This window comes from Scomber japonicus, chromosome 2, assembly GCF_027409825.1.
Source record: "Scomber japonicus isolate fScoJap1 chromosome 2, fScoJap1.pri, whole genome shotgun sequence".
Lineage (NCBI taxonomy): Eukaryota > Metazoa > Chordata > Actinopteri > Scombriformes > Scombridae > Scomber > Scomber japonicus.
The window spans coordinates 23272491-23326668 of NC_070579.1; the positions used below are offsets into that span (position 1 = coordinate 23272491).

At 39.6% G+C, this 54178-nt stretch overlaps 3 protein-coding genes across 3 annotated transcripts; all 3 read left to right on the top strand.

The window, feature by feature from the left end:
* The first annotated feature begins 703 nt into the window (after positions 1-703).
* On the top strand, positions 704-9923 carry atg4da (autophagy related 4D, cysteine peptidase a). Its single transcript, XM_053334856.1, has 11 exons — positions 704-1045; positions 3828-4101; positions 4332-4415; positions 4840-5013; positions 5312-5663; positions 5749-5813; positions 5957-6108; positions 6247-6325; positions 7785-7861; positions 7996-8115; positions 8536-9923. The coding sequence occupies exons 2-11, from the start codon at positions 3879-3881 to the stop codon at positions 8713-8715; spliced, it is 1506 nt and encodes a 501-aa protein (XP_053190831.1). The 5' UTR covers positions 704-1045; positions 3828-3878; the 3' UTR covers positions 8716-9923.
* An 854-nt stretch (positions 9924-10777) lies between these two features.
* LOC128381212 (transcription activator BRG1) lies at positions 10778-30472 on the top strand. The gene is made up of 34 exons (XM_053341164.1): positions 10778-10833; positions 11404-11653; positions 12710-12842; positions 13912-14469; positions 14665-14763; positions 17077-17335; positions 17524-17650; positions 17800-17973; positions 18081-18254; positions 18354-18527; positions 18686-18733; positions 19632-19762; positions 20650-20707; positions 20812-20921; positions 21060-21207; positions 21420-21583; positions 21715-21781; positions 21851-21961; positions 22567-22809; positions 22942-23055; positions 23323-23430; positions 24245-24331; positions 24438-24484; positions 24574-24740; positions 24839-25002; positions 25445-25705; positions 25793-25870; positions 26020-26238; positions 26345-26607; positions 27291-27399; positions 27532-27633; positions 28020-28152; positions 28824-28963; positions 29938-30472. The coding sequence occupies exons 2-34, from the start codon at positions 11438-11440 to the stop codon at positions 29971-29973; spliced, it is 5022 nt and encodes a 1673-aa protein (XP_053197139.1). The 5' UTR covers positions 10778-10833; positions 11404-11437; the 3' UTR covers positions 29974-30472.
* A 5970-nt stretch (positions 30473-36442) lies between these two features.
* On the top strand, positions 36443-48850 carry ldlrb (low density lipoprotein receptor b). Its single transcript, XM_053329115.1, has 18 exons — positions 36443-36665; positions 41494-41619; positions 42151-42273; positions 42800-43177; positions 43370-43492; positions 43667-43789; positions 44080-44202; positions 44407-44535; positions 44637-44808; positions 45064-45291; positions 45396-45514; positions 45607-45746; positions 45990-46131; positions 46260-46412; positions 46501-46689; positions 47623-47700; positions 47852-48012; positions 48126-48850. Exons 1-18 carry the CDS (start codon positions 36584-36586, stop codon positions 48162-48164), a joined length of 2628 nt encoding a protein of 875 aa, XP_053185090.1. The 5' UTR covers positions 36443-36583; the 3' UTR covers positions 48165-48850.
* The last annotated feature ends 5328 nt before the right edge of the window (positions 48851-54178 follow it).

The following is a 54178-nucleotide window of genomic DNA, read 5'->3' on the forward strand; positions in this document are numbered from 1 at the left end:
AGAGTCATTGTGGTATTATGTATAATACTGCTATACTTGTAAAGGCCTACTACTGAGACAAGTCAATGGAATGGAGTCATTAATTAATAATTGATGTTATTTGTTGCATCTAGGCCCATATTTAACCTGCTATATCCATTTTTTTTAAAACATATTTTAGCCCAAAGGTTTGGTTTAATTTTTTCAGCACACTAATCTTTTTATTGTATTTTTCACTGCTATACTTTAAAGCACCAAACCCCAAAACACAGAAAAAGAGACGTTCAAAAACTGTACATTTATTCATAGATCATCCCAAAATTGCTCAGTGAAATCAGTGGTCATAAAAATAAAAACTTTTTAAAAAAAACAAACAAACAAAAAACAACCCTATACCGCCCTTCTTTCCAGGAAGGCCTTTTCAATTTAACTTTTATTATTATTTTCTTTATGTTAACTGTTCTATGTTACACTGTAGCACTTTGAGTTTCACGTTGAAAGTGCGGTACAGATTAAATGTATTACTATTATTATTTTTAATGTTACATATAGTATCATGTGATTCGTAGCCTAGGTTACAGATTACGTAACCGCAAGAGTTAATATCAGCCAATAGCACACCGCTAGTGTCAACGATTCGAGTATTATCCAATCAGCATTCTCATTGTGATTACTTCAACCAATCGTGTCATTACAGGAAAGGACAACAGGAAGTGTTCTCAGCCGTCAAAGCTTTCTCCGACCAGGGAAACTAGCATACTATGTACTGGGTTTTCTTCGCAGTAACGTGTACAAATTAGCTCGTTTGGTAAATGGAGGAACTCTTACCTTACGGATAAATGATCAGATTCGTTTGTTTGGATAGTCACTGAAACCCTCGAGTCAGTCAGGTTTAAATGCTAGCTAGCGCCGGTGCTAGCGTGCATTTAGCTGTAGCTTCAGCGAGCCAATAGTGCTCTCCTTTATCTGTAAGGGCTGAACAAGACTTGGGTGAAAACAGACGAAATATCCGAAATGAGTAAACCGGCTACAAGGTGTAGACCAACTTAACTGGATTTTACAGACGGTACGTAGTTGTTCATTGGCAAACCTTTTAATCATAAGCGAGTTAGCGAAACGAGGTGGTCGGGCACGACGGTCGCTAATTGTTCGATTTGGTCTATTTGGAATTAAATTTACTGTTAGTCTTGTTTCAGAAGAAAGCTGTATTCTTTGTCTTATTACACTGGCAATAGACAGCAACATGTAGTTAAAATATTAAGGTAAAGGCACTCGTTTCGTCCCCCTGACTGATATTAATAATAGTAGTAATAATAACAATCATCCTTATTTATGCAGCACGTTTTTTAAAGTGCTTAACAGAAAATAATAAATAATTATTAAGCAGTAATTAGAGTCAAACATTAAATATATATTGTTAAACTTGAGATAATAAAAGCCAGCAACTGATCAAAGATTCATGAAAGCTTCCCGATATAAGAAAGATATAAGAAGAATTTTAAGATACTAAAGCCAGTCTAATCTGGATAGGCAGACTGCTCCTTTGCTGTCAAAGCCTCCAGACTCTGGGGGCACGGGTACAGGAGTAATATGATCATATCTCTTAATGCCAGTTAAAATCAGGGCAGCCGTGGTCTGTACCAGTTTGAGTCAGTGAGGGGAGCTCTGACTGATGCCTGCATAAAGAGTATATGACATTAATAATGATGATAATAATAATTATATTCATAATAACAACAATATTGAAGCATCAGTGTGTGTGTAAGCAGCATGTTACTGTTGTAGCTGCTGGAGGTGGTATCACCCAAAGTATCATCCAATGTATCACCAGATAAATGTGAGTGGTCGTGAGATGATTAATGGTAGAGGAAGAAAAAAATGTTCAGATACACAAATCTATTTTCAGTTTTTGGGCTTTTTCCTCTAATCCTTGATTTTTGGTGAAATGTTGGATAATTTCTGCCTTGTTTGGTTTTATTTCTTCTGTAAAGCACTTTGTAACATTGTTAAGAAAAGTGCCATATAAATAAAGTTTGTTATTATTATTATTATTATTATTATTATTATTATTATTATTATCATTTTTATCATTTGAATATTATTGAAATTAAACTATGTGAGAAGGGAAAAATCACTAATTGGTGGAGCTGTAAACCATTTCTAGACATCTGAAATGTGAGCCCGACTACACACTGCATTTTGACAAAAAGGTTGAAAACCACTGATTTTATTTTTAACAGTGTTCTATTTTAAAAGCTTGGCCATCATCCATTGATCCATTGATTTGATTGATCAAATCTTGATCTGAATTGTCAAATAAGTGTAGTGGAGTAGAAAATACAATATTTCCCTCTGAAAAGTAGTGGAGTGGAAATTTAATATTTTATCAAATGGAAATATTTCGTGTAGAGTACATGCACCTCAAATTTAAGTACAGTACTTGAGTCCATGGACTTAGTTACTGTCCACTACTGTAAATGCACTATAAGCTCTTAACAGCTTGATCTACAATGATTGATGATGACAGCCACCATAATCAGATGACTTTCACAGATGCTGAACATGCTCAACATACCGGTTGTCAAATGCTAATCACATGATGATTCCTTTTTTCCACAGAAATGTTTCGATCAGCGACTACACACTGTAGTTGCTGTTCCCAATTGAAACTCATCAGTTTCAAGTTAGGGTGTAAAAGTCATTGGTGGTTTCCTCAATATTTTGTTTATTGTGCAATTGTGTAGTTGAATGTGGATGACTCGAGTCTGCACTGACAATGCGTATGTTGCATTCATTTATACTTTTTCAGGAAGTGAGGACTTGCTTTTGGTTTGTACAGCCTATGATTAACACTATGTGTTTCTGCTGTATAACAAAACTGTGATTTGACAGTTTAGTGTCAGTAATTTAATGGTTTCTACCGGAATACTCCAACATACAGCCAATAAATCAGTATCTGTGAAAGTTAATGTATAACCTGAACATTTATCATTGCTGTACAAACGTATCCTCTCAGTAACAACTTGCTAAAACAGTGTGAATAAGAATGTAGTAGATTAATTTACTAAATCAACCTTACCACTACAACCTCTTGAATTTAAAGTATAACGCTGTAAATATTCAACATTCTTTTTATTGTCAACAAAACTTGTGAAAATGCTAAAACCAACATTGCTTTAGTCCCTCTGTTAATACTTTGACCTCACTCTGTGGCACTTGGACCCAAGCCTAGTGGTTCATACTGGACAGATCACAAATATATAGTTCACATTTTCAATGAGATGAAGTAATTTTCTAAAACACATGAGCACTGTAGTTTTTTCACAGATTTTCCCCACGCAGAAGGAAATCGTACATCTGTTGTGGATTAATAAACATTTGGTGTTGAAGTATTTACAGCAGCGAGACGGTTAATGTGGGATTCACCCATAATACACTACAGTGCCCTTGTTAATGTGGCTCACTCATGTATTTTAATAGTTTTTGGACAAGAGTGGAGGTTTATAATGATAATAATAATAATGATATTTTATTTATAGAGGGCTTTTCAGGGAACTCAGTGATTTTTATTTATTTTCCACAGAAGACAAAACTTATATCCGGATTTGGCTACACGGGCAGTACTTTTTGTCTTTCAATGGGATTTGTTAATAATGAGAAACAACACAAAACAATGCCAGTTTCATGTGTTTAAAATAATTTGCCTTATGAAAGTATGAGCACAGGTAGCATTTACAAAGTAACTCCAAACCAAAGCCATCTAAACTTGAAGGAGAGGCCGTCTGAACATCAACAGTCAATAGTTAACTTAATCTCTTACTCCTGTCCTCCTTTTTCTTACCCCTCAGTTCTGTGTTGCAATGACGAGCAACAGTGTCCAACTCTGAGAGCTCAGAGCCATGAACTCGGTTTCCCCCAGCGCAGCTCAGTACATTGGGGGAGTGATGCAGGACGAACTGGTGGAGGGCCGGCGGCAGCAGCAGCCCCAGGAGCAGCAGGGTAGCTTCAGTCTCAGCAGGCCGGCACAGACTTCAGATCCCAGCAAAGAAGCAACCGGAGAGCCAGATGAGATGGACAAACTCAAAGCCAAACTGATGTCAGCATGGAACAATGTCAAATATGGTTCGTCAGTCTTTGAGGGAGAATGTGTGGGTGTTTTCTTATGTACATGAACATGTGATTTAAGAATGTATGTACATGTGTGCACGTGGATGATTGAATCTTTTTCTATGTATTTTATAAAATACGATCATGTTTTATGGTCAGCAACATGTTTGCATGTAGCCTAAGACAGCCTAGCTATTTGCGAACTCTCTCTAACATCCTTTCTCTTGCTCATTTTCTAACTGTAGGTTGGACTGTTAAATCTAAAACCTCCTTCAACAAAACATCACCAGTCATTGTCCTTGGACACTCCTACCTGCTCAACAGTGAAGGTACTCTTAAAATATATCACAAAATATACCTCAAATGTATTGTATGAATGGGATTTACCCAGAAATGTATTTCTTCTCTTGAAAGGGAAACCTCAAGAAGACTAGACTTGAGGTGTAATGCGTGTTTTGGTTAACCAGTGTGGTATGAACCCATTTCATGCTGGGTTTACATCAGTGAAGAGAAAGCAGTGCTTTTCTTTCAGACATGCAGTGCTGATAGAACAGTTTTAAATTTATATGTTACTTAATCCAATCCACTGTACACATTTTACCCTGGACAACTTTTCAGGCTTATACATCTTTTCTAGCTTTAATCCCCAGACATATAAACTGATCTTTCTCATGTCACATAAATATCAGACATTCTCTCTCTGTCTTTCTTGTTCTTTGTCTTCCTTCATCCCGTCACGTCGCTCACTCTCAGACGAGGTGGAGCGGTTCCGTCTGGCTTTTGTGTCCAGGATTTGGCTGACCTACAGGAGGGAGTTTCCTCAGCTGGAGGGTTCTACCTGGACCACAGACTGCGGCTGGGGCTGCATGCTGCGCAGCGGACAGATGCTGCTGGCACAGGGCCTCGTGGTCCACTTGATGCCCAGAGGTTTGTTTGGAAGCAAGTACTTGCTTTTAATGAAATGATTTAAGTGAATGAGTTGTCTGCATCCTTTCTCTTTGTCTAATTCCTGTTTCTTCTGGTCACTTTTGTGTCTATGCTTTTTTTATTTCTATTTTTGATGTGTTTTATTTCTGTTTCTTTTAACAGCTGACAGTGTTTCTCTCTTCCACACTGTCTCAATCTGTCTGTTGTAACATATTTTCATTGTCCATTCCAGTTCATATTGAATTCATATGATAAACACTCATTACTAAGAGCCAAACCTTTTTTATGTATTCTATAGACTGGACTTGGCCAGATGCTCAGCCACTAACCGATGTTGACTTTGAGGTCTTCCGACCGCGTTCCCCAGCCCGGGCTGGAGGGGTCCCCATCCCTTCTTTTGGCTCCCCACGAGGACCCAGCACCCCAGAAAAGACACTGCCAAGGGATCAGCCCCCCAAATGCAGCCAGAAGAAGAGGCCTGAGTGTACAAGGGACAGGCAAGCAGAGCCCATCCACCACAAGCTGGTCACCTGGTTCGGGGATCAACCTCCAGCACCTTTTGGGGTTCATCAGCTGGTGGGAATCGGTAAAAGTTCAGGGAAGAAAGCTGGTGACTGGTACGGCCCCTCTGTAGTGGCACATATACTACGGTAAGGGCATTAGAAGACAATATTTACTGAAATATTTACATACTGGGTTAAATATTGATTAGAATATTGAATATGTGTTTTTCAGGAAAGCAGTGGCTAAAACATCTGTGCTGCACAACCTGGCTGTATATGTGGCTCAGGACTGTACAGGTGAGATTAGCTCTGTGTTGAATTTAAAGATTTCAGTTCACAATGTCAGTATGTATGTTTGGTCTTTTGTGTAGTCCTTTGGAACAATCTCAGGGTCGTCTTGCATGTTCTTGAGTTTTTTCTCATGTCTGTGTACGTTCTAGTGTACAAGGAGGATGTGGTGCGTCTGTGTGATCTGTCACTAAGCCACAATCCCTCCGATCCGCCCAGCCAAGCCTGGAAGTCTGTCATCATATTGGTGCCTGTTCGGCTGGGAGGGGAGGCCCTCAACCCATCTTACATCGAATGTGTCAAGGTCTGTATGCTCTGCCTCACACCACCCATATGTTTTCACTGAAAGGATGTTTTAAAACTTCTCTTGTGTTGCTGCCTACATTTAGGCACTCTGATGTATCTCTTGACTCCAATTAAAAGCCATTTTGTTCATTTCCAGAACATCCTAAAGCTGGAATGTTGTATTGGAATCATTGGGGGGAAACCAAAGCATTCACTGTACTTTGTCGGCTTCCAAGGTGAGAAACAGCCTCCACTTGCTGTTTTTAACAATGATATGATGCAAGGGAATGACAATATTTTTCTTCAGAATGCAGCATTTCAAGAGCCAGGACTTAAGAGTTGCTGGTTATATCTACATCAGACAGGAATGGTGCTTTTGTAGTATTATCAAAACATGATATACTTGCACTGGACACATACTACTTGTCTTACTGCCTCCCTTTAATCTTCTCTCTCCAGTTTGCCTCGTGCTTTACTCCCCTATCGAGGGTTGGTTAACTAAAAACTAAGCCTAGTTAAACATAAGCACCAAAAAAACACTGCTATGTTTGCAGTGGGTTTAACAGGAGACTGATGCCTACAGGGCTGGACAAACTGCAACTTGACTGTAGTTGTGCTTACAGTATATGGAGCCTCTTTTGTAATAGTTGTAATAATGGCTCAATCAGAGCAAAGATAATTTTAATCAACATCGCAATCAGGATCAGACAGCTCATCCTTAGTGATTTTCCTTCTTGTGTAAACAGGTGGTTTAAACATTTCACAATCCATTCAATAGATAAAAATATGTACCCAAAACTGTCTGTTATATATTTGAGCACTGGGAACAACTTCTACAAGTGGTGCATCTTTCCCAGGTTAATAATCTTTGAATTGTTGATATTGCTTTTCTGGTGGTGATGTTATGGTAAATGTGCCAAACCAGAGCAAACTTAAAAAAAAAACCCTTGGAATCATAGCCTACTAAGTGACTGTGGTAAAGGTACAGTAATACCCATTAAAGTGTATACAGAAACAACTGAGATCTCATCCTATACTTTTCAAAAACAGTTTCTTCAGTACAGAATCACAGCAGAGTGATAATGGTGCCGCTAACCTTAACTAACTTTTACTCATTTTAAAGTTTGCTCATGGTGGAACACTACATCTACACTTTAAGTTGTTATTAGACAGCAACAGTAAAGATGTAATACTTGCATTCAACTGCATTTGAAACAGGGAAGTTACAGCTCATGGTCTTCACCACTGAGCCACACCTGCACAGCAAACACGTAAACACTGTGGTAGGATTGGTACAGCTGCAAAGACACAAACCTAGACTGCCTATGATAGGTTTAGACACTGTCAACCAAGGAAATACAAATTAGATGTCATGAATAGTTTGGTTTGAAAACAAAACCTCATGGAAAGAGACATTAACTTATTTAAGAGAGACGTTTGGCCTGTTTTGTTACATTTTAATACAGTGAATGTTTTCTGTGGTAGTAGTAGTAGCGTTGGTATGTAATTAAAAGGAACTGCTACTCAACCACACAGGTTCTTACTTGAGTCAGTAGCAACAAAATCTAAGAAACAACAAATATATGACAGAGCGATTCATCTGTTACTACCCTTAAAATGTCGATTATGGTGGTTTCATACCTCTAAATACTCTGTTTCAATTCCTCTTCCTGCTGTCTCCTGACTGTCTGTCAGACGAGCAGCTGCTGTATCTGGACCCTCACTACTGCCAGCCTGTGGTGGATGTCACACAAGCCAACTTCTCACTGGAGGTCGGTTGCTCTTCACACCTTATTTTGGATTTTAGACTCTAACCTTTCATCTCATGTCTAGTTATTGACTTGGTAACACTTTGTTTCTGACATTTTTAGTGTATGAATTTTTGTCATCTTTTATCACCCCCTAGTCCTTCCACTGTAGCTCTCCCAAAAAGATGCCCTTCAATCGTATGGATCCCAGCTGTACCATCGGCTTCTACGCCAGCAACAAGAAGGACTTTGAGTCTCTTTGTTCTGCTGTTAGTGTGGTGAGTTTTTACACCCTCCTCCAACTAGCTGACTATAAATTGAATTACTTTTAATATCTGATGAGCCAAATTTCAACTCCTCTCTCCTATGCTGTAAGGAATTAATTGTTTATAAACAGGTATTAAGTTTAGTGCTGACAGTTGATTTTAACGATTATTCAATTGGCAGAAATTTCATTTAATCATCCTAAATTAGCATAATCTAATGATCTTCAAAAAACTTCCCTCCTTCAGCACATGAATGTGAAAAGAGCCCTGTAGTGTCAAACTTTGTACATACATCATTATTCACAGCACAAGTTCAAACATCCAAGTGAAGTAGATCACATTTTTAGTGGAGGAAGAATTTTTCCCTTTTTAATCAATCTACTTGTTATATTTTGTAGCATTTTTGAGACAGGTCTTTTGTTTTCCTTCCAGGCTCTGTCATCAACTAAGGAGAAGTACCCCATCTTTACTTTTGTAGAAGGCCAGGGTCAGGACTATGGTCTAGAAGGTCACAGCAGTAATCACAGTGGACCTGCAGCTCACATCCTGCCCCCGGGCAAACTGGGCAGGAGCAATAACAGAAGAAACAGTGATGAGTTTGTCTTCCTGTAAGGCGCTGAGAAGGATGTTGACTCAGCTCTGGCCTGTAGGGGGCAGAAGAGGACACTATATTTCCTTTCAAAGTGAAGGACTTGACTCTGCAAGGTGGACATGATACTTTGTGCTTGTCTGGTCAACAGACATAAAAACTGTGTGTTTTCCGTCATCACCTCAGTGTGGACCAGCGTGGGTGTTATACGCTAACAGGCATTAATGTGTACTGGCTGGGTGAAGGCATGATTTCAAAATGGATCATGTTAAGAAACATTTAAAGTACTTGAAGTATTCTTGATTCACTTTTTCATACATTTAAAAGGCCCCAAAGTCAAACATGTATGAGTTAAATCAACTGCTTTAAGTTATACCCAGCTACTATGTTTTCTCCTGGTTTGACTGGACACGCTGACATTTGTGCTCTTGATTTTATTTAATGTGTCAGGGACAAGCCTGCTATTGTTCTCTGTGATGAGGAAGACTTGTAATAGACACCATCTGCTGTACATCTCCTTTATATCTTTTCTTCCGTTAAATTTATTTATCAGGTTCATGAATGTGTGTCTGTGTGTAAGTGAGTATGGGGTTAGTGTAGTTTATTTGTTTTGACTTTAATACGTGTACAGGTGTATTTAGGAGTCTGCCACTGTGTTCCACTGAGGTTCTCAAATTCTTCCAAGAGCATCTTGAACAGACGTAAATTCACTGTTGCAACCTGCCGAATATCCCACACATGACCAGATCCTTGACCTTTCACATGCTTAAGCTGTCCATTATTCACCATAAAGAATATGCAACACTCCCTGCACACTGTTACACTGTTACAATGTTCCTTTTGCTCAGTGAGTTACTTAAGATCCAAAGCTGGCAGCGAAGAGAAGTCATCCCTTCCTCTGGAGATTGATGTGGATCTCCGCCTGCTAAGCTGAAATTCACAAAGCAGAATTGTTGAGTTATATTAATAAATTTGAGTAAAACCGAGGATGGTGCTCTTAATTTAAGTCCTTGTTCTTGGTTTTATGCTGCAAAGTCTTACAGTCAACTCAGTAATCCTACTTCATGAAGCAGGCCTGAGCTGAATTGAGTTTTGGCTTAGATCCTCAATCTTCTGTTGTGATGTCGTATTTTGTTTGTCTCTTTTTTTACGTCAAAGCTACTACTGCAAGTTGCACTACTGATGTTTTTTGGTTTGTTGTCCTGATTAAACTTCAAACACTGGAATCACATTTCTCTTGTATCTTATGTGTTCTGTTTGTTACTAAATGCAATGCACTTCTGAATATTTCCATGTTCCAAAGCAGTGTAGTGTAGGCTATTGAAATTCTATATTGTGCCTGACAGTTTATTATTGTTTATCATTTATTCATACACTTCAAATGTACTGTCTCCATACCATATTTTATGCAGGACATATTTATATACATACTTTCTATGAACCATATTTACTTATCTTTATTTTTATGACAAGATATTAAACGTATTAGTTTCATGGTGCCTTAATGTTTCCCTTGATTCTGAGAAATTGTAAAATACTTGAATTGTAAACACAAACTTTAGAAAAGGCTCAGTAGCTTATACGTTATTATCTTTAAAATATTTTGGCTTGGTTGTGGTTTTACTCAAAATGAGTCATGTTGTGTTTTATTGATGTTTTTTTTTCTACTTTGTGCTTTCTCTTTTTTTTCATTTTATTGTCATTAATGTATAACATTAATTATGTAATTATTGGGTTCATATTCATAACTATCTTAAGGATTTAAAATATATAGCCTGTAATGATAATGAGAGAATAATTAGGTCTATAATGAGATTGAACAAGAAAAGTAAAACATTACAATATTAATAGTATTTAACTGTTTAGGGAACTCTTACATTTAACAGACTCGTGTCATTAATTGTAGGTATTTAAAGGTATTTACCACTAACATTTTAACACACCTGAACGTGTCTCTTCTATAGGTATTCTCCGTCAATTAAATCAAACTTGATGCACAGCTTGGAGAGAGTCGCTGCAAACGCATGCGCGCTGACGCACAGCTGTGACTAGACATTCGGTCATAGCAGCGGTGAAGGGGGGCGCTCGAGCCACGTCGGTGAAACAAATCAACGCTTGAAGGCAGATTACAAAGAGGGTGAGTAGACTTAATTGCGACAACTGCTGCGTCTTTTTCTCTCCCCAAATATCAACAAGAGAGCGCAGAAATTAACCCAGGACTGCCTTTTCTGTTGATGCGGGTAGGTCAGTCGCACAAGCACAGTCCGCCATTCCCCTTTTTTATATTTAACGAGACACCCTTTCATGTTCTGAGTTGGGAAATTATCAGTAGAATAGGCTCATGTGCATAATTTACTGTGTTTCCCCGTGTTCAGTTCAAGTGGTAGACCGTGCAGCTGCAATTGCAAATGCACGCAACGGGTGCATTTGGTGCAGCGCAGCAGGAGGATGAAGACCCAACATCTGATAGGCGTTGGACAGAATTCACTCATCCTTCAAAGATTGTGCACCCACTTCAGTTTTTCAGAATGGAATAGTTGAAGGAAGCACTGTTAAAACGTGTTGTGGATTTTGTCTGATTAAAACACAAATTAAATGTTTATTAAGGTAATAAACTTTTGCATATTAGTTGACATCCCTCTGAGTTTAGTAAAGATGAATTTCCTCCTCTCTACCACTCCTTCACACCTTCTCTCCTCCACCTCTCACAGTTGTTGCTCATCCAGGAGCAGGAGATCCTGGGCAATGTCAACGCCAGATCCCCCAATGGGAGGCACCCCTCGCCCAGGTCCTTCCCCTGGTCCGGGTCCCTCCCCTGGGGCCATGCTGGGCCCCAGTCCTGGTCCCTCCCCAGGCTCCTCTCACAGTATGATGGGCCCCAGCCCGGGCCCCCCTTCCTCTGGACACTCACAGCCAGGGCCCTCTGGATATGGCCAGGACAGCATGCACTCTCTGCACAAAGTAAGAAACTTTAAATAGAAGCTGTACTGCTGACATACACCATCACTACTTTGGAGGTTGATCATTTAAGTCTTTTAGGAAGCAGAGTGTCAGCAATTATTTTTAAACCCAACACTTCTTGTGTTTTATACACAGAAAGGATCTGGAACAACACATCCTCATAGTAATGCTACAAACTGCAGAGCAGACACCACAGCAAAATGTTGCAACTCGGTAGACTTTCAAATAACTTTCACATGCTTTAATCTGTTAATTATTTTTATTATTATTATTATTATTGTACAACAATTTCATAATAGACATATACAACACAAATACTAATCTATATATTAGACATGACATCAGTTGTGACTGTGACTGCTATTCTGTGATATCTGAGTACCTACTGTAACAAGCATTTAATGTGAGTATCTAACAGGAAAAACCTGATATAGTATTGTTCCAGTGATTTAGCCAGTTCATTTATATAATTTATGTACCTATAATGCCAATTGTTTTTGTTGAACCCCCCCATCACATTTCTGAATGTACATGTAAGAAACCCATTCTCCTTTTCTGAATTTTACTTATATACAGTTATGTACAGTTTTTATGGTTTTATTATGAATCTGAATTATACGTTTCCATTTTCTTTCTACACAACAGAACTCTTTATAGTTTATTTTTTTTATTTCAAACATATTACAATAAAGAATAAAATAAAATATATATGCACCAAGGTAAAATTATATAAATAAGAAAACAAAACAAATAAACAAAGTCATCCACAATCATATATATCAAAATCACAGTAAACTATTCCAATAATCCCAGTAAATAATTAAAATAAGAAAATCCAGTTGGAAAAAGTCAAGGACTTTTCTACTTCTCCTCACTCCCCTTTATTTTCTTTTGCTGTAACAATAAATCTTATGATTAATATGAAAACATAACCATCCACCACCAGTGTCCACAAAACCATCTCAATAAAAATCAAACAAGAACAAAACATTCGGACAACCTAATCATTTTCCCACATGGTTTCACCTTCACACTGTTTGATTTTTTACCTCATAGCCAATGGAAGGCATTCATGAGAAGAGCTTGAGTGAGGAGAGCCGCTTCAGTCAGATGAAGGGTCTGACTATGAGACAGGGCGGGCACAGTGGTATGGGCCCTCCACCCAGTCCTCTGGACCAACACTCACAAGGTAAGCATGGCATGGAGACTTTGTTTAAGCAATCTGCATTCTGAGTAAGGTGTGTGCTTTGTGAGTCTGGTGGTGAATCATCTGTAGGAGTTTTGTCATGTGGCCTGGCTGGCTCACAGGGAAGAGCTTTGCTGTTGTAAGACTTGAAATGAACAATGAGACTCATACAACTCAAACACTGTTGAATCAAACTGTTATGCAGCTTGCTTGAAAAACAAAAGTCAAAACAGCTAGTTGGCAACATGCAGCCTGACCACCGCACTCAGCATGCTATAACGAGGAGTAACTGGCAGTTATGATTTGACCATTTTTACTATTTCAGTAGCACCTGTGACAGACAACTGGTAGAAAATATCCTCTCTGTTATCTTGAGAGCTTCTAGACTGACATTACCTATAATATTATACTCAAATTACAAAAATATGATAAACCACTAATAAGCAGCTGCAAAACAGAGAAACATCATGTATTTATTTAAGAATATTTGTGAAACAGATAAGTTATAGATTATTAGACACAACGTTATACAAGACATTAATTGAATTAAATTGAGTGCGGTGATAATGCCTTTGCTTTTTATAGTATGTTCCCATTGAATAACACAAATCCTGCTGCCCTCATGAAATATATATGCCATAATCAATAAGAAATGTAATATTTTGGCTTATGTATTTTTGTGCACATTAGATCTGGTTACACAAGCCAATTTATTAATTGATGAATTAATTAATGATTTTTAGATGACAGATTTGTCAGATTTCTGTGAGGAGCTGTGGGTAAATGTTTGTTTGTCTGGGGGCTGGTGGATCTTGGTGGTTTTACAGACACATTTCTGTTAACCTGTGATGAGGTGCATGGTATCAGCAGCTGGTAGAGGAACAAACCACAAAGCTCATTATATTTGATTAGCTCTTCTTTTCCAATCAGTCTTTCTGCCAGCCCACACCAACGTGAGGCTGTTGTGTTTGTGGGTCTTCTGCAGGCTTTGGTTAAAATCTCTATGTGATGGATTCACTGCTGTGTCCCCCCTCTAGATCTATCTATCCGTCTTTCCATCTGTGTCCTCCAGGCTACCACTCTCCATTAGGCGGCTCTGACCACTCCAGTCCAGTCCCTTCAAATGGTCCTCCCTCCGGTCCACTTATGCCATCATCCTCTTCGTCCTCCTCCTCCGGTGGCCCAGGCTCTGCCTCTACGCCTTTAGACGGCCCCAGTGGGGACCAGCACACGCTGGGTCCCAACAACCGCCCCGGCCCTCCAGGTAGCTCAGGCCCAGGCCCAAGCCCTGGACCCAGTCTTGGTTCTGGTGTTTCCAGTCTTGGATCTGGCCTTGAAACCGGTGGCCCTAATGGCCCTGGAGGTCCTGGCGGCCCTGGTGGCCCTACTCCCTTCAACCAGAACCAACTGCACCAACTTAGAGCTCAGATCATGGCCTATAAGATGCTGGCCCGGGGACAGCCCCTGCCAGACCACCTCCAGATGGCCGTCCAAGGGAAGAGGCCTATGCCTGGAATGCAGCAGCAGCAGACCATGCCGAGCCTGGCTCCTGGAGTTGGAGGCGGGCCAGGAGGCGGACCAGCAGGACCAGGACCAGGACCAATGGGCTCAGGCTACAGCAGAGCTCACGGTGAGGGGTGTATGCGGATTGTCTTGTATGAATACAAGTCCCTGCTGTGGTCTGATGGGTAATTAACAGGGTTCAAATTTATATTTGTGTGTAAGAATGAATCTTGAATTTTCACAAAACTCCCACAGTCATCTTCTCAGGTTATGAAAGAACAATGTCTAAAATGTGCATCTTTCCTTCTTTTTTTTTCTCAAGGAATGATGGGACCCAACATGCCTCCACCAGGTCCATCAGGGACCCCAGCTGGGATGCAAGGACAAAACCCCAACGGACCACCCAAGTCGTGGCCTGAAGGTATACAGTGCTGCTCTCAGACCTCTTGGACACGTCAGCCTCTCTTGCTATTGAATTAGTTTAAGTGCCTTTGTTGATGCCTGTCGAGGATGTTAGAAGAAGAGAAGCTGAGTGAGATGTGTTATGTCCATGTCAGCCTTTAATTCAATTCATGACTCATGATTTGCTTGGTTGCGATATGAGTTTTTGGTTTTAGTGTTTTCCCATTAGTGCAGCCTCTGGGCCAAAATACTGTAATGATACAGACAATCTGAAATACAGAAGCCAAGATCAGCCGTGCTTGTAACATTTTTTTTAATGCTGTTATCTTGAGATCACACCCTGGAGACAACAAAAAGCATGTTGTCTCATGATAATGGGTTAATTCATCTTGTTATCTCAAGAAAACAAAAATCTGATTTCTCAAGCTGATGAGACTTTTGTTTTCTTAAGATCAACTCAAGAGAACTTGAAAATAAGTGTCTGCTTTATTTAATCACACCTTTCAGCCTTCAAGATTGCTGTCATGCCTGTCGGGGAGAATTAATTGTTTATTCACCAAAGAGTTTATAAGAGTACAGTAGTAAGGGATTATTATAAGCCTTATTAACAATATACTGTATATTTGTACATCCACTCACTGACACAGTTTTTGGTAAATAACCTTTATTCAATAAAGTATAATAGGAAATATCAAACAGATGACAGCAAGGAGTTTACATATATTTTGCCTATTTCATGACACCTTACCCAGATCCTTACATATAAAAGCAATGTCAAAGTTACCTAGCAGATGTCGCCATTTTGTCTGTATCAAATGCTCTGAAACACAGTTGCTTCATATGATTCACTGCTACAGAAAATGTAATTTCTCCCATCACTAACTTTCTCTCGCCACTCCTGATCTCTGATAAACATCAATAAGAAACTACCTTGATTTTCTCGAGATAATGAGTTGAATATAGGGTTGCAGCTATCGATTATTTTTGTAATCGATTATTCTATCGATTATTTCATTGATTAATCGAGTAATCGAATCAATTTCTTTTGCCTCATTAAATAGTGAAAGTAAAAATGAGAAAAAGGACAAAAAAGACATGTCTCTGAATGAACAATCAAGTGGGTTTTATTCAAAACTAAACCCATTTATTGCATTTAACTTCAGTACCTTCTGAAAGAAATAAATGAAAATAATAATACGGTAAAGTCAAATGACTTTGAAACAAGACATATTTAAGATTTATAACTTAGACAAAGGCTATTTGGTCTTAATATTCAATAGTTTTAATCAAAAGTAAACCCATTTATTGCATTTAACTTCAGTGCCATCTGAAACAAATATATGAACTTACTTACTTAACTAACTTACGACTGATTTTAATTTTTGCATCATTAGGCTACCATACAAATTAAGCGCACTAGATTCCCCTGCTCCTCCTACCTCAGTGTAGAGACCTGAGATCAACCTCTCCCTGCTCCTCTCCTCATCTCCTACTGCTGACTGGCTGACTGAGATCTTCTCAGCAGGTAGAAACTGATAGTTCACTAACTAGTACAACAAGCTTAATGATCCACATGGTGACATTAGAAAAAGAAGACATGACGGGCAAATAAATGATAGAAAACCGATCGGTTTGAGTGTGTGTGTGTGTGTGTGTGTGTGTACAAGTGGAGCAGGTCATATTAACGAGTTAAATGCATTAAACGAAGCTTCAATTCATGAAAAACTGCCTCGATCATTTTTTGTAATCGAATTATTTGAATAATTCGAGTAATCGTTTCAGCCCTAGTTGAATATCTTATAATCTTGAGATAACAAGATAATTAACAAGATAATGGCATGTGAAGAAACCCAAGAATCCACATAGTGTCCATCACTTTTGGTTATTTGATTGACAGACAATTAAATACCAACTATTTTGATAAATAGCTACATTTTTCAAGCAAAAATGTCAAATACTGACTCTACAGCTTTTTTAATGTGATGTTTTTATGCTTTTCTTTGTCATATATGATAGTAAATTGGATATCTTTGAGTTTTGAACCATAGGTTGAATATGTTGCCCTGGCCTATTTCAAATTTTAATGGGAATTTTTCATACATTTTAAGACAAGTATGGGACATTTTAAAGACACAACAAATAATTGATAATGAAGATAATAGTAAATTGCAACCCTAAACACACTGTTGCAAAATACTGTATGTCAGCCACTTAGTGTCCTTCTACACATATTGGTTTTAACCTTAACTGTAATGCCATCATGTAGACCACAGCAGCATTTTCAGCAACATGGTATTGACATTATCATCTTCATTCCCTCACTTTCCTCCAGGCCCTATGGTGAATGCAGCAGCCCCCTCCAACGCTCCCCAAAAGCTGATCCCCCCTCAGCCCACTGGCCGGCCATCTCCTGCTCCCCCCTCAGTTCCCCCTGCTGCCTCCCCAGTAATGCCGCCACAGACCCAGTCCCCCAGCCAACCGGCACAGCCTACTCCCATGATGCCTTACCACGCCAAGCAGAACCGCATTACCCCCATTCAGAAACCCTGTGGCCTGGACCCAGTGGAGATACTACAGGAAAGGGAATACAGGTACTCCAGCAGCACAGCTTCCTTCATCTCAAGGAGTTTTTTGGCTTGATGATTAGAATAAATCAAACTTCAGCATTTTGAAACCTGTCTACCTAATGCTGTCTACCAGTGTTACTTGAAATGAAAAATATATGATTAGAACAGTGTAAAAAAAAATAGCTGTAACTCATTACTGTCGGCTCTTGCAGGTTACAGGCTCGCATCACTCATCGTATTGCTGAACTGGAGAACCTGCCGGGTTCTCTGGCTGGTGATTTACGTACCAAAGCTACTATTGAGCTCAAAGCTCTCCGACTACTTAACTTCCAGAGACAGGTGTGTGCTACATCATCCGCCTTCACATTTTCACCTTTAACCTTCACAATATTAAACTTTGCCAGTCACTGTGTATGAAAGACCATAACAACTTGTGTACTGTATTTGTGTTGGTGGTGGGTTAATGATGTTGATATTATTATTCACAGTTGCGTCAAGAGGTGGTGGTGTGTATGCGTCGTGACACTGCTTTAGAGACTGCCCTTGATGCCAAGGCCTACAAGCGAAGCAAGCGTCAGAGTCTGCGAGAAGCCCGCATCACAGAGAAACTAGAGAAACAGCAGAAGATTGAGCAAGAGCGCAAACGCAGGCAGAAACATCAGGTAGAGGATGCTGCAGCCTTGAAGGTCCCTATGATGATTTTTAAAATCATATTTTTGATTGACTGCTCTTATCTCCTCTTTTCTCTGTCCCCCCACTCTAATTTTAGGAGTATCTTAACAGCATCCTTCAGCATGCCAAAGACTTCAAAGAGTACCACCGATCGATCACAGGCAAAATTCAGAAACTGACCAAAGCTGTGGCAACCTACCATGCCAACACCGAACGGGAGCAGAAGAAAGAGAATGAGCGTATTGAGAAAGAGAGAATGAGGAGGCTTATGGTGAGAAAAAAACACATTGCTTCCACAGTTACACATGCATGCACATATATACACCTCCCTACACAAACACACACACTCTGTATGTGTCTGTCTTCCCAGGCAGAGGATGAAGAGGGCTACCGTAAACTGATTGACCAGAAGAAGGACAAGCGTCTGGCCTACCTTCTGCAGCAAACTGATGAGTATGTCGCCAACCTCACTGAGCTGGTCAGAGCTCACAAAGCTGCACAGGCCCTCAAGGAGAAGAAGAAGAAGAAAAAGAAGAAAAAGAAGGTATTTAAAACAGTAGCACTAACAAAGTCGGACTTATACACTGAGCTAAAGCATATCAGTGAACTTTGTGTCTGATTATGAGGTGCTGTGCTGCTTTGGTGTGTCACTGACTGTATGTGAATTCAGTTGTGATTGGTGGACGTCCTCCTGTCTTGTAGTTGGAGATTGCTGAAGGACAGACTCCTGCCTTGGGACCTGATGGAGAGGTGAGCAGATGCTGCTTTTAATTTACATCTATTCCAGTAAGGAAGAGGTAATTAAAGCAGGTCCATAATGCGCACCCAACGCTATGTTGTGTTGCTCTCTGTGGTCTCTATAGAGATATCCTTTCAAACATAGGATGGATCAAATTTCACACAAAGCTTAATGGGTAGGTTTTTGCTTGTTTGTGTTGTCATGGCTAAAAGTATAAACTGCACACTGTTCTTTGCTCCCACAATGAGTTTGAAGCACAGCACATTCTTGTTGTTTAACATTTTATTTGATCAGATCATCAACAGGCATAAAGCAACACTAACAAAAATCAGCATCTACTGTATATAGATATGTGAGTTATTTATTTACTTATCTATGTATTGTGTATATAACTTATTTATATGCTTTCATATTTGCCCTTTTCTTTTGGTGGTCATTACCAGCTTGGCGTGGGTGGGATATGGGATATTCTATAGACATTCTGTTTGTTGGATTGAACTATGTGTCTGCTGACAACTCAATTAAGAGATTAAAAAATATGTATGTATATACAGCACATATCTCAAAACATTGGCAATATGCAACGGGTGACCAAACTTAAAAATCATTGGCTAGAGCCCAAGTCAACCATGAAAACAGTCAAGTAATGCACAGATAAGAATTATAATGCAAAACTATGATAAACCACTAAAATTGTTAGTGGTGTAAAAATCAATAATTGCATATCTGCCTGGTGCTATTTGTTTGTTAAATTGGCCATTCAGCAGCAGTATATACCAACACCACTGATATAAAACTTGAAATGAATGATTTTTGTTGCTATCTGAAGGTTTCTCCCTTAGCCTTCATTTAAATCTAACCTATTCAAACTAGCTCAGTCTGAAAGCTAACTTTGGACTACATCCGCAGCCTCTGGATGAGACAAGTCAGATGAGCGACCTACCTGTGAAGGTCATCCATGTGGACAGTGGAAACATCCTGACAGGGGTGGATGCTCCCAAAGCTGGACAGCTGGACACCTGGCTGGAGATGAACCCTGGGTGAGGCTGGCTGGAGAGAGGAAGAGTGAATGTCTGTGCATGTGTGTTTGGAAAAGAGGTGGCTGTGTTTCAAGCCATGGTAGTGGTGTGTCAGTGTTGGCCATTTGTTAGTATAAATACCAGACTGAAAATTTGAAATTCTTCATCTTGACCCAATGTTGGATGTACTGCCATGAAGTGAATCCTAACTGTCTGATCTGGCATATACCCAGTGACAGAAAGTCCATCCACTTTGGTTAATGATCATACTTATAGAACTTCACATTGAATTGAATGTTACATACACGCTAATGTTCTAAACATTAGGGTATTATACAGATGTACTACTGTAAATGTTTCAGTGTTACCATACTAACTGTAAACATCCTAAACAATTAGCATGTGGACTTGCTAACATTAATATGGTAAAATGGCAATAATTTAAACATATTAGCTTACATGCTGAATGCCATCATGTAGCTAATATCCAGTAGTTAACATGTATGTTGGCTAACGTGGTTTACGCGCTATTATGCTTTCACTTCAAAGCATAGCTGAGCTTAAGTAAGCTAACAAAGTATGACTGAATTACAGTTTAGACTTGCAAAAACGGGGCTGAAAATTAGCTAGAAACACAATCTTCCCTGAGACAAACTTTTATCACTAATAGTGGATAACAGCAAAGTTTTTTAATCATTCAACAATGAATTTGTATGTTATAAATGTCACAGCCTCATAAGGAATCTAGCAAGGCTACAGGCTTTTAGTCTTGTGTTATAAAGCGTTTACATTCACTTTATTGGCTCTGTGTTTGGCTGAAATAAGGGATAAGGTGCATGAGTTTGACTTGTACACTTAATATTCAATTATTTGTGAGAAGTTTTGAGTTTACTTGTTTTTATCTCCAGTTATGAGGTGGCTCCCCGCTCTGACAGTGAAGACAGCGAGGAGGAGGAAGAGGAGGAGGTACATTGCTTTGTAAGACATGTTTGAAATCACTTTCATATTCACTATTGCAATGCACCTTTTTTTTCCACTGACAAGCTGTTATACCTGCTGTGTGTCAGGAGGAAGAAGAACAGGAACCTCAGCCTTCAGCTGCTCCCGTAGAGGAAAAAAAGAAGATTACAGACCCTGATAGTGAAGATGTGTCAGAGGTGGACGTCCGCCATATTATCGAGTGAGTACAAATGCTTAAGTCCTACATATGTGCTTGGTCCTGTCATTCAGTCTCAACTATGCTGTAACATATTTGAGCTAAGATTTCCACCAATTTTTGCAATGACTGAATAAAATTAGTTATGTGTTTCCTCTACAGGAATGCTAAACAGGACGTGGATGACGAGTATAGTGGTGCAGCATTTGCACGAGGGCTTCAGTCTTATTATGCTGTAGCTCACGCTGTCACAGAAAAAGTGGAGAAACAGTCCAGTTTGTTGATAAATGGACAACTCAAACAGTATCAGGTAAACAAGCACAAGCAAAAAGGCGAGGAATTGGATTTGTTTGTTTTACATTTCTGATTACTCAAGTATGATATGCTAACATTAGCTGAATCTGACCATTATGATTAAAATGGGAGTGTGATGAACACTGTATTCTTATGCCATGCTGCAGTAAATACGCACTCATGTTAGAAATACTTCCTTGCATGAAATTCCTTTCCATCATCTGCCAGATTAAAGGTCTAGAGTGGCTTGTTTCCCTCTACAACAACAACCTGAATGGGATCCTGGCAGATGAGATGGGTTTGGGAAAAACCATCCAGACTATTGCCCTCATCACTTACCTCATGGAGCACAAGCGGCTCAATGGACCCTACCTCATCATTGTACCCCTCTCGTGAGCTAAACTCCTTTATTTGGGCAGTACATTGGTGCACATATTTACAGAAAAATACCAGAAGTAAAGAAAAAAGGATTTTGTATTATTGCACCCTTATTGTTGAAAGATAAGCTGTCTCTCATTGACAGGACTCTTTCTAACTGGGTGTATGAGTTTGACAAATGGGCACCCACAGTCGTGAAAGTGTCCTACAAGGTGAGTGTTTGCTGTTACACCATCTAAATTTTCTTTTGAACTTTATATTAACCTTTTTTTTTCTTTTAGGGGTCTCCTGCTGCCAGAAGAGCTTTTGTTCCCCAACTGCGCAGTGGAAAGTTTAACGTTTTACTCACCACTTACGAATACATTATCAAGGACAAACAAGTACTGGCCAAGGTGAGATTTTGTGTACAGAAGGACACAGAAGGACACACACAAACACACCCACACATACAGTTTTATTTGTCTCTGTCTCTACAGATGCACACATAACTGAAAACAAGATTTTTTGATTCATCAGATTGGTATTAGCATTTTGCTTGAGGTTTCAGTGTGTTTTTGTGTCTTGGCTCCCATTCCCTCAGCCCCCATATGGCCCTCTAAAAACGTTTCATCCCAGCCAGCCAATCTGACCGTCCCCTGTGCTGCGTCTCAGGGTTCTCTCCTAGATGCTGCCCCACACTGACGCTGCCAGTATGCTGCGTCTCCCACTCTCCTCGGTCGCCATCATGCCGCTATGCACTCATGTAGTCATATAGGCTTCCTGACTGTGCTTTCAGGTGGGTGTTGTAGTTCTGGCAAGAGTTGTGGGGTGTAAAGGCTTTGGCTTGGGAGCAAGCCAGCTTGGAATGTGAGGTCAGACTGGACAACAGATCCTCCTCATGTGCACTTTCTGTTTTTGGATGGTTTGGATGGCCATGAGCTATGAGACAGTGTAGAAGTAGCTTTATCCAAATGTCCTTTTCTGTCCTGTCTTCTTTTACCCTCCTCATCTCCACCAGATCCGTTGGAAGTATATGATCGTGGATGAGGGCCACCGTATGAAGAACCACCACTGTAAGCTGACCCAGGTCCTGAACACACACTACCTGGCCCCACGGCGGGTCCTGCTAACAGGGACACCACTGCAGAATAAACTGCCTGAGCTCTGGGCGTTGCTCAACTTCCTCCTGCCCACCATCTTCAAAAGCTGCAGCACCTTTGAGCAATGGTTCAACGCCCCTTTCGCCATGACTGGAGAGAAGGTGTGCCAGACTTCAACTACATGGTCACTTCTGTGATTTTTTTTCTTTTTACATGACATATCTATCCCTTTGTGAAGTAATTAGAGGTGTCTTTCTCAACAAATAACTTTGAATTTCTTTGTCTTCCTCCAGGTGGACCTCAATGAAGAGGAGACCATTTTGATTATCCGTCGTCTCCACAAAGTACTCCGCCCCTTCCTGTTGCGCAGATTAAAGAAGGAAGTGGAGGCACAGCTTCCAGAGAAGGCATAGCTCACCTCTTTCAGCACTCTTTAGATAAAAAAGGATTAACATGTGCAATGACAAAAACACATATTAGTCCTGATGATCTCCTAATGGATGGGAAATAGTACTCAAGTTGGAGCACGTCTGCTTCTTTAGTATTCTTTGTATTGTAATATTTTATGTGATAAATAAGATTGGCAATATGCAGTGTCCATTTCTAGCCTTTAATCAGCTGATACCGGCAGGCTTTTGTGCTCAGTAATACAACATGTCTCTCCTCTCCTTCAGGTGGAATACGTGATCAAGTGTGACATGTCATCTCTTCAGAGGGTGCTGTACAGACACATGCAAGCCAAGGGCGTCCTGCTGACTGATGGATCAGAGAAAGACAAGAAGGTGAGAGCATGAACTCTTTGACACTGAAGGTTTTAAGTTTGGACATATTTTTTCATTTTCGACAACTGGAAGTATATGTGCCCCACTCTTTCTAGAATCACACATGTAAGGCTGCTCTTTGTGCAGCATAATATATGTTTAATGATAAGATAAGATAAGATAGAGGAAGATGTGGCACTCAGCCTCATGCACTTTGAGTTTTATAACACATGACATGTTTAGAACACATATTATGATTTGTAACAGAGAGGAAGTTTGGTCTTTGTTTTATATCCATAGATCCCTTTTTTTAATCAAAACTGTGTATATAGTGTATCTCACATCACTTTTATGAACAGGAAACTGAGCTGTAGTGACTGTAGTGAAGTACACATTTGCTGAAGTAGGGCCTTGTTTGCTTATTGTCTGACATGCTACCAAAAAGATTAACTGACATAAAAAAAATATGTTTAATAACCTCTATTAATAGAAAAGATCAAAATATTACAACGTGCAGAAAATATATTGAAAATAATCACATCAGAGGCAAAAACAGCAGTCAGCAAAAAATACGGAAACCCACTCACCCTGTCTCTCTTACCTATTAACTGGCATACAGGTGAACAGGTGCTTATATTAACTATGAATATCCCCACTCATGTCCATGTGATCCAGATTAAAACTTAACTCTTCTTTGAAGTTTCATTTTTAATCTTAGGGTCCAGTCCTTTGAACTCAAAATAGCTTTTATGAATGGCTATTATTAGAGAGAGTTTCTATTTATAAAGAATAATGTGATTACACACTGCACATCTTGTCTTGTTATGTTTATCAGGGTAAAGGAGGCACAAAGACGCTGATGAACACCATCATGCAGCTGAGGAAGATCTGTAACCACCCTTACATGTTCCAGCAGATAGAGGTACCACTGAGGAGTGTGATGCAGACATGTCTCATCTCCAAGATAGGATTTGAAAGATGACAGTATCTTAGATAGTCTTTTATAATTATGTAGACCATTTTTGCAGGAATCCTTCTCTGAACACTTAGGATTCTCAGGTGGAATAGTCCAGGGGTAAGTGCTAATTTCTCTTTAAGGTCAGCACACACAAAGACAACACACAATATGTAATCTAATCCCCCCCCCCCCTCTCTCTCTGTCAGTCCTGACCTGTATCGGGCATCAGGAAAGTTTGAGGTGTTGGATCGAATCCTTCCCAAGCTGAGAGCCACAAACCATAAAGTGCTGCTCTTCTGTCAGATGACCTCACTCATGACCATCATGGAAGACTACTTTGCCTACCGCAGCTTTAAGTATCTGCGTCTGGATGGTACAACTGTTTGCCTGTATAAGTTTCTGAATCTATCTTTTTTTGTACTTTTTTTTTCTTTTACCTGCTCTCATCTCTTCTGCTTCCCTTTCTGTCAGGCACCACAAAGGCTGAAGACAGAGGAATGTTACTGAAGACTTTCAATGACCCAGAGTCAGAGTACTTTATCTTCCTCCTGAGCACTAGAGCTGGAGGTCTTGGCCTCAACCTGCAGTCAGCAGATACCGTAGTTATCTTTGACTCTGACTGGAACCCACACCAGGTGTGATGCACATTAAGTAAAATACAAAAAAAAGAGCGTCTGATGGTGTCACATTGATCTCAACATTGATACTGTAAGAGTTTAGACAGTAAACCTTGTAGTGATAATGTAAGGTGTCAGGTACTGCAGGACACTAATTGTTCACAATGGACCTACAGTACACAGTAAGGGGCTGCAAATATGAAGACCTCAGATTCAAAATCCAAAGTTGAGGAGAAAGCTCAAAGCTCAAGCTTCATAACTAGTTGTCAATTTGTTTGAGTTTAACAGAACAATTGGGCAGAAAAAATACTGCGATTTTAATGCGTCCTCCTAAACCAAAAGGTCTACATTTATAAACACTGAGACACATTAATTTTCAGCTAAAAAAGTTTCCCATGGTAATATTTAAACCAATACTATAGATATTAATTCTCTTTCGCCTTCCCAAACTCCTCTCCAGGACCTGCAAGCGCAGGACAGAGCCCACCGTATTGGCCAGCAGAATGAGGTGCGTGTATTGCGCCTATGCACAGTCAACAGTGTTGAGGAGAAAATCCTGGCCGCTGCTAAATACAAACTGAACGTGGACCAAAAGGTCATCCAAGCTGGCATGTTCGACCAGAAGTCTTCCAGTCATGAGCGCAGGGCCTTTCTGCAGGCTATCTTGGAGCATGAAGAGCAAGATGAGGTCTGGGGCCAAGACGTATGCCTACGCATTAATGTGTGTGCGTGCACCAAGCGACACACACAATTTTAAAATGTGTTCTTTCTTATGCTCTGCTCGCCAATGTGTGTCTACTGTATTCAGGAGGAGGATGAGGTCCCAGACGATGAGACGGTCAACCAGATGATTGCCAGAAGCGAGGAGGAGTTTGACCAGTTTATGGTCTGTCTTTATTGCAAAGATAATTTACATTTCATACTAACACATCAATAATCCATTGATGAAGTCCTCACTTTCAGCCATAACTCAATTAAAATCACCCCCCTACATCTTTGTATCTCTCATTGGTTTTCCTCTTCTCCCTCCCCCAGCGTATGGACCTTGACCGGCGGCGTGAGGATGCCCGTAACCCGAGGCGTAAACCTCGTCTGATGGAGGAGGATGAGCTGCCCACTTGGATCATGAAGGATGACGCTGAGGTTGAGCGGCTGACCTGTGAGGAAGAGGAGGAGAAAATGTTTGGACGAGGTTCTCGACAGCGAAAGGAGGTTGACTACAGCGATTCATTGACCGAGAAGCAGTGGCTCAAGGTTATTAGCCTCATGAAGAAAAAGGCAGAAAGGAGAGAGGAGTTTGTTTTCCAGGCCTAGGGAAGCTGAACGTCATTGTGAGTCTCTTCGTTTCTCTCTTGAGCAGGCAATAGAGGAGGGAACACTGGAAGAGATGGAGGAAGAGGTGCGCCACAAAAAGACGACCCGCAAGAGGAAGAGGGACCGTGACCTGGATCTTCCTGGCCCCTCTTCTTCCTCAGGGGGACGAGGACGAGGAGACAAAGATGAAGATGGAAAGAGGCAGAGAAAGAGGGGACGACCCCCTGCGGAGAAACTTTCCCCCAATCCTCCTGTCCTCACAAAGAAGATGAAGAAGATTGTGGACGCTGTCATCAAGTACAAAGACAGGTAGCAGAAATGAACTGTAGTCCTTGACACACGCTGACTGTAGGCGATGAGGTAATTGTCTGCCTGTTCTTGGGTGTGTATTAACTGATATTACAGGTGTGGTAAGATTTTTGATATCTGATACATAACCACAGAATGAGTGTCATGTTAGGACAGGATTATGTGAGGAGTGTGAGAATATTTCACATCTCACTTACACATGGTGTCTGCGAGACATAACAGGAAATGTTAAATCAGTATTAATGCTGTTACAATATTTTGCATCATTAAATGATCACTAGCTATTTCTGTTCAACCGTTAAGTTAACTTGTATAAACACAAAACCAAACAGGTCAGTCTCTAAACACTTCACTCAACTAGAGACTGAGGACAATCTCCCAGCTTTCATTGTTATAACTGGGAGGAAACAATTAGGAGAGTTTAAAAAACCTTAATAGAAATTATAGAACCCATCCAAAGTCTTTACACAGATCCTTTTTATTTGGATGGTGACATGCAGTTCACTATGGAGGAGAATAAGGGGAGGGTATCATCATCAGAACACTTTTAGTCATAGATTACAATGATCTTATCTCTCATGTTTAAAGTTTACATGGAAAAAAACTAAAAAAGGGAAATTTTATGTGATGAATTCAGTCATTTATGGGGATCTTTCATATGCGGATGATGTCATTTCCTGCAGTGCCAGTGGGCGTCAGCTGAGCGAGGTCTTCATCCAGCTGCCATCTCGAAAAGAGCTTCCAGAGTACTACGAACTGATCCGCAAGCCTGTAGACTTCAGGAAGATCAAGGTAAGATCAGAAAAAATCATTATTTTAGGGTAAATTGGTCACCGTAGCAGCAAAGTATAGAACTCAAAAAACAAAAGTCTCTACTCTCTCTTAGATAAAGTGATGTACAGACTCATTCCTTTCCATCTCTAGGAGAGGATTCGAAGTCACCGCTACCGCAGTCTGGGTGACCTGGAGAGAGACGTCATGCTGCTCTTCCAAAATGCTCAAACCTTTAACCTTGAGGGATCACTGGTGAGACCTGCTGTATACAATAATCACTCATTAACACAGATTACAAGATTACAAATACCTGCTTTCCTCCTCTCTATTGTTTACTGTTCAGTTAGGATAGTATGACGCCTCTCACGCTGGGTATTTTTATACATAACAGAAACTCATATAGCTGCCCTCAGCAAGGTCCATGTTTCACAATTTAAACAGCCATAATTAGCCCAACAGTTGCTTATGTCTTTCATGGAAGAAACGTTCTTTCAGTCCTTTCTTTTAATTTCTCCCTTTAACAGAAAATGTCATTGTAATCATGCAGGCTGAATATTTTGTCTTTGTCCCACTGAAATCTTTATCTACATGATGATGATAATGACATCCAGCTGTTTTCTCTCATGTTATGTGAGCAGATATATGAAGACTCCATTGTGCTTCAGTCGGTGTTCACCAGTTTGAGGCAGAAGATCGAGAAGGAGGAGGAAAGCGAGGGAGAGGAGAGTGAGGAAGAGGAGGAGGAGCAGGAGGAAGGATCAGAGTCAGAATGTAAGTATGTCTGTATGAAGAGAGCAGCAAAAGTAAAAACACAGCGGACACAAAGAGACAACTGCATCTGATTTTTCTTTCTGTGCTACTCTGTTTTCTGATTGTATATCTGAGTTTTAAGTCCTGTTTGGACCAAAAGTTCCAGGTACTTCAGATGAGCTAAACTCAGAAACAAAACTAGAAACTAAAAGTCCCTGGTGTGCATTCCTGTTTGCATTTCTACTGCGGTACTGGGTAGATCATATAAATTGAACCCATTAATTAAGAAAAGACGACGACAGTGTTTGAAACACAGCATTCACCTTTTGTTCTTTTCTGTTGAATAATTCTGATGTTCGAGTTACATATGGAATGAATGAAAAGACGAAAAGAAGAGTGCCTTTCTATTCAGTAAATCATCTATTTAGTGATGATGGTTACTTATTTCTTTAGAACGGCCATATAAGAATCAGAAAACAAGTTTAATTTTACTTACTCACCTGCTTTGTTCTCTCTACTGCTGCTCCCTCTATTTCATTCACTTCCAGTAAGGCTTTCACTCATTTGAAACAGTAAACAAGTATCTGTTTTTGACTGCCACTGTCTCATTTCCCATTCTTAAGTTACTGAAAAGTTCAGATGAGTCTTAGTTTTATTTATTCTGTGACCTTGTCGTGTGTGCTTATCTCCAGCTCGTTCTGTGAAAGTAAAGATCCGTCTGGGCAGGAAGGAGAAGGCTGGAGATCGAGGAAAGGGACGCAGCAGACGAACAGGACGCACCAGAGCCAAACCTGTAGTCAGTGATGATGACTCTGAGGAAGAACAGGAAGAGGTAACTCTGTGTGTGTGTGTGTGTGTGTGTGTGTGTGTGTGTGTGTGTGTGTGTGTGTGTGTGTGTGTGTGTGTGTGTGTGTGTGTGTGTGTGTGTGTGTGTGTGTGTGTGTGTGTGTGTGTGTGTGTGTGTGTGTGTGCACGCATGTGCAATCTATCTATTTTCAAATTAAAATTCTGGTCTTTTTTACAACCTGGCTCAAATAAACTGTGCTTTAATGTATAGATTATAGATATGATCACATTGTTGGAAACAGATTTACAATAGTCCAGTGTGCAAATTCAGAGTTACCACTATAAAACATGGTTATCTATGGGTCTACCTACTGTATTTGTTTGGACACAACCATGAAGTTGAACACAGTGGGAAGACATATTATAAATAAGGCACAGATAGATATTTTTTATATATCTTGTTAGTGAAGATACATATTTTTGTATAGTATTTGTCCTCACAGAAGTAGTATTAAATTAGGGGATGGATGAGGGATGTGTGATCATCATTCTCATTTCCCATATGCAATAGCAGCTCTGTAGAGGCTCTAACATGCATAATTCCTTAAATCTTTTTACCCTTTGTCCTTTATTATCTCTGCCAAGGAGGTTATGTTTTCTACTCCATGTATTTATTTGTTGTGATGTTTTAGGTTTGCAGGATATCTCACAAACATGTTAATATAATTTATTTAAACTTGGTGAAAAGTGAAGTCACGAGGAACAAGTAAGTTGCTTTAGGTCTAGATTCAGAGAGATTTTTTAAAGTAATTTATTAACATTGTAAGTTTGGCATTTTTAAAAACTTTTTGATCATTTTCTTATTAACTACAGTACTTCTTTGAAAAAAGAAAGCTGGCACATGTATGCCATGATTGATTTGACTTATCAGTTCCATTTGAATTATACCCAGGTCCAGCTAAAAGTGCAAAATAAAAATAAAAATTGTAGACATTTTCTAGTTTTCTCTGTTTTTTCTAGGAGCGCTCCCCAAGTGCCACTGATGAAGAGTCCTGAACTTTACTGTAATGTGAGAGAATACAGGACATAAAGGGACAGTCCGCCAACTCAAGCACCACAGACATACAGTAAAGAAAAACAAGCTTCTGTCAACTCCAACAACCCTCAGTCAAACAAGACAAGAGTAGAAGGGAGTTTGCAATATTGACGATTATACTGTAGCTACATACATTTTATTATTTGTTTAGTCATATGTACATTTACATAGAATCAGTACAATAAATACTACTGTTTTTTGATTGTTTATTTGTTTTCCTGCTGTGGCTCAGTTTGAAAAAGTCTTAACACAAAGGAATCAAATGAGTCTCTGCTTCCATGTTTGAGGAGTTACTCCCAAATAAAACAGGGAGTCAAGGAAGGAAGATCAAAACAACTAAGTTGTGATAAAGAATACAAATGGTTAATATTATAATAACCAAGAATAATAACAGTAGATCTCTCATGGCAGAAAGTGTAGAAATCATCAAGCTGTCGACACATTTTCAAAAAAGTTGCTAACAGACAGTTTAAAGAATGTGTTGAAACAGTGGATCCTAAAATTAGGTTTTGTTTGTCATTTTTGTTCATTTGAAGACTTTTGTCAAAATAATATAATATATAATATTGAGATAATTTTAACCAAGATAATCACGCTATGAAAAAAAATACTTCAAATTCCCTGACGCCAAAGTTTAATTTCGAATATCTGAATCTAATTACAACAGTGTAGAAGATGAAAACAGGTAAATTAGTTGACCTCTGACATAATGGTTTTGATAACTAACAATCAACCTGTGGTAACCTAAAGCGTTGAAACTGGTAGAAACCAGTTGAAACCAGTGAGGTGAAGTAAACAACACTGAATGTAGACAGAAAATGTTTTCAGGCTGTTTCCGTTAAAGTAGCCACCTCATGCCTTCTGGACATGAATAAACCTGATACTTCACCTCTTAGTGAGTGTGATGTGTCGCAACGACGCACTCTAACAGTCAGCCACTGTGATTACTATGGTGTGTATACATCACACGTGTTTGAGTTGAATATCTGGCGTGTTGCAGGCGCTGGGTCTTTCCAGACTTCTCAGAAGCTCTTTTGCAACAGTGATTTGACTGAGGTTGAATGGAGTTGAGTCCAGGTCACTCTTTGATTCAGTGAATATGGTACAGGATAAAAACTAACTACTCCACCATGCTGCTGCTTACCTGTCTCACTTCTAATATAAGCACTTATAATTGTTGATTGTAGACATTAAGAATAATGAGGTTATGATTTTTCAGTTAGTACTGTAACTTTAATTGCTTGTCATTCCAATGTTGTGTGGTGATTTTTGGATTTCAAAACTGTTTGATGTACTTTTGACACTTTTTATGTTTTTTGATTTCAAGACAAAGGACCAGAGGGACAGCGGCTCTTCTCTGCTTTTGAGCGCCTTATGGCTGTATGGTGTTGGATATACTGTATAGAGTATTTTTAGACTATAATGTCAATGCACGTGTGTACAGTTCACAAGTTCAGTACTGTACTTCTATCATTATGGTAGGTAACTAGAGTGAAGAACATACAACCAAAGCATCGTTTTCCCTCCACTAAATTATTGGGATGTGTCTGTGTTGTGTTTTGTCATTGCGCTGGAAGTCAAAAGGTAACAATAAATTACAGTAAAAGTGGATATTGTCCTTTGTGTGATGTACAACTGAAACAAGTAATTAATTGGCAACTATTTTGACAACAGTTGAGTCACTTTTTTCAAATCAAAAAGGCTGCAATTGTTGATTTTAACTTGCTAAATGTTAAGATTTGCTTCTTCATCTTAAATGACAGTAAACTGAGAATCTTTGAGACAAAAGAAGAAATGTGAAGGTGTCATCTTGGCCTCTGGGTAAATATAATGGGCACTTCAACTCTTTTTAGACATTTTATTGACAAATCAATTAATTGAGAAAGTAATTTGCAGATGAATTCATAATGAGAATTGTTAGTTGCAGCCTAGAGTGATATATATCATTACTGCAGATGAATCTGGAAACATTAAATATATGTAGAGCTGCCACAATTAGTTGATTTGTCAATTATTGGCAATTATTTTAGTATAATAATATATAAAAATACTAAACATCAGATGGTTACAGCTTCTTAAATGTGAGAATTTGAAGGTTTTGTGTGTGATACAGGATAGTAAACTTTACATCTTTGGATTTTGGACTGCTGACAAAACAAAACATTGAAGGTGTCACTTTGGGTTCCAATTTATAGACAAAATGATTACTAAAGAAAATATTTGGCAGATCAGTTGATAATGATAATAATCATTAGTTGCAGCAGTTATATTCCTAATAGCTGGAGGAAACTGAGAAAGAATCCAGACCAGTTAATCTGGATCAAAGAGTTTTAAGTGCATTTTAGTGATAAGATAAATCATCCATACATTAAAAGCACTACTGCAATGCAGTGACATTTTAGTCTAGATTTGGCCTTAACTTTTTGAACACAACAGAAACCTTTTAGTGAACAAAGCTTTACATTTTGAACCCATATAAGTCTGACAATAGCTAGAAGTGTTGTTAAGGCCTCTGATGTAATGGCTGTGTTTAACCACAGGGAGGAAGTCTGAGGTAATCATCACAGTACTAACTGTGTAGATTCTTTAAACCTCTCTAAATATTAAATACTAAAGGTTTCCCCAGAATATTTTCCTCTTATTTTTTTCTTCAAACTTTTTATAAAAGATTTCATACCACCAGTGTAAAATCATTCACCTTATGGGCATTTAGATTATACTGTGGGCTGACTTGACCTTATTCCTTCCCTGGCTAAAAGCCTCCAACAAAATAAAATATAAATCAACATACACATTACATCTCCCTGGTCTCATTTCTCAGTAAGGTCATACAAATATACGTAAATACAGAAACTTTTACCAGAACATATGAACAACCTTGCTATGCTCCTCATATTTATGTTTATTTTATCTGAGAGTTGGCTGACATGGAGAGAAATACAGGACGGTGTTGATTTAGAGGGCTTGTGTTTGGCTGTGTGAGTGTTTTGGACAGCACCTTGACAGTATGAGGGCCTGTGTTGGAGGTCAGTGTTTACGCCACAAGGAGATGAGGGGGAGGGGGACGGATTCCATTTCATGATTTCTAGGAACCTCTGAATCTCCCCAGCAATTCAAAACCAGCTGTTGACATCTGCCGGGGGGAGGGGAAGGCCAGAGCAGCAGCAGCTCCCGAACTCCCCAAAACGGCACACACATAGCGGCTGACTCTTGACTTTGCTTAAAACTCCTTGTCAGGCATTATTGTGAAAATGCAGAGTCTTGTTAATATGTAACTGAGAAGGAAGGAATTACACTGAGTTCCTCATATATATATCGATAATGACGTTTAAACTTCTGTGTTTCAGCAATTCATATCTAGACTAGAGCTTATAGATTAAACAAAGGATCTTTCTTTTCATTTATATTTGTGGACTGCAGAGATGACTGCAAGAAAACTTTTTCTTACAGCAAGGTAGTTTCTGTTTGTGTGTTTCTGTGTGGACATGTGGTCTGTTATAGGCTAGTTTTGAGGACCAATTTCAGACTTAAGATCAGTTAATTGGGGGCAGCTTTTTCAAATGGGGACAATGACAATAGCCCTGTTCTCAAATGGGAAAAAGCTGATATTTGGGTAAGTGATTAAGGTTAGAGTTAGCCAAGTAGTGGTAATAGTTGGGGTTAGAGGAAGTCTCCAGGAAATTAATATAGTTTATACCAAGTCCCCAAAAGTGGCCATGGTCTGATACGTGTGTGTGTGTGTACCTGTAACACTGACAGTATTCAATATGTCATATTTTCCGCATCATACTGTTACTCCCTGTGAAGAATATATTAAAATTTTACCCAAGAAGAGGCAATCAGTCAGCCTGGTTTCAGACCTCTGAAACACAGTCCTCCTTTCAAATTTTTTCAGTGATTCAAATTAAAGCTGCAAGCAGCATTGAACGGGCCCTCGCATCCCAGTGTATGTCAGACTGCAGCACAGTCTATTGACACATAGACGTCAGATGGCCCTCATAAAACATGAGAAATTTGGGGAAATTGGACAATGTATGTTGGAGTTAAAAGGACTTCCTGTTTTATGGTGAAACATGGAATTCACTTTCATGGAGAAACATCGAAAGACAATTCAATATGATTACTGCATCAGTGCTAGAATAAATGCACCACGCACATTTGGTGATTGACACTAGATGAGAGCCATCAGATAGGCTGGAAAATGTTGACTGGAATTCAGAAAGGTACTGGTCTACAAGGACAAAATGTAGTCTGATACAATGGTTAACACGTGTCAGTAAATAAGATAAAGATTAACAAGATGTTTCACAGTGAGCCAAATTAGTTTTTTATCTATGTATATTTTGCATTAGACTGTCAAAAAACTGGATTTTTGAGCAAAATTATGAAATAATAATGCTGCACACGTCCTAAACACTTCATGATGAAAATAGATCTTTCTTTTAGACTTTGGTGATCATGAATTTTCCTTTTTAACCAAAGACATTTTGACATGTCACAGTAGAAAAGGCACAGGTGTGTATAATGAAATGAAGTCCTGGTATTGCACATAAAGCTCACGGTTGCAATGTCATGACTCACTGGGACACCTGAGCAGAACAGAGGCATTGTTAATGTGATTAGTAACACCTGTGCTTTTTCTACTATGACAAGTCAAAATGCCTGCTATGAACAAGGTCCATGGCATCCACTGATATAGTTTTAACTTACCACTTACCATGAAACATATTTCTCATATCTTTGATCAGAACATTTTTTCCTTCTGATTAAGAAGGTGACCGAAATGTTAGAAATGTATCTCACACACACACACACACACACACACACACACGTTTAATCACTGCTCTCTGCAGGTGTGTAGTGATGGTGGGTGCAGCAAAACTAATCCAGCCGCTATTTCAGCATTCCAAGAATACCTCCCACGGCTCATTCCCTGCCTCTACTAGGAGCCTGCAGAGGTCCTCCCCATCCACACACACACACACAGGATCCCCACATGAAAATATAGAAACTGTTTTTTTGCCTTATTCACTACTTCACAGATGCTATTCACAATATAATTAAAACCATCGATCCATTCAACACTACAACTTCACTAATTTTTTTTATAGTTGCCTGCTATGTGGTTATTCTCATTATGGTGAATGAAGAGCGACTTGTGGGGCAAAGTTCAAGATTCTGTAATCAGAATCACTTTCAGCGCTGGATTCTGTTTTTATGTTTTGGAGATGAAATAAATCAGCAGAAAACGAGGAATAAGACAGTGATGAAGAGCACTTCCTCCAAGATAATTTCACTTCAACTATAACTATAACTATAATACGACTACACTCCTGGTGACCCACATTAATTGCTGCAAACTGCAGATCTTATAAAATTACAGTCAGGTATATGATCTTTCCGAAGACAGATTGTGCATCAATCATAATGGTGATATTTTGTTTTGCAAATGTTCTGTTTGTTTAAGGAGAAGCATGCCATGCTGGGACTGTGGATACAGATGAACCTACTGTTTTACATTGTACAGATCAGTATTAGTATGTATCATGCAAAAGCAGAGCCTGTCTGCATCTGACTTTAACTATCCAGACTCATTAAAAGCAACTACTGTATTCAAAGCAATACTGATGAGAAGAGACTGGCGGCTGACGTTTTTGCTCAAACAAAGGACCGAACACTTTTTTTCAGTGTAAATTTGAGCATAGTTCCTGGAAACATCTCCACACAAGAGTTTAAAACACTGTACAAATGAGGTGTGGGGGATTTTCTCAGTGAATGCGAGTTTGGCAGATGATGAGAAGATGGAAAAAATGGAAGATGGAAAAGATCTGCGCGCTCTGGAAATAAAGATATTGCATTTGCACCCTTTAACGGTTAAAGGGTTTAGCAGTGCTAAAGAGGACTCCCCACTTGTGAGCACATGTCTGCATGTGATGCACTCAAGCTTTCTTTCCTGTCCCTGTTCTAATGTAAAAGCATCACAGTGATCCTGACTAGTCTGTGATGCTGTATTGATCACATTTTGTTTCTTCTATGACGGCAGTGTAAATGATTATTTATCTTACAGAGAAATGCTACGTCACTAATACAAGTCTGGTAGGATCTGAACTTCCTTTGTTAATTCTGTCTGTCAGATTCTCTTCTTTTGTCCATTCATCCCCCTCACACACACACACACACATACACACACACACACAGGAAAACATACCGGTTTGGGCGGAAGAGATAGATGGATGGAGGGGTGAGACGAGGACACACACGCGCACGCGCCATCTCAATGATACAGCACCACTGTGGCTCCGCCCTCAGGCGGTGATCACGTCCAATTTCAAACATCACACCACTGCTGTAGCCCCGCCCCCCTGTCAGCCTCATAGAAAATGGTCAGATGTGACTCGAACCCCTTAACATTTTTCTTGCACACTCCTTTTACGCACAGTTGTCTGCACTCTGACTTGATACGCAGCCTTTTACGCACAGATCCAACATTAGGGTGAACTCTCCCATACCTGTGGCCACAGCTGACCTTTCTTTTGCCGTCAATTAAGGACACAAAAAGGGGAACAGGACATGTTAAGGATGTGGAGGGGACTCGCTGGACTGTCCACATGTTGGTGTCTGCTGATGCTGATTCACTGTTCGTCTCAAGCAGGTAAGAAATATGATTTCATGGCAAGTTCTTACCACCCACAGCTAAGAGGGATGCTCCAGTCTGGCGAAGTTTGGGAGGCTGTGTCATTGCAGCTGCACATATGTCTAAATGTGAATGCAAACTACGCATCACACCGGATGATAATTACACATTACTCATTGTGGCGTTATTTGGGTTTTCCGGGCTAAATATCCCTGTGAGGCTGCTGCGCTCTACATGAAATGACGTGTCAAAAATGTTGGTGTAATCGTTCAGTTCTCGTGTAAATTCAACAATTGTGATATATAAAAACAATATAATAAAATAAAATAATATAACTAACACTGTGGTGTACAATTTCGGCATGAATGGAATTTACGCACAGTATCTTGATTGGTTACTGTGGTTACCAACCGAACAGCCAATCCCGTTCTCCAGTGCTGCCGGCTGGTTTCAAATTTCAGTTGGGATGAAAACGCAGAAACAGAAAGAGACGGTTGACAAGTAGGAAGGGTGCGGCTAAAAAAAGCCCTGTGTCTCATCATCCCCCCTACAGCATGTTGGAAGAGGAGATGCAGGAAATTCAGCATTTTCCAGAGCTGTGTTAACCGTCCCACTGCCATTTGATTTCCTTGAAAGTAATGACACACATATCACAGAGAAAAGATCTTACTTGCTTATATTGAATAATAAATTACTGGTTGTTTAATATTTAATACATTCACGAATCACTATAACTTAGGTGAACTTACAAGTCACTACATATTCCACACAGAAGCAGTCAAATTTCATGGATATAGCTCTTTTAGATATAGAAATTTCCCAAATTGCTTCACAGGAAGAAGTAAAGGAGTTAAACGAGACAGAAAACAATATAAGATATAGCAGAATTAACTGACCAACACATCAAATAAAAGGTATAAAATGAAGACGAAGCCAAAGAAAACATGGATTTTGATGTTTACTGATTTGGTTTCTCAGAGATATGAAATAAAGTATAGTACTGTATATTTTACTCCACCCAAATTAAGAATTGGCAAATAATTTACACATTGCAGATCAGAGTATTCAGTTAGTAATGTATGAAATGATTCTTGATAAAATGAACCATTAAATATATTTTTTAAATGCAGTGGAGTGAAGGGTATGTTCAGACACAAAAAGGGAGTTAACTTTATGCCCTTTAAGGCCAACAATGTGCTGAGAATTAACCCAGCTTCAGCCCCATTCTGCCAGCTGCTCTAGTAATCCTTCAATAATCTCAACTCTCCTTCAACAGCTTTTCGGATTAAAACATGAGTTTTTCTCCAATTCATGGGTCTCATTTCCAGTCATCAGATCTGCTTGGTGTGTGTGCGACGGCATTCACGTGTGCTTTCTCTATGTGTGTGTGTATCTTTGAAGGTCTGACTCTGGTTTGTTTAATGCATTGAAGTTGTGTTTAGCATACTCCTGAAATTAGTCATAGCTTTGCACTGAAGTAAAGAGCACTAAATATCATAGATCTTTTTTCCTCTCAGGAGACTCGGGAGACTGCCATGACTCACACAGGTCTGAGATGAGTCATATAGACACCCACTGTGGAGTTTCATCCATCAATCATTTAGAAATATCTCAAACTGTACAATTAGTGGGGCTGGTGTCACTAACACATTTGGATCCTTCAGTGAACTTAGCTAAAGTGTCTCTAGGTATTCTGCATAGTTGTTTAACAGGATATTGACACCAAATGAAAACCACAAAAGGAAATGTGCAGAGAGTGTCGATTCATCTGTAGACGATGGCCTCATTACTTTCTCTAACTGTCTTGGCCCAATGTGTTTAACTAAGATGGTTAGACCATTTTGTAGCATGTTGGACTACATACTGTAGTGTTCATTTATTAAACACAGGCTGCTAAATTTATCTCAATGAATGTGTAGTCAGATGACAGAGCCAGTACAACCCTAGAGCCAGAGCAGAAGAGAGTGCTGTTGGTCCTTGTGATGCACATCCATCCTCGTTATTTATTAACTGTTGGCTGCATGTTTGAGTCAATAAACACACCTATTTGTGAAGAGTTGTATGAACTGCATGCATGTGCTATTAAAAGACAGGCACGCATTGTTAGTGAACAAAGTCGCATGTGGTCACAAAGGAGGCTTGTTGCTGTGCAGCATTGCAATGACGGCTGGTCTAACCTCTTGAGAGTATCTGCCATTCATTCTTCCAGTCTCTGCTGTCCAACAAGTATTCTTCACACATTTTGAAGTTTTGTTTGAGGTACAATTCAAATGGCCTTATATGGTAGTGTTATGATTATGCAGCCTGCTATTTGTCAGGCTCCCACTGTGGATATAAATAGCACCTGAAGTTTCTTGATAGAAGCCTGAGACACAGTTCACACAGTGAAGTACAGTATACTTCAGTCTGTGGTTTTTTGCTCACTTTCTGTCAGCGTAAATGTCAGTAGCTTTTCCCGCCATCAAAAGTAGGATACAGTAGCAGGGTTATGTGAGTGAAACCTTCAAATTCTGTTTAATAAGGGGCTTTCTCTACTGTGCTTGAGAGATTTGATGTTTTTAGATATGAAAGGATACATGGGTGTCTTGGTGGGCCAATTTCAATTTTCAGTGTAGCTATAGGGAACGAAAATAAGCTGAACAACGCATCCATTTATCTTTAATGGGGTAACTATGTGGTTACCAATTAAAAATGTATGTAAACAGATGTTAAAGAAATACTGGGGATTTCTCAATACGTATAGGTTTTCTTAAAGATACACATTTCTCCACAGAAAAGTCAAACAGTAATGAAGTAGAGGAAACCTCATCTTGCTGAACAGTATTCTCGGGAGGCTCATGACCCATTTGTGGAAGCAGCAGGGAAGATTAGCTATGGAAAATGAAAATATTGGCCTGTATAGTTTACAGTTTCCACCCTCAGAGACGGGGGTTGGGAGTTTGAAGGTCAAGGAGGGCCAGTGATTGACCCACTTTTGCATCTTTTCCTGTAAGTGGAATAAATTAATGTTTGGCAAAGAGTGAAAGTGAGGGAGAGTTTAAGAAAAATACGTTACATTTTTCTTGTGAAGTGTCACCACAAATTACAAGAACAGCTGGACTACACTTTGGAAACTCCATTCATGCAATAACCGCTGGCTTCACACCAGGCCTACACGCCCATTTACTGTATGAGGGAGTTTGTGTGTGTTTGTGGTTTCCGTGGAAGTGTGAGTGTAGGGGGTAAGCAGGAAAAGCTTGTAGTCAATTTCTCACTTCTGGTTTCACATTTTCAAAGTAGAAGGGAATAACTCTTGCTGACATACAGAACATTGGGAAAGCATCATTTCCAATTTTTTTTAATCAGAGACCCATGACTCTGTTGTAATTGGTCAGACCTGAACTGTTTTCAACTGCCATCACTCATTCACCAAGCTGACAGACTTCCTTGTGTTTTAAGTCACTGCCTTCATCTGTGGGTCACTGTGGTGATGCTGCTATGAGGAATGCCACATTGGGACCAATCAGCAGCTGGTGGTGTGATTGTTTCAACTCCTCCCATGCTATTGTCTTAAAGGCATAGTCTGACTAATATTATCCCAGCCTTCAGGTCACAGGACAGACTGGTGGTGCAGAGGTGATGGAGGATGCCGTGCACTGTTGTGAGAGATTGTGAACGGCCTGTGTTGGTTTCAAAGATGTGCCTTGATGTCGATGCCCTCTTTGCATTAAATGGCATGTTCACTGAGGTGTGATATGTCTCAGGGCAAGACCTAAAATAAAACAGGGTCAACCAGAGGTCAAACTTTTATACGTCAAGCCTAGCGGTGAAGCCATTTCCACTTAGGTGACAAATCGACACGTGTAATTTTTGTCACAATGAACTGGGTCAAACCTAGTAACAGATGAACGTTTTGGGTAAATGTTTTCTGTGTCAGTAAGATGAACAGTTTTACATTTGATCAACATTTAAAGTTCATAACAAGAACATGTAATTTGTGGGTGTGATAAATGCAAATTTCTATCAAAGCTGCATTATCAAATAAAATAAAACATCTTTTTGTAGAGAATCCTCTTTTTTATTATCTTTTATTGTAGTTAACATTTCTTTTGTTTTATGTCTCTCTTTATCTACCTTTGGTTTTGTAAAATGTGGACTTTAATATCTGAAATTATGTAAAATTTCAGTAGTTCTGTATGTCTTCAGGGGTGTATTTTAGGGAAGTTAAAGAAAGAAGGGTTGACTAATCTATGATTGTATAGTACGAAGAAAGGGCTACCCAGTACCCATGTGCTCATACTTTATTCTGTTATTATTTTAGCATCTCCATCCCAACCACTTATCATTAACTGGCCCACTCATTTAATAGCTTTATCTCTATGTACTCTACCCCACAGCAGAGGAAGTTTTTAAGTGTATATGTCTGTGAAGCCAAAGACAAATTTCCGTGAATTATTTGATTCTTATTCTTCTAATGACTTCTAATGACTTCTTACTATTATTCTTACTCTGACATTAATCAGAAAGCCACAAAGTGTTGTTATCTTAATTTGGTTATCCCTGAGTTAATAAAGAGTGTAAAATGTGGCTTTCAGACTGTCAGTTATCTGTAGTTCACTGGCCTTTGATTGTAATTATTTCATGCTGTGTGTAATTTTCAGTTAAACATCAACCTCACAAGGATATATGTTGTTGTGTGTTGACACAAGCTCATGTTACTACGAGAGGCTCATGAGCGGTGTAAATTGAGCAATAAATGCTGATAATGTCAGAGCTTGTGGTGTTAATGTGAATGAAAGGTGATGATGTAACTCAGCAGTGAGTCTCATGCCACCCTGAACGAACTCTACTTTTTTTTATTTGGCAGATGCAGCTTCCACATGCAGCTCCAATCGGTTTATGTGTGGAAATGGGAGGTGTATCACCCCCAACTGGATTTGTGATGGGACAAACGACTGTGGTGATGGAACAGATGAACTGCCAGCAACCTGTGGTATGTTATTTTATGTCTGAGGGTCGAACTTTAATTCTATTTGTCAATAAGATAAAACTGCAATGAACAGAGATGCATTACACATCTAATGAGTCCTTTTTTGTGGACTTAATCTGACCATTATTTTCAGAATAGGAATGAATAGTTTTTCCTGCTAATGTCAGAAAATAATCAAGAACACCCAATATAATATTCCATGTTTTCTTGTTTTATCCAATCAACAAATATCCAGTTTATTATCATAGCTGACAAAGAATATTGAAGAAATCTGTACATTTGAGAGACTAACCAGCCAAATTTTAGACTTAATCAAGTGATTAATCAAGTGTCAGAATAGTTGCTAATTAATTTGGTTTTTAACAACAAATCAAATAATCCACTAATAATTTCAGATATATGTAAATGCCTTGACCTAAATCTTTAATCTTTTGACCCTGTTGTAACATAATAATCAGCAGCAGCAGTTACATGATTGTAGTCACAGCCTTATCTCTTGATCACTTGAGTCACTCTCTGACTTTCCGTCCTCAGGAAATAAAACCTGTCCGCTGACAAAGTTCAACTGTGGACCTCCCATGAATCAGTGTATACCAAAATCCTGGCATTGTGATGGCAGAGCTGAATGTGACAATGGGGCTGATGAAAGAAACTGCAGTAAGTTTTATGAATACATATTTTATACTTTACCGGCATAGTTAACTTTAACATTAAAAATAGTAAAAACTCAATAAATAAAAACCAGGTAACCTTGTAGAGGATGACACGTGTGCGAAAAGTGCTAATGATACAAGAAAGAAGTGACCGATTTTGCCTACAGAAGTATAGTCTTATAAGAATTGGTTCAATTTAGGATAATTTAAGATAAGATAAACTTTATTGTTATTATTGTTTATACAGAGAAAAGTATTTGTTACAGGAGCATGGGAGCACAAGAATATATGCATAGTATAGCCTTAGAAAGAAGAGGAGGATTAGGAAGTTGCAATAAATAATTAAATACAAAAAGTGAACATGAAAGGCTTGGGGGCAGAGTGTCTTGTGTCTGCAGATAGGAGTGTTAGCAGCATGGTAATACAGTTATTTCAGTTTCAACTGATGTGTTGTTGGTGGTGTGAAATTTATATTTCCAGCTTCATCGTCACATTAACTCGTCTCCTCTCCACTTCCTGTCTCACTGCAGCAGCCAAACAATGCAGCCCTGAAGAGTTTCGTTGTGCCAGTGGCCAGTGTGTATCCAAAACCTTTGTTTGTGACAGTGAGAACGACTGTCCAGATGGCTCAGATGAGGCTTCCTGCCCAAAACCCACCTGCAGCTCTCGCTCCTTCCAGTGCAACAATTTAGTGTGCGTGCCGGCCCTCTGGCGCTGTGATGGAGACCAAGACTGTGCCGACGGGTCTGACGAGTGGCCGGAGAACTGTGTGGGACAGCAGCCAGAGAAGAAGGCAGTGTCCTGCAGCGTCCACGACTTCCAGTGTGCAAATGGACAGTGTATCCCTGCCAGATGGCGCTGCGATGGAGACACGGAATGCGACGATCGATCTGACGAGGTCAACTGCAGTGAGTTGGTTTTCTTCACTACAGCTTCTCCTTTGCAAACCCCTTCTCCACTGATAAATCTTCATACAGAGAGTTAACGTTAATAGAAAGAGAACCACAATAAATCATGTCAACTATGATTTTTCATTCTATATCGTGTCATTCTTCACTCTCCACTTTTTCCTGTTTTCATCCATTTGTCTTTTTTTCTAGCTCGATCTACATGTAGCCCAGATGAGTTTCAATGTAATGATGGTGCCTGTATCCATGGTAGCCGCCAGTGCGACAATGTGTTCAACTGCAGGGACAAAAGTGATGAGATTGGCTGCCACAAAGGTGACTCTCACAGAGATCCACTCTAGTTTCACTCATTTTAACTGATCTCAAATTTTATTCCAATATAAGACCTACGTAAAACTTATATTGGAAAAAACAACGACTTTAAAATGCACTACTGTCTTTTCCCTTTAGATTACAGTTACATTAATACTCTCTTGCTCTTCTACACAGTAAATGAATGCGACGGTCCTACTATGTTCAAGTGTCGCAGTGGGGAGTGTATCAGCATGGAAAAGGTGTGCAACAAACAGACAGACTGCAGGGACCGGTCAGATGAACCTGTTAAAGAGTGTGGTAAGTGCAGCCATGCTTTACATTTTCATTTCCACCTTTGTGTTCAACACTGCTCATAAAAACTAGCAAAAGGGAGGTGTATCAGAGTATGGGAATACATTTAGCCCCATTACTCCTCTGAGAACAGGAAAACCCACATCATAGCCTGGAAAATAAAATCGCTAGCCATGTAGCCTCAGCTGGCTGGCTTAAAAAGTTTGTGGTTTGAATGAGTTCATTGACAATTTGAAGCACCATTAAGAGAATGGATTTCATGAATACTGTTTGAAAGTTCTGTGTATCTGCCACAGAAAACAACGAGTGTTTGACCAGCAATGGCGGTTGCTCCCATGTCTGCAACGATCTGAAGATTGGTTTCAACTGCTCCTGCCCTGCTGGATACAGTCTGAAAATTGACAAGAAAACCTGTGAAGGTGAGAGGAGGAAATTTGCAGTGTCTCCCCATTAAAAAGATGAAAAACAGATATTAAAAAAAGTTATTTTCACTCTATTTTAGATCTAGGCCAGTAACAAACTTTGGATCTATTCCATTAAAACATGACTTTGTGAGAAACGTTTCCTATTCCCCAACATCTATCTATAATTTGCCATTTGACCTTCTGTTCCTTCACCTGCAGACATTGATGAATGTGCTCAGCCAGACACTTGTAGTCAGATCTGCATTAACCTGCCCGGCAGCTACAAATGTGATTGTGAGGAGGGCTACGAGATAGACCCTGTGAGCAAGACATGCCGGGCTGAATCAGGTAATACCTGTTCAATATTTGATCCTTAAAGTAGAGTACAAGTCCCATCTGACAAATACTTAACCGTTTTCCCCTTTTATCTTCTTTCCTTTCTCCTCCAGGCACTGTGCCCACCCTGTACTTCACAGACAGACATGAGGTGAGGAAGATGACGGTGGACCGCAGCGAGTATGTCCGTCTGATCCCCCAGCTGAAGAATGCGATGGCTCTGGATATGGACATTCCTGACAAAATGATCTTTTGGTCGGACGCTTCCCTGAAGAAAATCTACAGGTTAAAAAAACAGAAACTTTATTAAATTCAGCATTTGGTCAAATGTGCTTTAGAAGAGAGTAAAGTGGAATTATGACATATCTGTGTACGTATCTGTGCCGTGATCAACTGGTAAAGACCAGTCACTGTTGAGATGCCTGTCAAGATTAATAAAGAATACATTGTGAGTGAGAGACTGTGATATAGGCCAGACTGCGGATGAAGTGATATCTGTCTCTAAAGTAAAACTCTCCATCCTCATCTGCTTCCTGACAGTTCCAAGATAGACGTGGCTGATGACTCCTCTCGCCATACTGTAGTAATTGGCAGTGGGATTGAGGCCCCAGAGGGCATTGCAGTTGACTGGATCCATGGCAACATCTACTGGACTGACCGAATTTTGAAGACTATCTCCGTGGCAACGACAGACGGCGGTAAGAGGAAGACCCTGATCACAGAAAACCTGGAGAAGCCGAGAGCCATCACAGTGGACCCAGTAAACAAGTGAGTATGATTAAAATTGTCTTTGGGATCAACTGCATCTTTTCACAGATTGTCTATTGTGATCACTATTCAGGTTTTCATAAATGTTCTTGTTTCATCTTCAGCTTCATGTACTGGACAGACTGGGGCGAGGCGGCTAAGATAGAGAAGAGTGGATTGAATGGAGCCGACCGCGTTGCCTTGGTAACAGATAACATTTTGTGGCCCACTGGCATCACCCTCGGTAAGCAGAGTGCCATGGACACATCAAATGAAAACAGTTCAAACTGTGTACAGATGTAACAACAAGTCAAATCTCGTTTTGTGTCTGGACAGATTTGGTCAACCAGCGTCTGTACTGGGTGGACTCCAAGATGCACACTCTCTCCAGTATTGACGTGAATGGAGGGATGAGACACACCCTCATTTTCAGCGAGGAAATGCTCTCCCACCCCCGCTCTCTGGCTGTCTTTGAGGTTAGTTATGAAGTTATATGGTCAGTTTATTCCCAGATAATGTCTATAAAGGTCTATAAAGGTCATTAAAGGTGATGTTAACACAAAAATGTAATTTAATAGGTTATTATTTAGTTGTTATTTTACCAGTGCTACTATATTTCAAACTACTCAGTCAGTAGTGCTCATTCTTAATCAGCCTTTATGATTAATTAATTTGTTAATTTAATATTGTTGAAATGTATTTTTTTCTCTGTTAAACAGGAGAAAGTGTTTTGGACAGACATACACAACAAGGCTGTCTTTAGTGCCAACCGTCTGACTGGAAAGAATATCACTAAGCTGGCAGGGGACCTGATCCAACCAGAGGACATCGTACTGTACCACAAACTCAAGCAACCAATCGGTAGAGTAACGCTGCTAAAATTAAGAACATGCCATATACGCGGCCGACCCTCATTCGACAAACTATAGAGACCACATCACACTTTCTAATCCTTTCTCTTTTATTATGCCAACCTTATTCTCTTGCAGGTAAGAACTGGTGCAGAGAGAGCAACAGTATGAATGGAGGTTGTGAGTTTATGTGCCTCCCTGCTCCTCTGATCAACCAGCACCCTCCTAAGTACACCTGCGCCTGTCCTGACCACATGACCATGGGACCTGACATGAGGAAATGTGTGACAGGTAGGTGTTTCATGCACCTGGCTCTACAAATGAACTGGAATTTAACACACAATCATGACAGTAACCCTTATATTTACTTTCCTGGCAGGATCAATTGTCCCTCCCGCTGAAAACAAAACTGAAGCTGCCCTCCCACCAAAAGCTCCCACCAAGCCTACTACGACGACCACTACAACCACCACCATCAGAGCTACCAAAAAACCCACAACTACCTCAACTATCCAGCCCAAAGTCTCCTCCACACAGAGCATGCACGAGCCTCCTGCTTCTGCTCAAGGTACAGGAAACAGAAAAGATAATGGTTGTATCGACACAATGTACTGGAGAAGTGATTAAAGCCTATCTGCAACATAGAATATTTGTATGAGGATTTACCTGTGACACCTCTTAACAGTGGGAAAAAAAAGTTTTTATTCATGCTAGTTGCCAAAGACATTCCCGACAAAATGAATTGTGATATTTTTGGTGAACCTTTAACTTTTTAATTTTAAGTTGTCCAATATTTTCAATTCAGTCCAAACTTTTTTGTTAAGGACACAACTCATGGGTGCTCCATAGTGCAATAAAATACAAAAAGAAAATAAATATATAAATACAAAATTATTTATTTATTTATTGTGATCAAATACAAAACTATCAGCTTCTTTTCTTTGTTTGGGTTTAGTGCTGATTAGTTAATGCTAAGATAGCATAGAAGAGAATAGTTAACATTTTACCCAATAATTATGTTAGCATTGTCTTTCAGAGCATGTTAAGCATGCAGATGTTAGCATTTAGCTTGAAGCTCTGCAATGCTGCTATGATTGTTGACTCTCAGTCTTATGTAAAGATTGTTTGTAGTCAGCTGACATAATTTCTTTAGTTTTATCAGGCTTGAGTTAACTGATGCAATGTACCAAGTATTGTTGCTATGGTTATTGATCTATACTACTGTCATGTTTGTACGGTTAATCTGAAGCACCAGTGAGTTATCTTATTTTAGCATGAAGATTTGAAACAAGGGTAATAAGGGAAACAATTAAAAAAGACACATGGCTGCACTATGTGATGGACTATTTCTTGGCTGGGTGCAGTATTAGTAGCACAAGTAGTATCAATCTTCTCATCTAGCTTTCAGGGAGACAGCTACTAAGTGTATTTTCCAATGTTTCCAAATATTCCTTTGAATATCAAAGAAATAATGAAAACATTGTATTCTATGCTTTTCCAGCGATCAACAGGTATGCAGCCATGCCCGCAGAAGCCAAGCAGTCGCGTTCTGTTGCTCTCTACATTGTGCTGCCGATAAGTAAGTTCTACATTTCATCTTCTGTCTCTGGGTCTGTCAAACACCTCAGCTTGCCCCATTCATTCACACTTTGTAATTCAAATGGCTGTTTCACTACTTCCCTGCCCTTATCTCGCCACCTGTCCGTCAACTCTTCTCACCTACTCTTTAGTGGTCGTGTCCCTGCTGTTGTTTGGAGCGGCGTTGCTGTGGAGACACTGGCGTCTGAAGAACACCAACACCATCCACTTTGACAACCCTGTGTACCAGAAAACCACTGAGGATGAGGTGCACATCTGCAGGAACAGTTCTGATGGCTACGTTTACCCTCAGGTATCTTAATTTTGATGCTAAGTTACATATTATTACTATTATTATTATAAAATAATCTTCAAAATGCACTGCAAATATGTAGTATGCTCATTCCGTGTTATGTTTTTTCGCAGAGGCAAATGCTGAGCATGGATGACATGGATGTTGCATGACCAAGAGATGTAGGAGACATTGTTTCTATCTGAAGTGATTTTTTTCTCTAATGCAAAGATGAAGCAACAAAAGCCATTTTTATTCTACTGCTGCTGCTTAACAGCCCCTTCCCTCCCCTGTGACCTCATTTTGTGGCTTATGTTTCTGACCTCAGCACTGTGCCGTCCAAGTCCAAAGAGAGAACTGGAAAAAATAAAAATAAAAAATGCAGATCTTTGAAAGTGTGGTTTAGTTGGACATAACAGAGCATAATTGCAAAAAGCCACAAAATGGTTTCAGAAGATGATGTTCTTAATCTTGGAGCTTTGACTCTTTTGAAGCCGAATCTGAAAATTGTCTATATAAGCATTCTGTCATTTTCAAAGATACAGATGCTTTCTTTCTCTTTCATTACCTAAAGAAATGTAACCTGTCTCTTCTGCAAATTAAACTTGAAAAGCCTGATCTGTGCCTTCCATCCACACTCTGATAGCTTAGTTCTGTTTATGGGGGCTAAAACGAGCCTTACAGACTTTCCAAACCAGTTTCTGTGATAGTTAATGCCAGATAGTGCTTTAGCCCTTAGTGGGATGGCCTTCATAATTACTGTGTGGACTTCCTCTTTGTTGGCTCACATATCAAACTCATTTGTTCTCTATCATCCTACATCTATCTATACATACGGTTCAGAGTATGAAAAGCGACAGATGGTAAGCTGCTGAATTTTTCTGAAGTGAACCAAAATGAAGAATATGTACATTTTTAAATGAACATAGAAAAAAGTGATTTTAAGTGATTGCTTATCATAGCACTGTAAATAGTCTGTGTAAATGTTTTGTAAAATACTCTTATGTTCACTCTGGTGTTGCCTTTTTACAATTGTAAATTTTAATCAAGAAATGTTGTAAATATATAAGATATTCTTTAATTTATTTATGGAAATATACAGGAGGTCTTTGATTGTTGTCATCTGGCTGCAAATCCAGTAATACTATATACTGGCACCAATCTTGCTGAAATGTTTTTGTTCCAGCTTGGCCTGTCTTTACATTGTATATCTGTTATTTAACATATTCAATCAAACCTTTGGACACCTGCTCAGTTTTGTGTATAGTCAACAGACATTTTCTTTGTACCTCACACCAATTTTCCCCCCTTTTCATTGCAAAATCACATAATTTATTTTTCCGCTGCCTTTTTGTTAGTATGATGTTGTGTTTTCATTGTGAAATAAAGGCACATACTGTAATATGTTCACAGCAGAATGTACACGTCCTGTTTGTTTATGCACATTGTTCATTTTTGGTTGTTTTTCTCTTTTTTAAATTAAAGGATATGTTTACGACTTTTTCTCTTTTATTTGGGTCAGTTTTACATTCAGTAAGTATCTTGATAGAGATAAACTGGGTCATATGAGAAAAGACACTCATACAGTTCCAGCCTGATGATTAGATTTTGTTACAACATGAGAGCTAAGTACTAAATGTTTTCTAAAGCTCTTCCCTGACTAAACTAATTATTTTTTAACTGGGCGCAGTGGGTACAATATAATCTTGTATGTTGCCTGGAAACGTTGCCATCACTCTGCATCTACAGCACAACACTAAACACACAGAGTGTATGAGTGCTGAAATAAATCGCTGTTGGACTCTTGTCCTTCCTCTCTGTCTTTGTCTAAAGATCACATTAGATGCCTAAGCCAACTTAAACAAATGTGTTTCGCCTCATTTGAATGAGCAGCTGGTCTCACCTGGTGGTTTTGTTTAAATAGAGAGGTTAGCCATGTGCCATGACTTTTAACTAAAATCGAAATAAAATTTTAACCCTTCTCCATTTTTCATCAGGTGCAGAGACAGCTATTTTGCTCACTTACAGCAGAGAATAATGTTTTATAATATTTTTCAAAAAAGGCAGTGTTGTTTGAATAGTCTGAGATGGCCTGACCCACCCATAAAGACAACCATCTTTCTCTCAGTAATATATTAAACCTGCCATAAGTCATGCTTACGCACAGTGCCATTATAAGTGGGTTGGTTAATAATAATCAAAAAACAAAAGGATATGAATCATGCTTGTAAATGCCTTGGTGAGGACAGAGACGAGTGGAGCATGTTTTTCATGCCAGAGGTGATGGTTTTTAAATGTGTCACCTTAAAAAGACTGTGTGCATCTGTGTTTGACATCAGCAGGCCGTGTGCAGGGACACGCCACACCACCATCAGCTCATGTCCTTGGGAAGCTGTGGTATGTTGTCTGACAGGAACTAAGATCCACATTCCAGTGTGAAGGACTCCACACCCACCAGTATCACATCAGATCTGGTGTTTTGTGTCCACTTTATTTAACTTTGCTGGACATTTGCTGATAATTTCATTTCAGTCAGTAATGTGGCCAATTGCATCTGAGGCACACAGAAGTCAGCATCACAACCAGCATCACTGTTGACACTTTGCTATTCATAACAAATTAGCCTGAGTACCATTGTGTACTAATATGCTATGCCCATGAGGCAATATAGGCAGAGACACCTGAGGCTCAGGTGACAAATGACACCTGTTTCCTGCGATGTTGTCCGTCATCACTATCCTCTCCTCACCTCACTATTTACATATTATCGCTGTCTCCCTATTGGCCATCTGGCAACCAAAGGGTGGAGTTGCAGCTCACACCACTGATTCGTAAGAGAAGGGGAGTATCTTTGAAAATTGACAGTATAATGAGGGAGGGGGGGTGGGGAGATAGATGGAGGATAGATTCCCCTGTCAGGTTACGAAACAGAGCACCAACTGTCCTCATGATTAACAACAATAGTCTGTTTGGTGTCTACCTGACAACATGAGGACCAAACAAGCCGCAGCAGACAGGAGGATGCAAAGGACATCAGTGTTGGGAATAATGGTAATAGTACTGTCAAAAGAAAAAGAAAGCTGTTTATTCTCAATTCACTTGTGTAAACTGACGAGGATCTACTGTATCAGTGAAAGGTGGTAAAAGTCATAAGCATCTCTGTGAGGCATCCTGTATCAAATTCCAAAACTAGCACTAAGAGAGTTTATCAAGGCACTTATCTAAAGAAGTCTTATTTCTCTCTCTTTTGCTCTGATCCTCCATGCTGAGCTCAACTCCCCTGACCCTGGCAGTATGTTTTCACTTTGAACAGGAGAGTCCTTGATTGGCGAACCAATGACAAACCAAGGAAGCCCAGCTCTATGAACCGCGGTTCACCTCTGTCTTTCCCATGATACCAAAATATTGGTCTATGGTGGATTTGAGATGATCTTTTTCCTGAGATTGTTTTAAGAAACCCAGTTCTCCTCATCTGAGCTCACTGAATTTTGAATAATCAATTTCAGTGTTTCGACTGATGTGAAGGAATGTGTGTTTTTCCATCTCACTGATTTTAATTGTGAATGGCTCATTAAAGGATATGTTCCCAATTTTTCAAGTCTGTCTTAAAACAATAATCATATATGAAAATTGAAACATGTTTTTCTAGCTGTAATCTTTCTTCCTGTCCATACTGGCCATTAAGAGATCCCTTCACAATGCACTTTCAATGTAAGTGATGGTGGACAAATTGACAGCACTCTGTGCTAACATGTATTAAGAATTTTATTTGAAGCTGATATGAAGCGTCAGCTGCCCATATTAGTCAAAACATGTCAATATCTGTAGACTGTGGAAGATTTCCGCTTTATTTTACTAACGTCGTGCCCTATCCCTTACAATATAATTGCATTTAGAGGGGATCATTTAATGGTTATTATAACCAGGATGGGGCACCTGTCTGTTGTTTTAGGACAGACTTGAACAATTGGGAACAGATCCTTTGAGATCAGTGAAAATGTTATTTTTAGTCGTCTCATGCAGGATTTGTGGTGTAATACACTGCATGGCCAAAAAAAAGTCACCACCAAAAAAAATGGTCACACACACGCTTTTAGCTTTGCATTTGCTGTGGTATTGTTTTGATAAGCTTCTGCAATGTCACAAGATTTATTTCCATCCAGTGTTGCATTAATTTTTCACCAAGATCTTGTATTGATGATGGGAGAGTCGGACCACTCTCCACCAATGGGGTTAAGGTCTGGACTCTGTGGTGGCCAATGCATGTGTGAAAATGATGCTCATGCTCCCTGAACCACTTTTTCACAATTTGAGCCCGATGAATCATGGCATTGTCATCTTGGAATATGCCTGTGCCATCAGGGAAGAAAAAATCCATTGATGGAATAACCTGGTCATTCAGTATATTCAGGTAGTCCAGCTGACCTTATTCTTTGGGCACATAATGTTGCTTGAACCTAGACCTGACCAACTGCAGCAACCCCAGATCATAGCACTGCCCCCACAGGCTTGTACAGTAGGCACTAGGAATGATGGGTGCATCAGTTCATCTGCCTTTCTTCTTACCCTGATGCGCCCAACACTCTGGAACAGGGTCAATCTGTATTCATCAGACCACATGACCTTCTTCCATTGCTTCAGAGTCCAATCTTTATGCTCCCTAGCAAATTGAAGCCTTTTTTCTGATTAGCCTCACTGATTAGTGGTTTTCTTACGGCTACACAGCTGTTCAGTCCCAATCCCTTGAGTTCCCTTTGCATTGTGCGTGTGGAAATGCTCTCACTTTCACTATTAAACATAGTACTGTTGTTTTTCTATGATTTGATTTCACCAAACGTTTAAGTTTGGTTCAGCAACATTAATTGCCCAAAGAATGAGGTTAGCTGACTACCTGAGTGGTTCAGGGAGCATGAGACATCGTTTTCACACATGGATTGGCCACCACAGAGTTCAGACCTTAACCCCGTTGAGAATCTTTGGAATGTGCTGGAGAAGGCTTTGCGCAGTGGTCCGAATCTCCCATCATCAATACTAGATCTTGGTGAAAAATGAATGCAACACTGGACGGAAATAAATCTTGTGACATTGCAGAAGCTTATTGATACAATGCCACAGCAAATGCCATAATCAAAGCTAAAGGTGGTCCAACGAAATATTAGAGTGTGTGACCTTTTTTTTTTGGCCAGGCAGTGTATAATCCTGGAGGGGAGCCTCTCTAGACTTCTTTCAGCTTTACCAACCATTTTACTGCCTGAATATTTCTCTGGAACCACCTTTTTAAAAATGTAATATTTCTGCTGGATTACCATTGACCATCTCCAACTTTTGATACAGTCCCCACTGCTTTTTTAGAGCCACAACTAATCATCGTTTTAATGATGATGATTGTTACTGATTACTTTTATTTGATTTGATTTCTGGATTAATTGTTTTGTCTTTAAAATGGAAGAAATATATTTAAACTTAGTAGTGGGGAACTACTGTTTAACTTTAGGTCAAATGCAGTTCAATGCAGTTGGAGCTGCAGGCGGAAAAAAATAACAAAAAGTCTTTTTTCTCATTTCGTCTGACTGAAAAACATATGGAAACACTATGAAGTGTTTCCATATGTTTGTGTTGGGTCTCAGCCACTTCAGAAGGAAGCTGCTGTGTCTGGATTTGTCCTCCTCTCCTGTGTAATCCAGATCACATGAACCAGTTCGGTAGAGTCAAACGCATTATACATATAGTCAAAGCTGAGGGGCTGAACTATGGTGCTTACATTAAGGAAAACATGCCTCCTGCTGCCACAAATTTGGGCCTCAGAGTCGGTGCGTGAAAGCCAAACATTGTTAGCCAATGCTAACCTTGACTGGAAATAAGAAAGACTGATTATATGAATGGTGACTGCTTTTAATGGCACAGCACTGGTCTGCTTTGTAAAATCCTTTAGCAGAACCTTTATGATTGTCTTGGCTGTAGTTCATATCCTCTGTGAAAACAGCATGTTTAAGGTGTGGATGCCTCCTTTATAACTCATTTATTGGTCATGTCTCAATAGATAAACAGTGACCAGATAAGAAGAACCGAAGCTATATAGACAAAAGGAGGGGGATATGGGATATTGGAAAACACTGATCTCCATCTGGACCTCAAAGGCACACATTCACACGCCTGTTATGGCAGCGTGTTATTCTTAGTCAATGCC

What these genes read in the sequence shown, in the direction of transcription:
- atg4da (XM_053334856.1), top strand. Translation starts at nt 3,879, where the DNA reads ATGAACTCGGTTTCCCCCAGCGCAGCTCAGTACATTGGGGGAGTGATG. An exon ending in TGTGGCTCAGGACTGTACAG is followed by an intron (nt 5,814 to 5,956) that starts GTGAGATTAGCT and finishes TGTACGTTCTAG; the next exon opens with TGTACAAGGAGGATGTGGTG. An exon ending in CTTACATCGAATGTGTCAAG is followed by an intron (nt 6,109 to 6,246) that starts GTCTGTATGCTC and finishes GTTCATTTCCAG; the next exon opens with AACATCCTAAAGCTGGAATG.
- LOC128381212 (XM_053341164.1), top strand. Translation starts at nt 11,438, where the DNA reads ATGTCAACGCCAGATCCCCCAATGGGAGGCACCCCTCGCCCAGGTCCT. An exon ending in GATCAGAGAAAGACAAGAAG is followed by an intron (nt 23,431 to 24,244) that starts GTGAGAGCATGA and finishes TATGTTTATCAG; the next exon opens with GGTAAAGGAGGCACAAAGAC. An exon ending in TTAACCTTGAGGGATCACTG is followed by an intron (nt 27,634 to 28,019) that starts GTGAGACCTGCT and finishes TTATGTGAGCAG; the next exon opens with ATATATGAAGACTCCATTGT.
- ldlrb (XM_053329115.1), top strand. Translation starts at nt 36,584, where the DNA reads ATGTTAAGGATGTGGAGGGGACTCGCTGGACTGTCCACATGTTGGTGT. An exon ending in TCACTGTTCGTCTCAAGCAG is followed by an intron (nt 36,666 to 41,493) that starts GTAAGAAATATG and finishes TTTATTTGGCAG; the next exon opens with ATGCAGCTTCCACATGCAGC. An exon ending in TGAACCTGTTAAAGAGTGTG is followed by an intron (nt 43,790 to 44,079) that starts GTAAGTGCAGCC and finishes TATCTGCCACAG; the next exon opens with AAAACAACGAGTGTTTGACC.